This window comes from Rhea pennata, chromosome 13, assembly GCF_028389875.1.
Source record: "Rhea pennata isolate bPtePen1 chromosome 13, bPtePen1.pri, whole genome shotgun sequence".
In the NCBI taxonomy this organism is placed as follows: Eukaryota; Metazoa; Chordata; class Aves; order Rheiformes; family Rheidae; genus Rhea; species Rhea pennata.
In genome coordinates this window covers 20477002-20537530 of record NC_084675.1, presented here as the reverse complement: position 1 = coordinate 20537530, position 60529 = coordinate 20477002, and the positions used below count along the sequence as shown (strand labels likewise).

At 36.0% G+C, this 60529-nt stretch overlaps 1 protein-coding gene across 1 annotated transcript; it reads right to left on the bottom strand.

Annotated features, from left to right (window-relative positions):
* Positions 1-4860: 4860 nt before the first annotated feature.
* On the bottom strand, positions 4861-59123 carry USP10 (ubiquitin specific peptidase 10). Its single transcript, XM_062586696.1, has 14 exons — positions 59006-59123; positions 39137-39205; positions 35399-35444; positions 29572-30597; positions 23985-24076; positions 22301-22410; positions 21791-21846; positions 19980-20083; positions 19083-19182; positions 17550-17730; positions 13386-13551; positions 8551-8695; positions 7239-7304; positions 4861-5949 (listed from the first exon to the last, which is right to left on the bottom strand). Exons 1-14 carry the CDS (start codon positions 59024-59026, stop codon positions 5762-5764), a joined length of 2370 nt encoding a protein of 789 aa, XP_062442680.1. The 5' UTR covers positions 59027-59123; the 3' UTR covers positions 4861-5761.
* Between the last annotated feature and the right edge of the window lie 1406 nt (positions 59124-60529).

Here is a 60529-nt window from a genome sequence, read left to right as displayed (position 1 = left end):
TTTTTCCCCTTTGAGTAATACACTGCAGAAGACAGATTTTAGCAACAAGTGCATTTGTAATATCCTTAGTGAAAAATTAAAAAAATTAATACCATCTGAACAACTTCTTCATACTAACAGAAGATTTCAACACTTGCTTGCTACACTGCCTATTACTCATGGCCACTTAAAAAAAAATTAAATAAAAAGTTGTAGCCTGTTCATATCAAGGGAAACATAGAAGTGAATATGCAGAATCAGAGCAAATATTGTTCCTGCAGTGCAGTTTCTAAGACCGTGAGCTCCTCTTTTTTAACTTTCTCTAATCCTTCAGTATTTTCCAATATATCCTATTGACTTAAGGGAAGCTCCCAAACTTTATTTAGGGGGCAGTTTTTGCAAGATGCCTACTCAGGTCTTTGATGAACAGGACAAGTTCGGTTTCTCCTTTTCCGCAGGACGTAAAGCCCAGAACATACCTGAAAAGCTCTAGGAGCTTCCACAGGCACAGAGGAAGAGTCTTGGACATCTCAACACCAAAAACCTCTTAACAGCAGAAATTATCAAATACGACACTCCTAGTAAAATGTGCTTAAACTTCATTTTAAATACTATACTATTTAATTCACCACCATTGACACATGCAGCTGATCTCAACAGAAGTACAAACGTAGCCTTAAGAAACAATGATGCTAAAATCTCATTCATCATACAGCCGGATTTCCTTCCTTTCTCATCTTAGTCTTTGCTCCTTCCTCTCATTCTCTCTTCCCATTTTGTTCCTTCTGAAGTTATTTCTGGTGGGCTGAAGTTTACTCAAACCCCTTCCTCACCAGCAGGCTTCCATTTTTGAAGTGGACAGGTCACCTAAAAAAGCAGAGAAGTGTTTCGTTATTTGCAGGATGACTGACCTCTTAACACAGCATTCTCTTTCCAAAAGATAACAAAAATAGACTTCAGTTAGCAAAAAGTTAAATTTTGTTTCAACACATATCTACCTCCCAAGTAATGGGGATGGGTTGCAGGGCTACTCGAAAACACCCCTGCGCCTCCCATCACCAAAAATACAAGGATACACATATTGCTTCTTGATCCAGCAGGGCCTGGAAGCGCGAGCAGGACTATTGCATCCAGTGGGACTATTCACACATTTTCGGGGCGTTTAAATGACTCAGTCTCTTGCATTCTGTTTCTGCTCCTTCATTACTCATTCAGTTCCAGAATTGCCACGATTAGCACCATCATAGGAAATAAAGGTTTATCAGTCCACAAAGTTGATGGTTAAGCTTGAATCACCTCCCTGCAGCCTCTGGATGCTCCTCACCTTTACACCAAGAAAACTCCTCAGGATGCCGTATAAGGGGAATTATTTTGGAGTAGTGTATTGCACAGGACTTGGAAGTAACCTCAGCACTGTATTTCATATATTTATATATTTCACTGCAACACCACTGACACTTACCAACAACTATTAAAAGTGGAAGCATTCAGCCAAATGCTTTTTTGTATTAAATCATTTATACTCTCTTTTCATTCTTAGTATTTGTTAAAAAGTCTACTATGTCTCTAATGCCTCCAATTTGTCATCTGCTACGTTTTGGTAAACTGCAAATCATCTTACTTGTAGGCACATGTAACAGAGTACACTGGATAAATACATGGGACTCCTATTCTAAACCTACTTGCATCTTCTTAAAATGTCTTCCAACTTCAAAAGCTTTTTGCTAGGAAGTTCATCATCATTACGAGTTCTCCCATTAGTGCAAGCACAGGCCAGCACGGGGTCCAGCTTGTTTCCACTGAATGTGCTCAGTGCCCTACCCACAACCTCAAACCCATGGTTTCCAAGCAACATATTTCAAAACTCGACCATCTCATCAAGTCAAAACCAAAGTTAACTGCATGGACCAGATATCCAGTAATATTTTAATTACTGATCACTAGAAACTTTATCTTGCAGGCTGGCAAACTTGCAGTTAAGTGCTCATTTTCTTTCATGCTGTCATGACTGTCACACAAGACAACCACTAAATGAATGAAACTGCTCTGTGCATAGCTGCAAGAATCATGCCGGTCTCAGCAAAGGCAGAAAAAGCATATAAGCCTCCCGAGTGGAGTCAGTTTTTCAAAACGTTCTTTGCTATAATTATAGTGGTATTCAATATGATCTAGTAAGCCTATGTTACCAGGAATGTAACTTTTCACAATCTACTGGAGATGTGGGTAAATACCAGACACGCATCATTCCTTTTCCAGCCACAAGGAAAAAAAAAATCTGCAGTACATAAAACTATTTTAACCAAGGTGCAAGATCCTTAAGTATTTTTCCAATAGATTTTCAGCAACACCAGAGCTTACCGCAGCGCGCTGAGGCCTCTTCTGAAAGATTAACATCTCCAAATTGATGCTGTAAGGCATACAGAGATATTTAACCCAATACTCAAAAGGATTATGTATTTATATAAACAAGAAAGTACAATTTTCTTTAAATACTACAGAGTATTTTCCTTTGTTACATTATTCTTATTTTAGTTTTATGACACTTTCACAAAGCTCCTGATGAGGGAGTCAGACGCAGAGATAAGCGCCTGTATACAGCTGCACATCTTTTTTTTCTGAAAAGCAACACTTTAGACACTGGCAGCCGTAACTATTTAGGTGTGGTAGGTGTATCATGAGGCCAAAAGACAGAAAAAACAGTTTTCTTCATCATCCTTAAAACTGCACAGGCTGGGAGAGGCTGGGTATTAGCTGTGATGAAACAGGACTTGAATAATCACCAGGACAGCTGAGCGGAGAACAGTAACTTTGCTTCAGAGATTTCAAAATCTGGTTTCTTTTTGGAACGACTCTCTCCAGATTCCATGTTTCAAAGCAGAAATGGTGTCTCAATAGTATGGCTCTAGGGTAATTCCCATAGCAGGCAGCCCTGCATTGGGAAACCCTGGAAGCACCAACGCTTGGGCAGCCCACCTGGCACGCTGCCTCGGCAGCCCCAGCTGCAGGGCAACATGCCTGGTGACAAGCCAGAAGCCTAGGTTTTCCCTGCTCCTGGCCAAATGGGAGAGCTGGCTGAAAAATCAAACAAGCTTTGGATGGAAAACTGCTTAGCAGTTGGTGGAATGTCACCAAAATCAAGAAGAGCGTCTCAGTGACAACCTGCACGAATTAAAGAACACTAATAAAATTTTCTGCAATTTGCTGACCAGCTACCAAGCAACTACTTACATCCAAAGCAACAGACAAAGTATCACAGAACTTCCTCGGTATCAGGGTTGTGATGTGATATACAGAAATAACACTGCCTAACAATTCAAGACAGTAACTGAAGATCACACAACTGAAGTCAGCATGCAAACTCTTGAGTAGGGAGATGATCACTCCAGACAGGCAGAACCAGCCATGGGACAAAAACCTCCTACTTACTGCTGAACATCCCTTTTGATAGTCAAAACCTGAGAATATGCATCAGGGTTGGTGATGCCCACCAGCCCTTGGGACAGCACGCTCAGCATGGAGAGCTGCAACCGGCATCCCCAGGAGAGATTCACCAGCAGGAAAACAGCCCAACGCACCACCACCAGTGAGAAAAGGCATCGGGTGGACGAGCAGTGCTCCCGGCGCAAGTCCCACCAGCTTGCTTCTGCCACACTCTGGGATCTAGTTGAGTCAGCCGTCTCGGTGCCAGGATGGCACCTTACTACTGTTCATCAAAACCATAAGGCTGTCCCAAGAATTTTGTTTCCGCTACAGGAGTCAAACATTCGTCCCGTCTGCCTCAACGACAAAATTCTGTAAACTGCAGCCGTAATTTAACGTTTCCACCTCTGACTCATTTCAGGAAGTAGCCATGAATAAACTTCATCTTTTGTAAGGTGACTAATTGTTGTTTTCTTTGGGCAGGAAATACAAGAGGGAATCCCATGTAAATGGGCAAGCTCTCAAAGTTAAGACATTTATAATGTTTTTTCATTCTCTTGAAAAAACTAATTCCTTTTCACCTAAGATCTACAGCTCTCTTGGCCAGCCAGGCAATAAAAGGCAAAAGGAGAGAAGTAACTTAAAGAAATGCTAAAAGCAATGTATCACATTGCTGAAACCTGAATACCTGAAATACCTGAAAACTGATGCAGCTAATTCTTTCGAAAACTTTGAGGAAAAGTAGACTTTCTTAACTAAGCACAACCTTAAAAAAGAAAAGTGATTTGATCAGAGAATGTGCAGTTTAATCTCTTACAATATGGTAACAATCCCTGTTAAAACTAGCTCTGTTTCACTAGCAACATTAGTGACATCACAAAGCAAAAAGCACAAAACACTCTTGTCACCAAATTAAGCACTAAATGATATTTTAAATATTTACATATATATATATATATATATACACACACACACATATATGATTTTCTCATCATCATCAGGGCTGACCAAAGAAACATTTTGACAAAAGTCTTCATCTGAAAATGCTAACTGGCTAAAGAAATGATTTTTAGTCAATGGCAGGGAGGAAAAAAAAAACACATATCTACCTCAAAACAGTAGTGCAAGGTGTTCACCTTGAACATGGAAGGCACCAGATTCCCTGTTCTGTCCAACTGGTACTCAGCCCTGGGGTACCGTATCTCTAAATGTTAAGACTTCCAGCTATCCTGCAGTGATTGATCTCCTCTCCCCTTCCCTCTCCTCTCAAAGTTCAGTCTCATCTCGATGTAAAATGCAAACATTTCTGAAGTTTCAAGAAGCTGTACAAGACAAAAAGCATGCCCCATTCACTCAGGGTACACATCTGCCCCTTGTAAAAGTGCTACACAGCAGCTTTCTATTAGGAGTTTCCAAGGCTAGAATTTACACTTGAGGAGAAACAAAACCCACACACACACCTTAAACCAACTTTGTGACTTTTATTGATGGGCGACAACTTTATACTTCTAGATATCACTAAACTGTGTACAATTAGAAACTCAACATTATAGGAGAGCAGACAGCAAAATTAAACAAAGCAGACTTAAAGAAATATCAATCTTAATTATTTTGCCCATTTTTTAATTTCATGTACACAGAAGCATAAATGCAGTTTGAAATTTCTTAATAGCAATAAAGTTACAATCACCCATCTATATAGACTAACATCTTAACTCCAAATATTTGATCTGCAATGTGTACTTAAGCAGTTTCTCATCGCACAATTATTAAAATGTGTCTTCCTATTAGGAACCAGCAACTCTGCATTTTGTACGTTTGTACATTTTTTGAAGCACATAGGACCATTTCCATCTCATACACATCGGCTCATATTTTATCACTTATCAAAAACTATTGGGGAAGCAGAGAGCGTTTTTTATTTTTTTTATTTTTTTATTTTTTTTACTTAAGTAAAGATAAAACATTTTCACAGAAATCTACAAGTTCTGTTGCTGGTGCAGGGTTTTCTTCTACTACGCAATTAGAAAGTGGGAATTGAATGCAAATCCCCTTTTATTATCTTAGGATTCAGCATTAGCTCAGATTTTTTTTTTTTTTTTTTTTTTGTGATTCATGAGATTGAGTCTTTCAACCAAATGACTTCATTCTGCAAAGTCAAAAGTCTACACAAACTATGTTGTGCACAAACCCAAGGTAGCTTCCTTTTTCACTCTATCCCATAGTTGCAAGGGAAAAAAAAAAGAAAAGAAAAAGAAAGGATTCACTCAAAAGAGCATTTACAGGAGGAGGAAAAGTTAGTGATAGTTGGCGTTCTACAAAGCAGGTATCTTGCACACACACAGCGTAAAAGGGGAGAATTTCACAGCAGGTCAACTCGGCGGTAGTACAGGAGGTAGGCTGTGCGTTCTGCAGACGGCTTCACCACCTGGTACTGGTTTATCACTTTAACTGCCTGGTCATCGATGCGTAACCAGCCATTTAGACCAATTTGGAAGACGTCTGTAGTGTAATGGCCACCAGTTGCGCTGTTTCCATGATGATAGACAACTGTAAAGAGAAATTTATGATGCATATATATATATATATATATATATATATACATACACACACATACACACTATACACACACACTTCTATAAAGACAAACATTCTTAGTAAAATCAAGCAAAGCAGAAAAGTAGATTATACTATAGATTTTTGAGAACTTGGGAAGTAAATCTCATGGTAGCTTACATTTTAAACTACCGATGTTCTAGCATTTAGCTAACTGCAAGATAAACAAGCAAATCCTGGGTGATACCTCGAACTTAATTATTCAAAAGCTCATATTAGTAACTTTAAAATCATTCAATAAGCTCTGTTCTGTGGATGAGAAGTTCTAGACTGACAGAAGACTAAAGCATTATACTTATCCACAGAAGGAGTTAGGAAAAAAAAAATAGAAGGTTAACACACTTGCTCCAAAACGCTTTACATATACTCTCCAAATTTGTCCTGTGAAACTCACTATCAATACAAAAATTATACTGCCAGAGGCCATCCTGAATTTCCACAAAGAGCCAGGTATGTTATTTCCTTCTGTAATCTCAGCAGTCACAAAATTGAATCTAACCAAGTCATGTAAGGCCACCAGTACTGGCACAGATTCAGTGACATAAAAATTAAGATCTCCGGTTCTCCAGTTTATTATGTTCCTCTAATGCCAATGCAAACAAGCAGGTGTAAATTCTAAACTGTGCATGACTTTTACACTTTAGCGAATTACTGCCCAGATACTGTTTTCTTCAATACTAAAACACTTCTAAATTCTTAGTTTCCAGTCTTCACTACCAATTTAAGTCTTCCATATAACATTGCAGATAATCTCTTAAAAACATTTCCTCATACAAAAATAATCATCTCCAAATGAAACTTTTCCACCCACAATACACTATTCATACACTGCCAGCAGTTCTCATCTTGAGGGTTCAAAAAAACGCAAAGCAAGCATTCAAACAGCCATTTCAAATGACATCTGAAATATTTACACTCAGAACCTATGTTAAATGTAATTATGTTACGCCTCTATTTCAACTTCTGCTGATATTTTTCAGGATGGATCGCCTACAGAACTATGTTCATACAAGTTTTAAGCTGGAAAAAATATCAGATATAAAAATATGTGTATGCATATACACAGAAAAAAAAACTGTACGCAAGAATGACATACACAAGTTATTTCACTGCAATTTTACAGAAAATATTTTATATAATCCAGGGAACTCCAGAATTTCTAAAATTCTATATGCAGAAATTTTTTCACAATATTGGAACTAGAGGCATATAGACTAAAATACCTGCAAAGAGCCGGTAGGTTCTTTGGCCTTTAAAAATTTTGCTTTTCACACCAGGAGATAGTAGCTCTGGAAGAGGAAAGAAAGTCACAAAGACAACAGTTAGCAAGTTTAGAAATTCAGTTTCAACAGAGATCAATTATTTCTAACACAAACCAACAATAACAAATGAGAAAGTTTAACTGAATTGACTTCTGTAACCTATACAGAATGGTCAAAATTCTGCTATCTGGTATTGTAGGCATTGGTTTTTGAAGTAACCTGAGCACTAACATTTATGGAAGTGTTTAAAACTGCTGAGGAAAAAGAAAATACTGAAAAAAACAGAGTAATAGATCAGGCTATGTATTTTTTCTCTTTTCATTCCTACTATCATAAGATAACAAAAATCGATTTCAGACTCCAAGTCTTATAAAAACTGTTTTTGTCAATCAAGGTATATTAAACTAGTTCTAAAAATGTCCATTTTTAAAAGACATCAAAAATAGCAAATTAAGTAAAATAAAAGGGTACTATCTGACAAAGTCAAATCCACTTGAGATACAACCAATCATTTTTATTTACTTTTTTTTTCCCCTATCTGACATGCTGACTGGCTAACAGTCAATTTGTCAGCCTAAAAAAAGGTACAAAATTAAAAACATTTAATATGGCAAGTTTCAGATGCTAGATTATATGCACAATCTCACCCTTTGTTCAATCAGTATCTCTCAAAAAAAAGACCTCTGCAATATATTGTTAATCCTTGAACTACGGCTGGTCTTTAAGCTATATATTTGTAAAGAAAACCAACCAACCAAACCAAACTCTGCCTGCTTCCTTTCTGCGGCCACTGTTTGTTACAGTAATTTGTCACTTCTTTGAAATCCAATACAAAAATACCTAGTACTATGTAACAACAACCTTGTATAGCAACATACTACACATTCTGTTATCTTAATCCTTAAATCTGTACACACCCTCTACATGGCCAGTCCTATGCCTGATATGTGACAAAAGATTTCAAGGGTTTTCTCTATAATGTTTTTTTGCAATCCAGTGGCCCAAACTAATACACAGTAAATATCAAGCTTAGCAAGACTGAACCAGAAACCCAGATAGATTCTTTTTATGCAAAACAAAGCATTCAAGATATTAACTCCAATAATTAAGTTTCTAGAAAACAATACTGTCCATGAAGAAATGTTTCTTGTGCACAAACCTGGCTGCTGGAGAAAAGAACTGAAACAAGACACATACGCACACAGATATTGCCTGGGAAACATAATATTCCCCTCTCCTGCAACAGGGAAAACTTCTATTTAAAAATCTTTACCTTTACTAATTTCCAGATCAACAGGATACTCAATATTCTTGATAAGCTTCTGACATCCACCAGTTTTCTCATACACAAATCGCTTGAGGTGTAAAACAAGAACAGGAGGGAGTTCCTCTAGTGTCACTCTTCGACTGATCTCCACCTAATGTACATAGAACAAAGATGAAAGGAAAATAATTTTTTGTTAGCTACTCAAAATTACTCCTTTAAAAGAGTAATATTTAAAGTTAAGTAGTTCACCTGAAAAACAGAGATAAGGAGATTAAACATAATCTCAATAAGGAGATTATATATAATCAAAAAAAGCCTCTGTATTTGACAAACTAAGAACAAACCACGGTTGTCTTAGATTTTGGTGAATCTTAGAATAAAGATTGGTGTCAGTATCTAGAGTTTACGTTTATCTTAGACAATTTAAGTGCTCCGTAAATACAGACAGAACTGCAATGAGTTTCCGCCCACTGCTTATGACTATTGAAACCACTCTTAAATAATCTGAATGCTTTCCCACTTCAAATAGTGTCCTGATCATACTTCTCTTCCCTACTGAAATAATACTTAGATAGCAGACTCTTCTCAAGTTTTAACTCATGATATCTGTGTTCATCCATCCCCCTTCTCACCAAGGGAACCCTAAAATGCTGTTGCTTTCTAGTAAAACCACCTTCTCATAACAGCATTAAACCAAAGGTATTAAAAATAGCATTAATAGCAAATAGCATTAAACCAAACCTCAGAAGGAGGTAATAACATTTAATGTAGTAGAGCAACAGAAGAGTAGAGCCACAGTTTATTCCGCATTAACAAGATGACATTAAGTTCAAGAAGTCCCTCCTAAAGAGGAGTAAGCTTTCACATCGGCTGTCAAAAAATCAATTAGTTATCACGATCAGGTGCTTTGGAACAGATCAGCAGTTAAGAGTATTCTTTAACAAAAGTGTATTAAAAAAAAAAAAAAGTTCTGAAGAAAAAAATGGGGAAAAATATAGATTAAAACTACACTTTTTCAAAAAAAACCCTAAAGATTTAATGTTATACAAAGTTACAACCAAACCGACTGAACGCTTGCTATCTGAAAACTAGGCTCAGAATTAGAAAAGAAAAACATTTGGTCTACCTAGAAATTATGAAGTAAAAAGCAAGTCTCTAGGTAACCACTTTAAATTCTCCTGAATTTTTTGATTGAGAAAAAATTCAGATACACTTTTTTATAGTAAATGATCAGCACACTCTTATTGAATACAGGTTCCAACTCCACTAGAGCCTCCTAACCAATGGGGGAAAAGCTATTACCTTATTCCACCATGAAAATTAAAATGTGGATTCATGATGCTGAAAGCAAGTAGGTTTTGTAGGGTATTTGATTTCCTAATCAATCTGAGCTGATCCAGTTTAACAGATGTAACATTTGGAACAGAAATAGTTTCCACAAACAGTGCAGAATTTCACCTACATCTTAAGGCAACATCTATAGCCTTAAGGCTACGATCCTGGTTACATCAGCAGCTTCACTGAGCAGGATTTTTTTTGTTGCCCATTTTTCCTTTAAACCAGCAAGCCAGACAGGGCCCTGTTCTTTTCCATTCAACAAGCAAGCTCTTGCTGGTGCCCATCCCCTCACTCTCCAGAAAATAACATCGAGAAAAAGCAGCTAAAAGGCAAACACTGAAAGCAAAGACTATGACAAGACGTTTACATAATTCTCATGAACTCATGAGAGAGCTACCATGTCAGCATGGAACAGCTTATGCTTTTAAGGAGTAAATCCAGGGAATCTTTATATACAGAAATAAAATACATTTGATTCATCTGGTTTTTACTGGACCAATATTTTCCTATACACAGTCTTCTGAATTTCAAATCTTAAGTCTTTGAGTTCAAAGTTCAATGAAAAAAAAGAAGAATCCCCAACGCAGAGCAGGAACAGCAGGACACACAAGAACATTTCTGCAGTGGTTTAACTAGGTCCCATTCTCCTCCATCAGCAACCAAGCTGGCGTATGGGAACACATGGCTGCCCCCCAGCCGCACCACTTAGTCAAGCACATTAGCTTAAACCACCGATCAGTGCAGTTCTGTGTTACAGTGTCAGACAGCACAGCAGCAGCTGAGGAGCAAGCCGGTGCTTTGCTGTGCTGACTCTGCTAGGGGACACTGATTTCTGGCATCAACATTACCTGCAAAAATTGCCACAAACATTTGTTTAGTGAGTATGAATCAGAGCGCTAGGAAAATATTTATAAGATCTTCCTGGAGTTCGGAAACTCCAGGGGGTGTGGAGACTCCTTCTAGGGAATTTGTGGAAGCTAGCTTAGAAAACATGAACAGGTCTACAAACAGGAAAAAAAGGCTGAAAAAAAATCACTATAGTGAAGTTTATTAAAGTCTTTTAAAAAATACTAACAGTTGAAATGTTTGAAGATTTAACTAACTGATCTGCAAGACCATAAAGAACCAGAACTGCTTTCTTCAAATGCTAGTGAACAAGTAAAATTGATAGAGATCAATGAACCATCTTTCCACTTTGGATATCTATTTTCATTTAAATGCCTATCCATTTTTTAACACCGTATGGGAATCAAATTTGTTGTTAAACACAAAAAATTCAAAGTCAACTCAGTCATTTTTATTAAAAAAAAATCTGCAAAAATTAAGTGAAATAATTCACATACAATTGGAGATTATTTTTTCTGTATCTATTTCTCATGCCCATCACTTGTAAAGAATGCAATTCAGATTAAACAAAATTAGAACACAAAAAACTTAAAATAGTCTTGAGCACTGAAATAAAATGGTACGCCAAATACTGCGTTAAGAAATTGAAATATCAACAGAGGTGAGCTTAATACCTCTTAACAACTGTCATCTAATTTGTTATGAAGAAAGAGTAAAACAGTTCTGATACTCTTTGCTAACAACATTTTAAAAGACTGGCAGAATCAAAGCAGAGGTTATGGTTCAGGTTTTCTAGATAAGCTAATACTTACAATGATACCGTTTTCAGCTTTATCAATAGTTTCAGTAATCCATATCTGGAAAACAGAGACGAAATGCTTCCTCGCAATAAAATTACTATCTGTAAAGCCCTATGCTTGCTCTAAAGCGTGCTCAGTATTTGTCTTCAGTATTTTCACTGTGATTCGTAATACATAAGAACTATTTTGACTTGAATTTCTTTTGAATAAAAGATCTAAAAGATATTGTGAGTATTTCTACCTAGACACTAAAATGTAAACCAGACCAAACCTCGAGCACCTAAATTGAACACCCATTTCTTCCAAAACCTGTAACTGAACCCTGAGTTGTCAGTAAAGAAGTTATAAACCATCTGCAGCAAAAACGAAAAAATGAATGCCTAGTCCAATAAAGATCCATGTGGTAAATCGTGATGACCCTCCATTGCAAACATTTCTTCCACATAGAAGACAACTGGAGAAACGTTCTCTCACATTCACTCCTACTGGGCAAATAAAGCAGACAAACTTCAGCTATCTGAACATAAGGAAGAACTTTTTCACTGTAAGGGTGTCTGAGCACTGGAACAGGTTGCATAGAGAGGTTGTGGAGTCTCCATCCTTCAGTTATTCAAAAGCTGTGCGGAGGTCTGTTCCAACCTCAAACATCGTGCAATTCTGTGATCCAGCTTCAACTTTTCAAAAAATTAAAATACAAAAAAAAAAAAAAAAAGAAGAAGAATCTATGCTTTGTCTGATCATACATTTATTAGCAGAATTTAGACTAATATACACAGAAATAAAATGCAAGTGAGAACAACTGCAATCAAAGAGTCTCTTTCCATTCTGGTCTGTTAAAAGTAGTTAGGAATACTGTATGCAGAATTTTCATCTGAGCATTCAATGCACAGCTTTTTCTTTCTTTAATAACTCACAGTAAACAAACCATATGCAGCAAGACAACACTGCAGTTTTTTTAAAAAAAATAGCTATTTCTCTATATAACAAGTTCAAGTGTAATGCCAAAAATATGCTTTTCCTCCTATATATTTATCTACCACAACATCATGTATTATTATTTGAAAACTAAGTAAAAAAACTTGCAGAATTGCATGAGGAAATACAATCAAATGTCCTATTATTCGGAGTGACCAAGAATCACAAGAATCAGAGAAATCTCAGAAGATCCTCCTGCCCAGTGTGAATCAATCATAACTGTGTAAATCTTGACTCATGTGCCTCTAATCTTCTCTTAAAGCAGTGAGAACTCCAAAAACACCGCAGGCAATCTAGTCTAGGTTCTCATTCCCATTTCCTGTTCAAGTATCACAGAAAAATGAGGCTCTTCCTTTCCTTAAGCCTTGAATTCTGTTCCATTGCTTTGCTTCTATGTTTTCTCTTTTCACTGCTGAACAGCTCTTCTGCCTCAGTTTTATTGTTTATGTCACAACTTTTAGACTATCAATCATTCTCATTGCTCTCTTCTGGACATTCTCCAACTGGAGAATATCTTTCTCGAGGTGCTGACCTAAAACTAAGTATCATATTCCTGACAGGATTTTTCTAGGACTGCGTAGAGCAAACAAATCAACTATATAGTATCAAGAAATACACATTGAATGGAGGAATTATTGGCTATTGAAGATTACAGATTATCAATCTGGACAGAAAGATAATGATGATACTAGGTTAGAGTTAGCTCTCTTTGGATAAGACAGCAAAAGTCATCCAAAGTATTACGCTTTACCACTGCAGTACACTTTGAAAAGATGAGAAATAGTGTTCAAGTAATTATTTGTCAGTCAAGAGAAATATATATAAAAAAATCTTTTAAAAATATTTAATATTTGACTATAAAAAGAGGTAAACAGAACACACCTCTTGCTTGGTTTTTGTGGTATAACCTTGAACAGACTCTCTTGCCACCAAACTTTCCAATGCATCCTGAACCGTACGTATTTTGTCAGACTGGATATCCAGTTGTAGAGTGAAGAAAGGTTGCAGTGTAGCAGACTCCTTAGAGCTCTGCTGATAAACAACAGATCTACGGAGAAAAAAGTTTACAATTTATAAAACAGTATTTTTAAATATAGAACTTTCAAGTAAGTACAGACTGAAGTCTACCTCAGTAACATAATGTATAGTTAATTCAAAGCTAAAAGATACACAAATACAAAAACAGTTAAGCACGAGTTTTAATAGCTTAAATCCACTTTACTACAAGTAAAATGGTCTTCACATCCATTAATAACATACAGAATAGGATAGTATTTAAACTGGTTTACCTATGGAAGTATTAAACCATTTATTGGATAACCAAAATTTTTTGCGAAAATGCTCAAATTTGTGGTCATGCATTTAAAAAGATTCACTGCAGGACTCTGTTTTCCCAACAACAGGTAGTAATATCAAAGAAATCTGAAACTGCTCACAAAAACACTCAATGTGAAAAGGAAAGGAAATTACCCTACTACAAAGTAGAACAAAAAAAAAGTTCTTAAATTTCTATCTTGAGTCTTCAGATAATTTTAACTTTTTTTTTTCTAAGTTGGAAAAAAAAAACCCCAAACATTTACCTATTTCACAATAGCACACAGTACAAGCCTGATCTAATAAAAAAGAAGAAATTTAAAGAAAGTGGAAAAAAGTTTACATTAAAAAAGGCACTTAAGTTACCTCAGGACTATAGTTAGGTTTAATATAAACTTAAAATAAAGCTTTAAAATAAAGTTCATGCTATACTTAATTGTCATCTCAGCTTGGCAACTGTAGTTTTTTCCTGTGCTGCAAACCACAAAATATTTCTGTTTTGTGAAATATACATTTTTCTGGGAAAGTTGTTTGTAAGCTAGATGGTTTTGCTGTGAGGCACAGAATGCTTATATGAAAATCCAAAACAATGATGATTCCTAACATTTTAAATCATTTGTGATTATGCTAGATTTTTCAAGTTGTTTTTGAAACAGATCTTCAGAAATGCTATATACTAGTGCTTATCTAGCTGTATGTTTTACTGCAACAATTTCAACCAAGTCCAGATTCTTCAATCAAAATACTTAGATTTTCAGTTACCTCACTAAGATCAATTTCACAGTGCTTTTAAATTGTTGGCTTTAATCCTACCATATGAAATTTAAATTATGCTCTGTCCAGGACTGGCATTTCCTTTTCTTCCCATCATTTTCTGTGCCCTCTGTCTAGATACAAACTGGAGACTTTTGTAAAACTGCCCTGTTAAGTGGACTCTAATTTCAGTCTTTTGAAACTTCTACTGAAAACAAAACTAGTAAATATAGTTCTATTTTTTATTTTGAAAGCAACACTTTCTTTAAAAAGGCCTAGTTGCTTAAAAAATGTGGTTTTGTACAGTCAATTAAATTGTTTATTTCTTGTACTGTTTAGCTCATGAAAGTACCTCACAAAGCTTGAAAGCAGGAAAGTAATTAACAGAGCTGTACTTCAGGGAGCAAAGCTGAAATTTTTCAGGATCATGTATGAAACGATAACACGAGTTTAACGCCTGTACTGAAAACTCCTGCCAAAATGACTCCTTTGATTCAGGCAATGCCCCGAAGCACATAAAGCTATCCACTTTATATTGACAAATACATATCTTTTAGAGGAAAAAGCCTATGAAAAAACAGTAGCATCTTTATTTCCGTTTAACACTTTCTTCTTGACTATATTTCAGGACAAAACTTTCAACATATGCCAAGTATATTGTTTAAGTAAACAAACCCTCTACTGTGCAAGTCTTGCTCATTTTGGATACACTTCCCAACCTCCTCCTTAGGCCAACCATTACTTAATATGATAATCAAAAGAAAATGCTATCAATTCCAACTGTTTTGAGGTCCATACATTAAAGATTAATAATATGAGCGATACTCTGAAAAGTAAATACTAAGAAAAAATATTTCTTTAAATAAGTAGTTAGAAATTAAATTGTAACACTCCTTCAAAAGATATACAGAAATGGATTTGACAGCAGTATCTTTGCAAGACTGGTTCTATATAACAAAATTATTGATTGTTTATAAATTAGTTTTGGTCAAAGGAAAAAAGCATTATTTTCAATAAATATTTCGCGTACTGTAAGAATTCTACTACCAGCATAGTTCCAAGAAAAAATTTCAAGAAAATACACACCGGCCATTACCACCGTGCTTAAACTGCAGCTCTAGAATGCACTGACAGTGAAAGAGATACAGGCCTTGCTGAGAAATCTACTCTTACTTCCTCAAAGCAAAATGCTGCTCGAGAACGAACACATACTTGACATATTTGATTTATTTTCTTTAAAAAAAAATTACAGTCCATTTTAAGAGAAGTCAGTGGTACTAATGGAAATATTTAGCAGACTTCTGACTGGATTCTGAGCTAGCTTGCATAACAAATATTTGAAATTCATACAAGCTGAAAACCAAAAGGCACTCTTGATCATGAACAAACCAGATCCTGATAGAAATGTGTACTGACGTGTTTAGATTCAAGTTTCTCATAGTTTAAAAAAATAAAAAAAATAAATAAAATAATCATATAAGCAACTACGCCTAGATAGGCATGTAATGGACAATTAAAGCCCTGAAGGGAGACTACAGTTTTCCAAGCCAGAAGATGCCAATTCAAACCATGTTTTCCCAGATGCCTTTACAATTTGATTTTTATGATACTTTCATTTGGTGGATCTCTACTTGCAATTTTGTATTCAGTCCTTCCTATCTCCACCCTGAGCCTCAGAGAAGAAAGCTTTCCAACATCTCAACATGGGATATTGTTTCTGCGGTAAAATGTGTGACCTAGTTTAGAGGCTGAATAAAATGGGTGTGGTGGCAGATGTGGGACTGGGCTCTGTGGTTCTGTTGCTCAGTGCAAGTTTTTCCTTTTTCAGTATCACCTCCATTTTACTTGATTTTCTGTCAATTTTTACGGAATGGTGTCTTCTAAATATTCTTTATTTAACAAACTAATGAAATCCTACACAGACCTGAACAACTCTGGCCATGACAAATACGTTCAGGGTATTAACAGTACCTCAGCCACGTGAACATACCATCAAAACGGAATTTCATCAATACATACAAATAGCCATCTGCCAATTTCTATGGAAAATATAATTTTATTTGCCAGTTGTCTGACTCAAATCCCTGAAGAAAAATTTCAATGCATTTCGCAAGCGGAAGGCACTAGCCCGTGTTATTCATGCCTGTAGACTGAATACCTGGCAACGCAAGGAGTCAAATACTAGCAATTAAATGTCTGTCAACTTAAACATAATTTTGCAGCTCTACATTTTTGTTTTGGAATATGTTTTTCCTTGGTGTTTATCCTGCTTTTATTCTAAGTTATAAGTTTCTCCAAACAAATCATAAGGCTTCCTTTCCAAAAAATATTCTTCCAGTACCTATTTTCTGCCTTCCTCTGGTATCAGGCCTGAATATAAGTAATGTCCCACATTCCTTTCGTTCCTGTAACAGCTTGTAGTGATTTACATTTTTCCAAACTTCTTTCATCTTTAATGTTTTATTTATGAAATATTATAGCTTTCTTGCTTCTGAGAAGTGTAAGTCTCTATAAAGAGCAGAAAGTCAGTCGTTCTCAATTTTAATCTATTCTCTTACTGACTGGATTAAATTCTTTAAAAAAGTCTCACTATTAGTTAGTATTACTATATACAAAATGAGTTTAGACTCCTGAAAAATTAGGCAGCTGTAAAGTTCTTTGGAATTCTTAAATATAAACAGAAAAAGCATACGTATCTCCAACTTCTATGTGCAACTGAGGAGTTTTGTTCTCAATCTCAGTAAGATTCAGACTGTGCAAATCATAGAATGCTTTCTGACCGTGCTGTCCGTCTTCTGAAACCTCTCTTGCATAACAGTGCTTTCTGGTAAGATACTAACCTCATGTGGCCAGAAACAAAAGTACAAAATCGTCTCCTACTCAACATGGTAAAAGACGGCCAGCAAAGCAGAAGAAAAGGTTAACTGTGAAGGCAAGGCAGCCCGCAATCTCAATAACTTTTGCTGAATAGTATTATACCTTATATGACCACCGAAAATATCAGTGATTGGAGTCTGAATAAAGTCAGCCTGTCGAGTGACTGACGATTTGTTGCGAGGTCCCACTTGCTCCCATTCATCCTCACTGCCTTCTCCTTGTTCATCCTGCTCCTCCTCTTCATGAGCAGTCTGTGCCTCAGGACCATTGGAAACTGAGAGTTCTTAAAAGGAAAAAGAAAAAGAACATATATTGATTTTACAAATAAAACATGTACACAGATAAAGAAATTGAAAGAATAAAAACCAGCAAGAATAATTTTCAGAGGACAAAATGTTTTCAGAGCTCACAAAGTTTTCTGAAGGACTGAACAAGAGCTTTTAAGAACACTCCAGCAACACTCACAGCTGGACTTATTTCTGTGTGTGTGTGTGTGTGTGTGTGCGCGCGCGCGTGCACGCGTGTATTTTTATATATGTATATATATACACACATATATAAAAATGCAGCTCACTGATGACTATGTAAACAGATGTAGTTTTTTAAAACAATTTATATTTTTATTACTAAATTTATGGGGTTGAAAATTGGAAAGTCAAGTATTGTTCTGGAGGTGTAATTCTGTCATCATTAAGTATGACTCCTTTTCTGCATTAACATTTTACAGGGACCTCAAGGTTTAGCAAGTATTTTCTTTCTGAGTGCCAAAGTCAACAGCCTATATACTGAACACAGCTAAGAAATAAAATAGGAAATAATCATTTTATACTATTAAAACAAAATCTACCATGTTAAAGAAAAGCTGGATAATCTGTGATCTTTATTCTGTATCTAGATAAGACTAAAAGTATTTTGTTTCATTTTTTTAGTGGGGCATCCAAACATAAAGACACTAAAATAAAATGGCATTTTAGGCTGCTTGTAAATCTCAATGCTTCTTTCAAAGAAACTAACTTTTTGTTTTGTATTTCTCACCTTTGTCAGTAAGACATTTAAAAATAATTTGTATGCTGTTTAAAATTGGATATAAACTAGCAATTACTCTAAATGTTTGCTATTGAGAAAAGAAGAGCTTAAGAGTTGTTTAAAGATCAAAAATATACCAGTATAGTTTGTCAGTGAACTATTACAGAGAGCCCCAGCAAACAACTAACTCTGCAGACCTGCATGGCAGAGAAACATATCTGTACTTAAGACAAACCCAGACAACTCAAGTTTAGCCTCAAATAATGTTCTCAGTTGAGCTCACTAAAAAATCTGTAACAGAAATTTATTGTTTAGGAGAACAGGGTATACATCTGTTATCAAATGTTATCCCAATTGTTTTTAAGCAATACACACTAACACTTCAGATCATTTGTAAACTTGGAAGGAATTGACTCATTTTACCCTCTGGCCAGATTTTAACAACAGATTATTTCAATGTCTTTCTTGAGTCCTCTAAAAAGTTGCATTCCATCCCCATCTCAACACCTATTCCAAACATTGCTCTACACTACAGAGTATCACAAAAAGAGAAAAAGAGATCTTTACAGATATTTGACAGGAATTAAGTTTGCTACAAAAAAAACTAACTTTCATTATGTGGAGAGAGAAGTTTCTTTAAGGTCAGCATTTCTTCATGCAGTCCATTGAGGATAAATCCCAAATATTCTTCAGCATCCTCTTGTCTGCCCTGAATAAACAATTTTTTTTCAGTAATTAAATTGAAAATATGAAAATGTCATATAAGAGTAGATAAAAGACAAAGAATTTCTGGCGTTTCTATTAGTTATTTACCAAGTATTCAGCAGCTTAGGTGGAAAGTCAAATAAAGTTTAAATTTCACTCTAGCAACACTCTACTAACAATTTCAAAGCGAATCCATATATTAATTGCTTATCAGTCATGAAGCACACACACACATAAGCCTGACTAGGATATGAGCATTTTTTTAATTATTATTTTTCTCAGTACATACTGAATATAACATGCAAGTCAGTAAATTTATTTTGGCAACTTCTTTTAAAAGAAGTGCTATAAGAAATTGCAGTTGAACCAAGTCCAAATCAAAAGGTGGTTCAAACCATTATCTTCTCTTCAACTAAAACTAAACCTGGACCATTATTTTTAAAGTCTCTGTGGACCTCCAAACATTTCAAGCTGAATCTCAAGCAGAAATGAACAATTACTCATTTCTTAGTTTAAATGTAAATCACTGCAATGTATTCCCAAAAAAGACTATAAACTGATGTTCTATTCCAATCATATTTTTCTCAGGGTTATGGCATACTAAACTACCAAACTATTATGGTGAATACCTTCCAATAATTTATTCAAGTTCCAAGGTTGTCTAACTTCACTATAACAAACTAATTGATTTTAGTGATACTTAAGCACAGAACCCATTTTATGATTTTTAAGTTGTTCTAAAAAGTTAGTAGCTGCCTTGAGATGCAATTACAAAAGTCTTAAGAGATTTGTAAACCACACCTTTTCTGACAGACTTGACTTGATAACCGTCAAAAGTCTATAAATATATGTAGGTTCAAAGGCAGCTCCTGGTCGGATGTCTCTCACAATTTTATCACCTAAAGCTGCAAGACAAAGAAAAGTAATGTTTAAATAAGCCACACTGTGAGATAGTGAAACAAAAACTTAAAGGTTAATTAACGGCGTAGCAGGCTGATGATAAATCCTGTTTCTTCATTAAAGAAATACAATACACTATACATATAACACAATAAAGCACCTGAAAAACATGAGTTCTCAAAATATACAAAATGTCTGACCATTCAGGCTGCGTGAAGACAGTTTGTTTCTCCCCAGAAATTCAACCTTACTTAAACTATAGTCATATCAGCTAAAATTACCACACACACAATCTCAGAATTTTATCAACTTTTTTTTTAAGCAGTATTAAAAGTTGAACAGCATGCTTATGTTTTTCTATATTACACTTCAACCTCTGCTTCACACATCACTGAACTTTGGAATTCAAAATTATGTTTTATTAATAGTTTTACTACTGTTTTACACCAATGACTCAAGTTCATATTCATAAGATAAAAGCCTCATCTATAAACTTTCTTTAGAACTTCTTACATCACCATACATTGACTTACAGATGGTAAAGCTGACACAGCAGTTAGTACTCTCTTTTTACAGTCAACACTACAAAACTAACAGAAAACAAGAATATCTACAATCACCATAGAAGAATAATTTTTGGTTCTATTTAAATTTTTGTACTTCTTCAGTATTCAGAGAACTCTCCTTTAATCTTTTATGTATTTGTAATTCTAATGGATCACTTTTCCTCCCTGCAGCAAAAAAGCAACAAATGGTTTGACAGAATTTTCAAACTAATGGTGATACAAGGCCTGAGAAACTATACTTGAAAACTACAGAACACAATTAAAATGACCTAGAATTAAACTAAATTGCATAAGATGGTAAGATTTGTTTTACAGAGGGGAAAAAACACTTAAGCAACAAACCACAGAAACGTCTGAAGCATTTGGAAATCACTGGAACAAGCAATCCCATGTATTTTCTTATAACGGTACATAAACACACTCTCGAAAGTGTTTCATATTTGTTTAAGTTTGTAGTAAAACAGACTTGGATTAGAGATACAAACCAAACCTACAGGATCATTTAAGTACATTGAAAAATGCTCTATTCCTCACTAAATAACCATGACTGATCCTAAGCACACATTAGCAAGAATTACAAACTTTCAAAGCTTTCACATTTCAATAGTACATAGGGTCAAGGAAGAAATTAATTAGCTAATATACCTGTAGGCAGTCTCTAATCACTAAATAGACCATAACATGGCCTGTTTTGTTCTGAATGAAAACAAGTCTTGACTGTTCAGGACAAAGACATGTATGAGCATAAAAAAACCACAGCTGAAGATACATAAGTAAGAAGTACAGTAAAATACAATGAAATACCAGATGATTTCATTAGAAACAGCATGTTCTTAGAAGGCATCTTAATTAAGTTAACCTTTTAAAAAAAATCTATTCTTACTGCACTTGTAGGTTTAATCTACCAAATAGAAGAAAGAATATAATGAAACATCTACGAGTTCTTGATATTAATTACCATTAAGGAAAAGCATTGTCAGAAGAGTAACAGCAAATTTTGAAAGTCGTCAAGGAATCCCAGGGAATTAAAGAGCCACAGAAGGGCTCAGCACCAGCATTAAAGCACTCGGGTACATAGCACAGGCAGATCCTTATCCCAAAGCCCTGTTGTATTTTGAAGACTCTTCACCACTTATTCCCACTCACCTTGTTTTGCTTTAGGAGGTACAGGCATATTAGTGAACTCATTCATTAGACGAACACTGAAACAGAATGGAAGGAACAACTAGACATGAGCACAAGTTAAGACTTAACAGGGCAAATAATAAAATTCGATTATTGTCACTACCAACAACCAAAAAAATCAAAGGATATCACAATAAAGTCTTAGTAAGTCCAGACACAAGAATCAATGTGACCGTTGCTAATAAAGTAGAAGTTTCTTCCAGCTCTCACAGTTCGCTTTTGCAACTTACATGCTATTTGAAAAGAACACTCATCAGACAGGCAACAGGAGGTATTTTTCATGACTAAGTAAGCAATTGTAAAATACTAGGTTCATTATAGTAAGTCAACTGTCATAAAAAAATAAAAAAAAACAAAAAAAAAAATACTTCTAGATACATAGCAATTTTCATTAACTACAATAAACTATCATTTGTTACATACTTCTTCACAACCTTAGTCAGATCATAGACTTTAAAATAAGCTACTTACAAACTGTCTATCATTGGTGTTGAGGTACACGGCCGTTGTGATTTTGAGTATATTGGAATGGACTTCATTAAATGATACATTGGAGGGCAAGCAACCAAAGCTTGAAGTGTCTATGCAGCAGCATTAAGGAAATGCTCAGAAAATGTAATTCGTATGTTAACCAAGTATTTAATCCCATTAAAAATGATACATTAAACAAAGTTAAATCTGTTAGATACCAAAGATCAATCCAATAACTAAACTGGAGCTGATGGCCAGCCTTCTCTCACAACATTAAGTATTAACGTTCAGAAGTTATGTTAAAGAAACCCTGCATTTTATAATACAAAGTGATTTAACCAACATTTTAATCATTTCAAATACTTTAGCTAATGGTGAAAGTACTGTTCAGTCTGGGTGTGGGGAAGGGAGGGGAGCATGAGAGCTTTCATAGGAAATGTGTTCTAAAACTAACAATTTGAAAATTAGCAAGTGACAACCTGGAACATACATATTTTCTTAAAGAATAAAAGCAGCCAACTCAGACTTCAAATTAAAGGTGCTAACTCACCCTCATAACAACAAAAAAAATGCAGAGACATGAAAATCTTCAATGCAAGAGGGAGTCTGGAGCAATCAGTAGAACTATGGTATAACCTTTGCAGAAAATATTTTAAAATATTATCAAAATCAGGGGTACATGAGGAGAATAGTGAACACAAGATATGTATTAAAAGATAGGGGAGGCAGGAAAATGCAAAAGTCACTGACCTCAACAGCCAGAGATATTAATTTGATTCCTATAGTTTGCAAAAATTCAGTTACAATTTTTCATGCAACATTTTAAGATTGAAAACCTGAGGGTTAATATAGATAATCACTTGAGTGAGGGTGTGGTTATATAAGATAAAAGCTAATACTTTGAACTGCTGGTCTGGAAATAGGTTACTAAGATCTGCAATGATCAGTCTTGAAATTAGTCAGCCTATTTTCACAACAATATTAGCAGTTAAAGTAGAAGCATGTTAATTGTCACTAACATTGAAGCAGAGATAACATGACAAAAAAAACTCCAAAAAAGTGATTGTTAATCACTAACAAACTAGCACTGAAGAACGCATATTTCTGTTACCCAAGGCAACATTTATTTTCAGAGGCGAATACAATTCAAATACACAAAGTATTAAGAGCAAGCTAATATTCCATCCCTTTGTAAAAAATTACACAACTGCATTCACACAGACGACGTTACTGACAACCTTCTCAACAGAAAACCAGAAAACCATCAATTTACCAGACTGCTAAAACAAAACCCAAAAAGCTACTAATAAACTGAGAAATAAATTCAAAAAGAGAAATAATCTCTTAAACTGATTCACAAATAGCCATGACCAGAAATCAGGAGAAGGTTTTCAGTCACGAGACAGTTACAGTTCTAACATATTTTGACAGAAGTAATAAAAGCAAAAATTAATATATGTAATGGTGAAATTGCAAACAGGATTGAGCAACAAATTTCAGGGGGTAACCTGGACAGTGGGTTCAATGATCCAAAATGTCCATGGACTTTCAGATGTAACATTAAACTGTTTAAAGTATATAATATGGGAAAACAAACATTTTAAATAAAATACTTACCAGAAAAAAACATAAAAATTTTTCTACATAAAACTTAAGCATACTAATTTTTTCAAAGCAAGGATACAGCATTGATGTAGCACCAGTTTCCTTTGTTGATCAGCCCTCGTGGTTGCAAAGACACTGGTTTATGTATTAGTTTTACATTTTCCAGTAATTCTGTAGAATGAAAAACACTTAATTTAGCAGCAATAAAATGCATGTGTTAACCATCAAAACTTGTTTGCTGACTTATAATAAGATAATGCAAATCAGTTATCAAGACTCAAAGAAATTTTAGCAAGAAATCTTTGGCTTCGTTACCATCACTCATTTCAAATCAGACCGAGATTTCTTTAGCAGAAGACACCCTGGAACTTCGGTTGGAAGGCTGCTGATATAAGAAATAGTCATTCTCATTTTAAAGCTGAGGAGACCTATTTTAGGTTTTCGCTTTATTAAAAAAGATTTTCTTTAGCCTCTTGTCAAGGCAGGAGACAAATTTGGCAAATACTCCATAAAGACGGTAACAAGATCTGAACTCAATAAGGCAGTCTCAGTTTACAATTTTCAGCTTGTACTATCTTATAGAAGAAATATCTTCGTGAAAACAGGATACACTGATGTTAACATGATCTTCAGAAAGGTATGTTTTGGCTGTTGTTTTAAGTCTTCTAAAAAGATGATACAGGAATACTTAGGATAATGCTTACTGTTTTCCTGCTTTCAAATATTTCGGTAATGGTACAAGTTTAAGAACGAAGAGCAACAGGGAGAACCTTTCCTGGAAGTCTGACCTGATACTTAGGTACCTAAATAAAACTGGTTTAAAGAAAAGGTTTTTCAAAACTTGGATCTGGTGAATTTTAAATCCAAAAAATAAGGACAAGTATACAAGACAGAAGGAATAAAGATAATAAAACAATAATTCATCAACATAGCCATTGTCTAAAACGTGGGTTATTTATTTTTATTACAATAAAATCTAGGCCTCTAAAGCGTGTAGCATGCCTCACTTTGCACAGACTTAACAGTTTTTCAATAGAAGGACTATCTAAACAGAGGAGACAGACATGGTGCAGTAGAAAAAGCAGAGGTATGAAGAAATAAAACTGAGTAGATGAGGTGGCAGAACTGCAAATCAAATCTATACCCTTTGACTTTTACCTATGAGATCATATTTCCTGTGGATTATGCCAGTTCTAACCAAATTAAAACATGCCCAAACCTTAAAAGTATTTAAAATTGGTACTTGTTTAAATATTTCAGAATATATAGCTAATACAGTAAAGTGTTAAACATTTGTGATGTCCACATACACAGTCTTCCTGTTATTATGGTTAATCACTGTTGGAAATTACCATAAAATGATTTAAAAAAATTCTTTTTAATGTCTACCAATAACTTTTAAAGTTAAGATGTATTTTTCCGACGTCTCATTGTACTAGGATCTTTAGCATCCTCTGGTGGCCATAAAACTGCTTTGTAAACATCTAAACCAGTTTCAGTGAATTTTCCCTCAACAGAAAGAATTTTTGTTTACCTTAATTATCTCAATACCACATTTTCGTACCACATCAACATCTACACATTGACTAAAAGAACTATTATAAGACTATTGGAAGAAAGAAAAATACACTTACAACTAAGACGCTTTTCTTAAAACTGCAAACTTCTTACAAGCCATGAGTTACTAACCAGAAAAAATTCAAACTCTCTTTTGTTGATACTTAGTTGCGAAACATTGTCTTCACATGAAAACACTAGAATTGTATCATGTTTAGAAATTTATGTAATTTGCACATTTTGCTAATGTTCATTCAACACATTGTTATATAAGCAATTGTCAAATTTTAACAAAGGAAATTCCCTAGCCAACGCAAGTATGCAGTTTAGCAAGAGAGAAACCATACAAATAGACTCTCCATGCTAGAAAAAGAGATATGCATTACAAGTTAGCAATTCATTTTGACTAAATTTAATGCAGGCATTACTATCACTATCTTTCAGCAAAATTTAACATGCAGCCAGAGACCGTTAATAGACAGAGGCTAAGTATGTTACTTGGATCCTTCTTCAAATCTGCACAATGAAATAAAATGCCAGAAACCCAAATCCTGCAATGCCTCCATTTTGCAACTACTTGTTCTAGCACCTAACTAGCTTGAAAAGTATTAAGAAATATATTTTTAATACCTAATGTCAAACAATTTTTATTACATATAACTAAATAATCCTTCCTTTATTCACTACAGTCTTGGAGAGCAGTGCACTGCTGTCTTCTTTATACATTCATTTTACATATTTGAAGTTACATCTATAATCCCTCCCATAATCTCATCTGATATAAAATAAATCCGAATTTTCCATGTTTGCTGAAGGATTATGGTTTTCACATCTTAATTTTGTTTTGTCTATTGCACTATTGCATCTTCCTTGAAAAGTAATGCCCGAAGCTGGCCAAAACACTGAGTCCTCAGCAGCAACAACAGAAATATGATAGTTCTCCACCATCTCTTCTATATAAATTTCTACTAACACACATTGAAAATAAACTTTAGCCTGCCTCAGCTTCACTACATAAACTCATCGATGCCAAGCATTTCCAGAGCCTTTTACTTTTTCCAAATATTCTTACTAAGCTATTTATTCCTTCCTAATACTGCATGCCTGCATTTGATTTTCTGTTCTGGTGTATTCTTCCACACTTATCTTGATCGGATTCTCTTCCTTTTAATTTAAAGCCTTTCCAGATGTATCCAGATTTTAAATGGCTGTGTTCTTCAGTTAATCTGAAATGTTGCTGCTGTAAACAAATTTTATGTTTATGGTTGATTTCATCATCCCCATCCATAAAGAAAATACTGCAAAAAAACAGGATTCAGAAAATCTTTGTAGACTCCATTGAATCTTTCTCTAAAGTTAACAAAAAACACAGTTAAAAAATACTATTCAAAGTTTTACAATTTCTTATTTTCCTAATTTGTTTAGAATATCACGTAAGACATTAGCTAACATCATTACACATCAAAAGGTAGTAGATGTGAAACATAAATTAAACCTGCAAAAAAAAGTCTACTTTTTAGAAACACATAGGCCATTTATAACCTTAGAAATTAATAATTAAAATGTTCGTTCTAGCACCTAAATTAGGCTAACACATTTATAATTAATAGGGTCATCCCTTTTTAAATATGCAAGCACTGCCGCTGTACTTTTCTATCATTCTGAAGTCCTAAGTCTTCCTTGAGTTTTGCCAAATAAGCATCAATGGTTCATAACCTGCTTCAGGAGTCTTACCCGTTTAATGGTGTTGCCAGTAAAGCCACTTGGGCACACACTTCAGCCACTTGCTAAAAATCAACTGCACAGTATTTTTTCCATCAGATTTAAGTTTTGTTTGTTTGTTTTAATCGTTTTCTAGTGCTTATTTTCCCTCCTCCTTAAGCAGCAGGTATGCCACTGCCAAGCTCTGGCAAAAAAGTTATACTTTCATGAAGAGTAAATATATCAGGAAGAAAGGATCAAATCTTTCAAATCTGAGGATTAAGAAACTGCAGACCTTTGCAGGTTGAATCAAGTAACATTTGCAAACAGCTGTAAACACAGTCCTAACACACGCATGCAAAGCATTAAACTTAAACACTGCCTTGTGAACCATTAACCCCCTTGTAACAGTTCATGAAATTAAGGCACAAAAAAGAAATCTGTACAAGTAAATGGTTTTCTTATCTCTTGAGCACCTATTTTAAGTAACAGCTGTGCACAAACACATCAGAGCTTCAACTTTAAGTCAGAAGATCTGCTAATTTTGCTTGCCAAGCTTAAGATACCTTAGACCCTAGATTTTACCTATGTTTGGCACCCTATAGTACTTGAGGTCAAAATACCATTTACACTGGCTGGATTTGAAACTGGTGGATTCTCAGAATACCCAGACAGACATCCAGAAAAATGAGGAACTATCTACCTACAAAAAATATACAAAATTACTATAAACCAGTATACAATGATGTTAACCTAGACAGAATATTTGAAACTGAGCATGAATAGACAGGAATAAACAATCTATCTGGAAATAATAAAACTCCTGCAATGCCTTTTTGTATATGTAAATACTAAAGCATTAACATATGTATTTCCCAAATAGTACTGAGAACACTTAAAACCAGTCAATATAAAAGTCATTTTTTCCACAGAGCAAAACACTGATTAAGTGGCATTAAGATCTTGATAAAAAAATTTTGGGCTGGAATCAGTAGCATCTGAATTACAGGAATCACAGCACTACAATTCCTACTTAAGGCTGCTGCAATAAGACAGATTCCTTTTCACTAGGAAAGGACCTATACTCACATTATTCCTCTACAAAAACAGCTAACAGTCAAGGTTAAAAAAAAAAAAAAAAAAAAAAGTATAAAAATCACTGCTATTTTAACATATTAAAGAAAAAAGAAGCTCTGCTCCCATCTGGTGGCCAAAAAAATAGTACAAAAAAGAGCAAAAGTCTTGAAAGTTAACTTAAAGCGGAAGCCTCTTGGGCAAAACAATAAGATAAGATATCTTTTTCATCTATAGTAAACAGTTCTTCGTTTTCAGTTGACACAAAAAGTTTACTACCAAATGATAGCTTATGATTCTAAAGCACAGCATACTCTACATATGGGTTCATACAGACCATAATCACCTTTGCATGTACACTTTCATACACTCAACTGAGTTTGTGACGCCTAAGTGAATGAGAGTTTAAATCAACGAGAGTGCTCTCTGAACAGGTAACTTTAGCTAATGAAATCATTACTGACTGAGGAAGAGGATAAGAAGTAGCCACGTACTCCTGGGTATTCTGAATGGAAGTGTCCAGATCAATTTCTGGTTAGAGCAGAAAATCTTTCACTTGAAACTATCATCTGCTAATTTTCATTGTGCTTGTAAATTACCTTGTTGCATAAATCAACAGCATTTTGTAAAAGCCTTTTTGTATATGGACTATTCCACAGATTATAAATAAAATTATTTTTGTTCAAACACCCATGAGTCAGTGACATAAAATACAGCTAACTGGATATCATCTTCACATTTTTGCAGTTTCAGCCTGCAAAAATCACGCATGCACATTTTAGCATTAATCATCAGAGCCATAAATATGACAGTACCAGCAGTCAAAGCCTTTACATTATGCATTATCTTTCCTGAAGTACCCTCTGGACTGTTCACGATTATTCTTAAGGAATTATGAAATCTTCAGGAATTTCACCTACTTTGGTATACTAACACTCTTCTCTCTCCTGGAATGTATTACGACAAGATCATAAATACTGGATAATGTGACATTTTCCATTTTCAGTGCAACAAACTTTTCTAATGTATTTTTCCTATTACAATAGCACAGAGCTGAATTTAACTGGTGTATTTCAAATCTCCATTCACTTAAGCATGTTGTTCACAGGCAGCAGTAGTTTTACTGCACTTCAGGTAAGGACAGGGTAACTTATTGTTTCATTGTTTACTCATGGGAGTACAAAACTAATTAAATTACACATCTCTCATAACTTACATGAACAATCACCTTGTTAACAGCAAAGGACTCTTCCCTATCAATATTGTACACTCGTATTTATAAGCAAAGTTAGTACCCTTCTACTGTAACATCCACTCGTGTGTATTAACTATACCTGCAATCTTTATGGCTACAGGATCCTCTGAAACTGGAACAGGCCCCTCTTTGACTTCAACCTGTTTTTCAGGGGCCAGAGTAGATGTGGCAGGAGGGGTATACTTAGTCTCAACATAGACCACAGATGTGGAAGCAGAGGGCTTGGAATTGTGAAAAAGACTAGCCCACGATTTTGTAGGCTGATTAACAGGGACTGATCCTGCAACCGGGACTGTCGTCTCAGTAGTAGGTGAAGCTTCCTCAGGCTTCGCTTGGTCTGAGTCAGTGATTTCCACAGTGTGCAATTCTACCCCATTGGCAGCTGCGTCCTCACCAGAGAATTCAAGTGTTTGTCCATTAGTAACACCAAGATTTTCAGTAGTATCAGTACCAGCATAAGACTGTACAACAGCTGTCCTTAAAGGGCTATCTCTGCCAGTCTCTGAAGGGATGCAAAACTGTTCAGAATTAGTAACACTGCATACCTCAGGCTGCCCTGCAGTCCTGGTATTGTCTAACGCGCTAGAAACAGAATCATCAGAGACGGCTTCATTAATGAAGTCTACAGAATTGTCGGGGCTGTTACAAGTCCTCGGTGTTGCCAGGGACGGTACGTCTCCTGGAAGTTCTGTATCCTCCGTGCTTATACTGTTTAGTCCTGATGAACTTGCATGGCCATTTACAAGAGCTTCTGGGTGAGCAATGCCATCACTGACATCTTCCAAGTAACTGTAGTATCCAGGGGGTCTTTTTTTCTTCTTTTTACGCTCCCTTTGTCCAAGGCCTCCAGACAAGCCATCATTTTCAGCATTAGAACTGCTATCCAAAGCAAGGGCTGGATCTGAGAACTGACAGTCAATGGAATTGTAGTTTGTTTCACTAAGACTATCATCAGGGGGTTTCTGAGCAGGTGCACAACTGAGAATAAATTCTGGAGCCTGAGGATTCAGAGTGCTTGAAATACTGTAGTCAGTGTTATTTAGTACAGATGACTCCGTCTCAATAACTTCATTAACACCAAATTCAATTCTCTGATACTCTTCCCCTGGACAAAAGAAAATGAGAATCAGTTAACAAATGAAATCTAACCAACAAGCTATGAAAAGAACAAAACAACAAAAAACTATTTTTCTGCAACTCAGAAAACCAACATTCCCTCAAACAAACATTATTCTTAACCTTCATCTAAAACATCATTTTCCTGGAAAAAGACAGAGTACAATCCAGTCTTTCCGGAATCAGGTATAAATCTTCCTAGCCATTGCACTTGTTCCTGCAAAGAACACCTAATAAATTGACCTATTAAAAGCACCTATTAAAGCCTAATGACTTTAGCAATATTCTGCATTAAGTTAATTAGAGGATACATGCATAAACAATATGGTGCAACATATCACTCCACACTTCTTCTAAAGACAGCCTTTTCAATAGACAATTACAAAGTTCAAGTCTGTAACAGTTTAGCTTTTAAAAGTAATTTTCACGTGTGGAATGATTTAGGGTTTGTTTCTGTGTGCGTGTGCAAAGATTTATCACAATCATGATACAAATAAAAAAATCAATTTTAATTATGTGGAAATACTAAAATTACAGGTTTTGGAACTCAAGACTCATCAATAGCTTGCTTAAATTTATGACAGTTGACTGTACAACTATCTCACAAGAAATACAATAGCTATACCTCAAAGCAAATCACTGTTCAACTTGTGTTTAGAACCACTACTAAAATATTTGTGGACAGGACTTTTATTTATTTATTTGTCTAGGGACTTTGATATATTTTTTTAAATAAATGCTAAGAAATATTCTCATGGAACTCTGCAGTGTCACAATGTCAGCTGCAGTGTCAGCCAAAGAACTGCAGTTTTATAAAACTAATTAAGTTCCATAACACACGTGCTCCTGCTCATAACACTGAATATTTCAGTTATAACTAGTTCCATGAATATCAAACAAGGATGTAAAATTCATGAAACTTCCAAGTCTCAGAAATTTTGAAGATAAATTCTCATTTTTAGTATTTAAAAATTTGCAGTCCTTTCTATAACAGATATTACAGATGTTTTATACTAAAACATCAATTTTAGTATAGTCTGTCTCCTCAGATGGAAGGGGTTAAAAAAAAATCAGACTTTAAGACTTTAAGACTGTGACAAGAGAATCAAACACTAGATACTATTTCAAAATGAATATAAGTGGATACACCACTAATCTTTAGAATACTATAAGATTTTGTACAACTTACTAATATTACTTATATGTTCAAGTATATGACAGAATTTCATTAAAAATAAGTATTTAACATTAAAAAAAAAAAAAGGCAATAGTTCCCAAAGAAAAAAGTTATTTCACATGCCTAAGGAAACATCCTTCTATTTGAGGACAGACTAGGGGAGAATGTTTTGATATATAATGTAGACACAACTGTTTTGAAACTCCGGCTTCCCAAATAGATATTAGAAAAGTCATCTGACAAAAGTATTAATTTTCAAGAAGATGTGAAAGAAACAAGAATCTACAGGGTACGTAGTTTAAATATCAAAGGAAGAGTATTCAATGTGTGTTGAGGTCTGATACATGCAATAACAAAATATTTCAAAGATCAGTCTTAGGTAATCATAGATAATGTATCTTAAAAAGTTTGTAAACAAAAAAAACCCACAAAACTTCAGAAAGTAATTTCATGTCAAATCATAGTTAAAAAACAAAAAAAGTAAATACAGATGTTAATTGCTTTCCCCCAATGCTTTAATTTATTAACTTGAGAAGTAAACTCATTTGACCTGTATCAAGTTTTGATTTTTCTGCCAGTCGGACTAAAGAAAACTTTATTTCAAAACAATGTATTTTTCCCAACTAAATAAGCCAGTTTAATTTAAAAAAACTCTCCGTACAAACCTGATTTCTCTAACTCACGGTAACAAGTGCCTGAATTTCAATCAGCAACTGCTTCTGTAGTCACTGACCATGTATCACCAAACAGAGGAAACAGCTGAAGTGTCTTTAAAAACCTAGGGGCAGGGGTGGGGAAAGGCGCTACCCAGTAGCGATATCCACTTAAGAGGGATGACGGGCTGGGAGATCTCAAGCACGACCTACTCTGTTTAGCAACAACACCAACTGGCTAATCCGTAGGCATACACCGGCTGACCCACACCGGCACCCACACAGCTCCAGACCAGCCACTGCTTCAGTTGTTTGCAAATTCAGGTCATCGGTTTTAGGGGACATAGGACACAAATCCGCAACAAAAATATTGTTTGTTAGATTATCTGCTTATGGAGCAACTTGTTAGTTCAAGCAGAAACTAAAAGCTAGTTCTTTACCCTTTGCGTGAGTAGGAAAATTCACAAGCAACAACTGCTATCTCCTAATATTCCTCCAATCACGTAAAAAATGAATTATTGGGCACATTTCAAATTCCTGCCAACCCCAAATAATTCCAGGACTTCTATTTCTTTTCCTAAATCCCTGTTAGAAAAGTAAACTGCTTTTAAACAAAGAGTGCAGTTTCTCTTTACGGTGAGTTAATAATCTATCACAAAGTTTTCTCAGTTCTCCCCTCCCAAGACTGCTTCTCCACTCTCCAGCCATCTTCTGGTACTACTGTTCTCAAAAGCTAACCTAGCAAAAACCTAAGCTGAGTATTTTTCTCCTGTTTTGGTGAACTCAATCAGCTTACTGCACACAAGACAAATGCTAGAGCCAACTCAAAGTAAGCAGGCAGCAGAGAACATGACATATTCCCTTTCAAGTGGGGCACAAGGTTACTTTTATTGAAGGTACAACATGCACGTGGTAAGCTAAAATCTAGCCAAGAGTAAAACTGGTATTCTAATATTTAACATAAAAATTACAATATTATAGCAAAGGAATCGAAGTTTACATCTTACATCAGGACTAGATTAAAAATATATTTTATGGCTGCTATACAGCACAGCTAGCAGAAGCTTATTTGGCCTAAGATTGTGTCAAGTTCCTCTGAATTAAGAGCAAGTACATTTTTGTTTTTACTTCCCACTTTGCTTCTGGGCAGCTTTGTTTCAAACTCGTTCACAGTGCTTTGAAGTTCTATTGCTGAAGGGACTGAAACAGGGATCTAAAGGCATGAACAGCATCACATGCATGTTGAGAGAAGTGTCAATAAACGTTCCAAGGACAAAGTCAATGTATTATAACAAAAGTTCTTAATGCGTAGTACTAATTAGTCTGAACAGCATTCTTAGTATTAGAGCTTCAGCCATGATTTGATTATTCCTAGTAAATATCGACAGATCTTCTAATAAAGTATTATAGTTAAATATGAAGTATAGAAAAAAAGTTATACTATGGAGTGACTACATAGTCAGTATGTGTCACCTCATTATTCTTATTATAAATATTCTGCATAAGCATAGCATTCCATTTTAGTTTCCATAGCTTCTTATGCAGCCATCACAATGATAATATGCATGCACAGTACAGTGCAAGCTTGTTAAAGACATTTTTTCAGACAAAACCTAATTTGCTGTCATTACCTAATCTCAGGGCTGGGAGGGATTCTCTCAGGGTCTAGGAATGATCTGAAAAACATTTGTACAAACCAGCTTTCTGTATGGCTTGAGAACATTGAAATCTCTTAAAGAACAGAACTTAAATCTCTAGTTAGACAAAGCAACGTATGACTGGAAGCCACTTTATATCATCATCAACAGAAAACTTGTACCAGATAAATCCTTTTAATGAACGCTTCAAGCTCCTACTTCAAACTACTCAATTTTAAAACTACTTTTAAAGCTGATCTTGCATTGAATAAAGCTCCCCAATTTCCAAAAATGCTGCACATCTGTTTCCAAATAGGGCTTGCTGTAATCTTTATGATGGTTATCTTACTATCCTTTAAATGCAAGGCTAGAAGTACTGAACATAATGATCTGGTGTTCTTAAAAAGTGGTATGTGCATTTTGGTCCTCTTAAATACTTCTAAGAAATGATTAGATACTTGCATTATTATTATTATTTTTTAGAAGAAGATCTGGGTGTCATTGCTATCATTTTCAAATATATCTGGGTAAGTCTCAAGTTCCTTGCTTCTTCCCTAATTCACTGAAAAAAACTCCCAATAACTTACCAGCTATTCAAAAGTACTGCCAAAGTATGTATTAATACAGAGTTATGGAAACTCCTACTTAACTGTCATTTTTATACAATCATGAAATCAGGTCAGGTTTCTTTTTCAATTTATAAGGTGAATGGTTTAAGGCAGAGTAGAAGCATGATCATTAGAGCTTTAAAACTGAAATTCCGTAATGTATTTTTATATCAAGAATCATACTTTCAAAAAAGAAGAGAGAGAGAGAGAAGGAAAAAATTTAAAAGGGATTTTCCAGAAAAAACAACTGACCAGATAGAAACAGAATGCCAAAGGGAACACTGAACAGAACTCCAGCTTCAGTTTGCAACTGCCAGAAAAATATTCGTTCTGCGACTTTTACAGGAGGGCCAGCTGAACTCCATAGAAGTTACTTATTTCTTGAATACAAGTTTTCTAACAAAACTTTCAGATTCTCCACACTTTTATAGCTATATTCCAGACTATTTCACCAAGACATTAAGATTGCATGGTAACACAATCAAGAGAGAGTAAGCATATCCACTTTAATTAGCTGAAGATCAATGCAACATTTTCAAACATCCACAGAGATTCCATTCAACAGACAAGTGTTTAGAAAAAAGCAACCTGCCAAATATATGCACATATGCACGCTAATCAAGCTTTAAAGACTAACTTTAAAGACAGCCTGTAGTTTCACAACCTTTAAAATTTATGAAGATGAATGTTGATTTCTTACCATCATGAAACTTACCTGTGGACTTAATACCACATGAAACTGTTTCATTGTAGGGGGGAAGCTGTACAAAGGAAGAAAAAAAGAGAAAAATGAATCTCACTTGAAGACAAAACAAATTTATTAATAAAATGGTATCAACTTCATTTGAAACATATGAATCCTTAAAAATAAGATCACAGTAAAGGTCTAAATTTGAGTGTCTTGTTGAACAAGTTTCTGCATTTATCAAATCCCACAGTGTAATTTCAAATGTACTTGCAGATTACCACAATTAGTGAAAGAATCTTGGATACACACCATAGGTTCATCAGCTTCTCAAACAATTCACCTCAGAGCATCAGGATCTTTCTTCAACAACAACCAGCATTTTAAAGAGAGGAACACATCCCATTTTTAAATAAAATTGAAGATAAAGGAAATTATATATATATATATATAGAGAGAGAGAGAGAGAGAGAGAGGGAGGGAGGATGAAAAAGTTTTGTGCAGACAACATTCAATCTCTAAATCTTTTCACTCAACCCATTTCAGGTATAACATTGCCCTTGAAATGTTTCAGTTAAGATCTATTCTTAAAATAATCACATTAACAAAAACAAAGACTTTGGATAATCAGATCAAGTATACTGTGACCACAACTTAAGAGTTACTAGACAGTAAATCACAGTCTAGCCTGAAACACTGGCACCATTTTATGGACTCAGTGGTTGATACAACCCTTTTAATTGTGTAACCACAGGTGGGCAATTTCTATTTCCCCCACCCCAAAGTCCCCCAGCAGCTGAATGCCTTCTCTTGTGCTTGCCATGAACTGGTCACTGGTACACAGCACTCCAGCAGCTGCCTGGAGAACAGCTGAAGTGTTCCTGCAGTGGGAGAGTAAACTTTGAGTGCAGTGTAGTTTAAAATGCTATCCTAAATATTAAAGGCAACAGTATAGCAAATACCAGAGATTCCTCCACCAGAGTTTTCAGCTCTCCAAAACTACAGCTATTTATAGATCACCTTCTTAAAGCATATAGACAACAGCACATCACAGACAGTAAGAAAAATATTCCTAAATAGCAGTACAAAAAAAGTGTGCAATATACTGTAAAATAAATTTATAAATCATAATACTTCTAAATACAGCAACTTTTCTGGTCAAAATAAGAATTAAGAGGTGAAAAAGAGGCTCCAAGCTCTTGAGAACCTACTATCTACATTAAATTTCACTGCAGATTCAGTCTAATTCCATGGTAAAAAAAAAAATATACAAGTCTATGGCCAATAGTTTACAGTAAAATTTGTGATTAATCTTTTGCTAATTCATGAGGCTTAAGACAAATATAATGCCTAAAAGTATTTTTTTCAAATTGGAATAGTCCACCTATTGGTTGCCTATTAATAGTTAATCAACAGCAATTGCGTAAAGCAGGTATTTCTGAGTTGAGCTGTTTCTTTCAACTAGGTCATCTGAATCATCTCAGTCAACAGGTATCTGATGGAACATGCATTAAAAATGCCATGTAAACAGATGTTCAGAAGTTTCGGGAATGTGTCACTGGAACAAAGGCTAGCATGTGTGAACGAAGCATACGCAGGAGAATACAGGGACTAACCAAATACACCAAAACTTTTACATAGAGAAAGAAGGGAAGCAAAATCAAAGCTCAAAACCCTCTACCATATGATATATGGTAGAAGTATATAACAAATACCATAGGCTATGGCATTTTTGATTTTTTTTTTTTGCTTGTTTGTGAATGTCAAAGTAACAGGTTTCTCTAATATATCACCACGTACTTTACTGACCTCTACATCTTCCAGCTGCAGCAGAAGTTCTTTAGCTCTTCCTCTACCCACTGCAACTGACATACTATAGCACATGAAGCCTTGCATATCCCAATAAAAACCTTTCAGTCTTCTCTCTTTTGTATTAAAAATTCCAATTCTTTCAATGTCTTCTAAACCTCTCCTGTTATTCTGCTCTGGATTTCTTCTCTGACTTCTTTGAAACAAGGTGCCAAAACTAGTATTCCAATTGAGTCTTTGCCAATACCAAGCAGACTGATAGAATTACTTCATGCATCTTCTTTGTACACATCTAAATCTTTCACAAAAGATTCCATTATTGACTATGGGTCTGCCATCCATTTTCTTAAGAAAATTAATATAGACCATCTTTAACGTGAACTAGTCCCTTGCTTCAGTCCACCCTTCAGTCTACAGACAAGAAAGGGACTTTGGAAGGACACAAGCAGCAGCGGATTCTGGGACTCCCAGATCTTCCACTACCCACAACAGAATGTATGTCAAACACAGCTGCAGTATTATGTCATTCTCATCCTTCTTGAATTTCATCCTATTTTTTTTCAGACCACTTTCCTAACGTTCTCTAAGTATCAGCACACTGCAAAATTAATAAGCCTATTTTTCATTTCATCATCCAGGTAATTAAAACATCGAACTGAACCAGATCAAGGGCAAATTTAAGGAACACTATTCAACACAGTTTTAGATTTTGACAGCTAACCAGCAAGTGGCTGAGCTCTTGAGACACAGTCATTCAAATCAGTCTTGCTTCATTTTATGTTGTAGGTTCATGTTTCCTTAACATAATGTGTAAGAATACCAGACTACATCAGCAGCTTTATAGAAGTCAAGATACAACATTTTCATCTTCCAGTGTGGGAGCTGGAATATCTGATACAGGACATTTACGGTGACACTAAGTAAGATGCAGACACCGTGCTGCTGCTACTATATTTAATGGTGGCGAAGCAAGACAACGGGAAGAAACAGATACTACCTGAAGTTCTAATCTGTATTTCTTCCCATCCATCTCAGCAGACGCAAAGCTATCCCTAAAGGCAAGTGGAAGCTATCTTTTTATTTCTACACTCTTCCTTTCTCATGCTCCTTTCATGCAGCATAACTATTATTCTCAGAGATACACCTACAATTTTTGTATTGTCGTGAAATACGTCGTAAAAGTGAATTTCCATACTACACATGAAGTATTCAGTTCCTTAGGTAGGGGGAGAAGCAGGATGGAAAGATTTGGAGGAAAAACACAGAAATTCACCCAATGATTAAGATGAGAAAAAATTTTCTAAGTCTGGAGTTTAAGACAACGATATAATATCTGCTTTCCTACAAAAGAAAATGGTTTCTTCCCCTTCTACCAAGAGACTGCATTTACTATTTGTAATGTACTATAAACTCAAATACACAGCAGACAACTGTATCTACTCTGTGGTTCTCATTTGTAATTAGTTCACTGTTGATCCATGGATCACATTATTTCTCATTTCTGCAGACCTCAGGCACAGCTCTGATGGTTAGCAGTGCTCCACCTGTCAAAAAAAGTGCTTCAAAAGGCTCAGATGATTTAAAACCTCACCTTATTTACAACCAAGACGACTGTTGAATAAAGTTTTCTCCTATACCCACCTCTAAACAAAGCAGCCTAATCACAGGTAATACTACTAGATAATTCATTTTCAACATACTATCATTACAATGCCAGCTGTTGCCGCTCTGAAGGATTACAAACAAAAGGCAAAATAACTCATTTCATATTTCTAAACATTAAATTAACATCCACATACATGGAAAGGAAGACTCCTGTTCAGTATTTTCAGTTTGTAAGCTAGCAAGTTGATAAAATGATAAAAACTAGTTTTATTGTTAAATAGCAAATATACACAAAGAGATGTAGTTTTAAAATATAAATTTCTAAAAAAAAAAGACATTTAAAATGGATCTTACCTCAACAGAGCATCGTGGAGTCACAAAGAACTGATTAAACTCATCAGGACTGAACTCCCCAAAAATATACTAAAAAAAAAGAGAGAGAGAGAGAGAGAAAGATCTTTGTTAAAGGATTAAGTTTGATGACATCAGGTAAATTCATAGTAAAATTTATTTAAGAAGCTGGCATTTAAAATGACTTGTGTATTGGGAGCCTGAAACTCACGTTTGCATCCTAGCTCTCACTTATTTCCCTCCTCAGTCTTCAACAATCTACCTCAGGTTCTGGAACTGTATGTAACATGCTCCCAAAGCAGGAACTCCAGCTCATGCTAGTTTAAATTTTAAACTAGCTTTAAAGAAATATGTACAGTGAAAGGTTGCAACAAGATACACATGTCCTTATAAAACATCACATATACCTACCTTTCACAACAGAAAATGTGAGATCTTTTCTTCCAGAGTTTTGCCAAACCATTAGCTGCGAAGCTTCGGCATACTTGGTCAAATGTAAGTTATGTGAGGCTCTAATAGTACTACTACTTCAGCACAGGAGTCCCACTGAACTAAAATAACCTAGGTTATTTACACTTTTTCATGGAAAAGTAGATACAAAATAGGAAAAAAAATACCTACCTATATGACCTCCCCCCCAAAAAAAATAAGGATAAAATTTTTTAGAATTTTACAAGTACTTTACACAAATCAAGCATTCTCCTCAAAAATGCCTGATGGGTTGGCATTTCGTCAGATTAGAGTTTCTCTAAACTTACAATATCCATCCCTGATTAGCTGAATAGTATCTGTACATTCAAGGAAGCTAATCAGCTCAGCAGAAATACACCAACACAGAAAGACGATTTGAACAAGGAATCAAATAAACTCAAAATTAAGTCACTAGTCACTAATTGTGTGTATCGATAAAAGCAGGTCACTAGTTCTTTGGTATATGATATCGTGGCTTACCATTCTTACCACTCTTCAGTGTACACTTTAATAGTCGATTAAGCTAATTCTTTGCTATTGTCCAGTCTTCTATCAGAAAATTGGCAGACACCAGCTTTATCAATATCAAGTCTTATTTGTGGTAAATCCTTAACTTAGCCATATCAAGAAATAACCAACTAGACCAGAAGCTGAACTGTAGAAAAGAAGTTCTTCAAATTTGAATTGACCTCTACCAGAGTACAGACTGTTTTGCCACAAATTTTAGACACTGTAATCAAAACACAGTATTTTTTTAAAACTTTAGAGGGTTTATTACAAGTTTGCTTGACTCACAACCATCTACATTTGTTAACTGCAAAGCTTATGTTTAAGCTAAATTCTCCAACAGTTACAAAAATTTATCCTTCTTAAACTACACACAGAAACTGTTTTTATATATATATTTATATATATATAAAATAAAACTTTCACGTATGAAAATAGTAGTACCATATTAATGCTCTTCAGTATTTTTAAAAAATCTTAATAGAATCTGTTTTGGTCCACAAACAATTCTAACAGTCAAAACAAACCTGAACATCTGTTTAACACTTATTCCTTTAAATAACACACAAAAAAACTAACTACCAGCTGAGAAGTTGAGATAGTCCAACACCCAAACAGAATAGGATTCCTAAATTCAATTTCAGTGAATGGCTTCTTGGCATAGGACTTAAACTTGGCTGATGCTCTCAATACAACCAAGCCATTTTTATTCAGTAACATAACCAGGATTTATGACCTTCCAAAACATGCTGAATCATAACTTAATTATGTTTTAGGAGACATCTGTGATGTACTCATGGGAAAAAAGAAACTCAACTAGAGACTTACAAGTAATACTAATCCAACCCCAGTTTCAACATATAACAACACATTCTTCTTCATTTATCAACTTTTTTAACCAAGGTACTGTAGGCCTAGCACTTTTTTCAGAGCAAAGGAAAGTGCTACTTTTTAACTGGGGAACAGGAGCCAAAATTAAATAAAATAATTATTACACTATCTTAATGGAACTGCTTTACTAAAAAATTAAGTATTCACATAGGGAAACAATGTGCCTATGCAACTGTTACTTCAAAACTGAAAAAAAGGACATGAAAAATTTACTAACATCTAATCCAGAAACTAATCCTAGTCATTTGGGCATGAAAAAAACAGAAATTCATTTGATTTTATGAACCTTTACATAGCAGTGCTTTATACCTGCAAACAAAGTGAATTAACAGTTTGTGTTATAAATGAAGACTGAGAAAAACACCGTTTCAAAAGAGAGGTATCAGGCTATACAACTGATGAAAATACCTAAAGAAGTCTACCTTCCTATTCTCTACCTCTTAAATCAACCCAGCTTCTCAATAAATAGATTTCTGGAGACTGCACATCCAGTACCTCTGCTAGGAAGAACAGAAGTCCTACCATTTTTTTAAGGCATAACTTCCTACTGAAGTGAAAAGGAATAGAGACATCCCATCATTTAGAGAGTATAATAATGTCTACCAAAAAAAAAAAAATGCAGAGGGAAGAAAAGCCATTGCATGGCCAAAATACAGCACAAACTCCAAGACTGCTGTCCACACTATCTTACAGACCAATAAATTGGACTGACTGGCACTTTAAAGATTAGTTATCTCTATGTAAGAACACATTTGATTTTAGCTGTGAAACAAACACCACTGCACCATTTTACATCAGTTCACATTTAAAAGTTTTCCTGCAACCAAAATGCCTAAGTATGAAATTAGTACACATTTTTAAACAATACAGAGCTAGGATTTTACAAAAGCAATATAATCTTCCAAAAAATAATCCCATTAGCAGTTTGCGCTTTTAGGAGTCTAGCTTATATGCTCTAAACTATCCCAAGTAATTTTAAAAGTCACAAAGTTTTTTTTCAAACTGTCAAACAAAGAGCAAAAAAATGGCAGGAGTCAAGCAGAAGTTTGATTAATTTTTTACACTGCTTTTATATAAGTTACTACTGATCAACATCAAATTTACCCCACTCTCTAAGTAAAGTCTAAAACATGCAGTAGAAATACACCAGCACACGATAAATTTGGACAAAGCAGTTTCAGGCTATTTCAATTCTAATTTTAGTAATTTGGTTGTGCATCTACATAAAAGACATAAATCAGAGCTACATCAAATTATAATTCCTTTAACAGTCAAAGTGTAATCTGCCCTAGCTAGCAACCCTGCTTTCTTCCTGACTAAATGTATGTCAATCTATAAACATGCAGGTAGTTTGATAGCAGTTTGAAGGCCCAGTGACAGACTGGGACTTCACTGTACAAGCTTGGAATGAAAAGTAGTTTCCAGATACTGACTGCTTTGAGGCAGCCCTAGTATGTGCAAGGGATTATGATCTGCTAACGGGCTACATAAGGCAGTAGAGGCAAACTGCTCCTCAGGCTGACCATTACCAGCAGCAGCAGCCTCTTATCTTTATGGTAACTACAACTGTATAAACACTCTAACAAAATATAAGCACAATTACTATGACAGCATGTACGAAAAGACAGCTGAATTGGCCCAGGCTTGCACATAAATAACTTGTCTTACGTTTAAGTCCATTTAAGTCCATATAATTTTTCAAAATCTACCTGTTAATGATTATGTTTTAGGAGATAAAAATTTTAAATATTACTGAAAATGTTCTACATAAAATAATAATAATAATAATAATAGTAATAATCAGTTTGCAATGAGGAGGAATTTTGAGAAGATACTGCACTAGGCATCTTTCCTCCACATTAACTATGGCTACTCTCCATACAAATTGGATACAAATTCAGCGTCTTGACAGAATAATAAAGTAAAAATGACATATACTATGTTAATTAATCAGAGGAATGCTATTTCTTCAGAAACACTACATTTTTGAATAATGCAATATCACAATCCAAGGCAACTGAAAGTAGAGCAGTTAGCAAAATCCATGAATATTACCATTAATAATACATAAACTAAATATGCATGGCAACCTGCAACCACAAAGTATTACAAAATATTACCAATGAAAAGCAAGATTTAATTATTTCAAAATCCTCATAAATTTCTTTTTAAGGCAAAAATTAAGATTTTTTTCTCCAAGCAAAAATAGTATTCAATTACCTATCTTAAAGTTAATCTATAACCCTAGACAAACAACAAAAGCATGTTTCAAAAATATGCTAAATATTTAGCAGGTGAGAATATAAGTGGTAACCCACAAAGTGAGGCAAGAGTAATATTTAAAGGAGTCCAGGGTTTCACCAATACTGGATGTGGAAGAAAAGGTCTAAGAGGATGTTGGAGGGAAATTTTAAAAATTTTCTATCACAATGTTGCCCCTAGACTTACTTTTACAAATACGTAATCCCTAAGAGGCTTAATTTCAAGTCAAACCTGACCTCCCTTCTCCTTCTCAAATCATCTCTGCAACCTACATATACGCTTTCTGTTCCAACTATGGGGAAGGAATCATAGAATCAGTAAGGTTGGACCTCTGGAGATCACCTAGTCCAACCTCTCTCATTTCTGAGTGACTATTTTACATTGCATTTTTCCTGCTACTCTGCAGATTATTCAACTCTGCACAGTAATAATCAATTTTGTACTACGTGTATTCAAGGAACCCATCAGAAACCTCAAAGTGAAAAGACTAGTTAGCTTATTTCCGTCATAGATTAAGAGCAACGTTAAAATTAACTCATACAATAAATTTCAACTATCTTCCATTTGCAGGTCTATAAGAACAGCAAATGGAAGTAAATACTCTTATCTGCAGGGAGAACAGGCTTTGAGGGATTCTTTTTTTTTTTTTTTTGGGGGGGGGGGGGGGGGGGAATCAACAACATCCTACCTCTACTACTTTTCAGTTCTTCTTGTCAGTGTTTCCAAACCTCTCACTGACAATGGAAAAGAAAGAGTAAAAAAAAAAATTAAAATAAAAAAAATAAAAAAAAATACAATACACTGATGGAGTTATTTCATTTTGCAATTCACAACTCGAACTCAATTTAATCTTTTATCAGAGATAGAATGTTATTAGATATATTGAAATATATAGTGTTATTAAATATATTGAAATAAACATGATTTTAACTAAGTAATCTCACATCAACATATTAAGATTCCTTTCCTCCACTGCATAATCATAGATTGAGTTTTTTTCCCCATTTAGTATCTTTCATATTGAGCTTGTTTTAATAAACAACCACTTCCAAAAGAAAATGTTCCTCAAATGTTGTTTAGTCTCTTTTTTTCATTCCAGTTTCCAGATACACAAACTGTTATCTTTGGGGAATTTTCAAATATGAATACCTTCTTGCAGATGCTCCCATCTGAGATCAAGATGAAAATAAACAATGCTTAAATAAGATAAAAATGAGATAGCATGAAGTAGGATGGTATACAACAGATAACAGAAACTCTCCTTTCAATAGACTAACAACATTTGACACAAATGACAAATCAAACAAAAATTAAATATACTCTGTGCAATTCTAAAATGATGTCTCCTTTCACATGAAACTGGTTACAGCATGGGTGTTCCAGCTTTTTAATTAAACTTTCTTATGTTATCCATATTCCAGATTTGTTTGCCATATTTGTATCTACCAAAACGTTGCTTGTCCTGGGATTAGATTCAAAACATTCTGGTAAGCTTTGGAGAGCACACATACACACACACAAAATTACTGCTAAATTGCTGAAAAGATTTAAAAGAATCAGGTACAACTGCAGTATAGATCTCATTCCTATTTGACTAAAGAGAGCACAAAGACACATACGCCCTCTTCTCACAGAGATACTTAAATTCTGAGACTGTGATATTGCAAATTTTACATTTGCAGATAATTTGTACAATATATTTTTCCTCTAATAGAAGTTAAGAATATGGAATGAAGGAAATTATTGAAGATCATATCAAGGAAAGGATTTTCAGCTTGCATTTTCAAGATTCATCAGTGAGCCAGGTGCCACTTATTTTAGAGCATGGTAGACAGGGTTGCATCCAGGCAGGCCTTGAACATCTCCACAGAAGGAGACTCCACAACCTCTCTGGGCAACCTGTGCCAGTGCTCTGTCACTCTCATAGTGAAGAAATTCCCCCTCACGTTCAGGTGGACCTCCAAGCTCTATTCACATCGACTGTTTTTTGCTGTGTGCTCCTCATCCACTTATAGAATAAATGCAAATATTACTCCATTGCCTGAAATGAAATCACCACTGGTATTCCAGTCTAGCAACATGAAAGCTCTTCTGGAGGAATGCAAGAAGGAGGAACATATGTTATAGTGCCGCTTGTCCTAGAAAAAACAAATAGTAAAAACAGTGCTCATGCATCATCATTTTGGCATCATCTATGCTTGGAGAGAGCTAGAAAAATGAAATGTCAACTGCTGCTTTCAAGCAGCATTAATGTGGCTTTTATCTAATAACAAACAGCTCCAGATCTTCCAGCCAAATTAGTTTAAACTGCAAATACTCTCACTTCAACTGCTTTATCACAAATGAGTTAAAAACAGCTTTTACTTAAAGGTAGCAATAAAGAGTTCAATTGTATCAAAACAGAAGGCCTATCAGTCAAAACTACTTCACATGTAAACTGAAGTCATGAAATAGTTTATGCACACCATAAGCTATACAGCCTTGCTCACTCAGCTGCTTCTCCAAAGTGTACTTACTTACTCCCAAAGCTGTCAAGATAACCTAGAGTAGAGGAGGAAAATGAACCATTCAGACAGAAGTCTGATACTGTGGAGAAACTGGCAAGGAAATCAAGGGTGCACGTGTATGAGCATACTTGGCATTTATTAGCAGAGATAATGCTCTTTAATAATTAGTCATCCCAGGAGCAAATAAGGTGTTTCTGTCTCATCCTTTACTTCTTTCTCACACTTTGCTGAAGTTTGTCATCTTGATCTTCTTGGAAGGAAGTCAAGTCACCCTTGCCTCAGGTTCTCCTTCCTCTTGAGGCTGAAACCCATGAGGTCTTAGTATATGTATTATTAACTAATTTGATACAAAGCTTCCTGAACTTTCAAGTCCCAAGAAATTCTTCACTAAGACATTTGTAAAAAGTCATAGATAGGATGGCAAGTTGGAATGAAAACAGGTCCGTATTTTTTCAACAATGAATTTTCAAGGAAAGGCCTGTAACTAGAAGATCTGAATAGCACTGGCCATCCTTATTACTGTGGAGTCTGTGATACAGTTGCATTTCAGGAGAACTGATTTCTGAAAAAAAATTCTATGTTGAGAGTAACTTTAAATTACACCTCTGTATTTATGGAAGAATACAGTTTATTTTTGTAAGTAAAAATTTGGCAATGATGAAGCTCTGGACAAATGAATAAGCTGCAACCTGAGGTTGGAGGGGTTGTTTAACAATTGAAAATGCAACAAATTGTGAGCAAACTGTTAGTAAAGCTTATAGTCCTTAATGACTAGACTGGAGCTTCTACATAGTGTCCGGAGAAAAATCCAAGCTAGGTAAAGTAGGCCAAACGTAGTCCACAAGTCAGTACAACTTTGCCTCCTCACCATTCAAACAATTAAAGGCTTGAAACTTAGTGCTTGACTTGTCTTTTACTTTCTTCCAATTTAGTGTTTCTTGGATAATACAGAATTCTTATAGCTGAAGAAAGTGTTTTCCACACACACATTTTACTTGAATTAATCTGAGTGGTATTTATTCCTTTATGAAAAAATCTCAAAAGCTTATTTTGCTATCAGAGGAAAAAATGGATCATTGCCTAGTATGAAAGCATGAGTAGGTTGCATCCACACAGCTAATGGAAAGATTGGTTTAATGAACAAATGTCATCTGCAGCTTGACATTAGCATGAGTGCACATAATGTGGATCAGAACTGTTTACCATAAAGCTTGTAATCAAAAATTCATAAAAGAAGCAGCAATCTATTTTTCCCCCTAGATTGACTACTGGTTGTCCTCTTCCATTAAAATAATTTCCATCACTTTAATTGTATATTTAAAGAAAGATCAATACCCCAATCAATAATCATGCAAAAATCTGCCAAAACATCAGCTAATTTCTTACACCAAAACCAATTCTATTTATGTGCTCTTTTCATTCCGTATCAAAAATTAGGTGCTTGTTGGAGCTCTTCCCTTTCAAAAAAATAGCAGCTGGCACAAAATTCAACTATCGTGAAGAAGCTTATCTATAAAGTGCTGATTATAGTTAGTGGAGGGCGGGAAGGAGGGGTGGAACAGAAGGATAAAAACCTACCTATCACCTTTCACGGGCACTACTGCATTTATGAGAATTCACTGTACCTTCTTCTGCCACAAAAAGGCTCTCCCATCATCTGGTCCCTAAAATGACACTACCTCAGGGATAGTATCAGCTACACTTGCTCTATTCTTTTCAAAGAGAAGAGAGCATCTTCCCTGGAGCTTCCACTGGAACCGAAGGGAGCAGCATTCCTTCACGTGTTATGCAAATGACTGGTGATTTGGGGACTCTGGCAGAAATGCATGGTAAGTACCTTCTAAATAGTAAGCAAGAGGGAAGATGACAACTAAGTGTCAGAGCTGATTACATCAAATTTCTTAGCTTCTCAGAGAGTAAAAGAGGGAATTTGATACCTTTACACCACCATTTCCATCAAGTACAAGCTCATAGAACATCTGCCAGTGTTCCAGAGAAGTAACTTTTTCCAATCTACTTTCATGTAACCTGTTAAATAACAATGAAAGCCAAACACAAAATACGTTCCTACTAAATTTTACAAGTGGGCAATCATTGCAATTATTAAAGGAAAAAATAAACACTTACAAATGGGCATATAGGTCCTTCCTCAATTGTGAATTCGAGAAGAATCATGAGTAAAACTGCTATCACTAAGACTCCAACTCTTTCAGAGATTTGAAAAAAATACCAGTTCCAAGCTTTTGACTAACAGAGTTGAGCAGATAAATTTAGTTCAGAGTTCTGCCTGCACTGAACGAGTTACTGAGGTGAAAGTACAAATCTTAAACTTCTATAATGAAAAACAAAAATAACGAACACCTGATTTTTTCTGATTTACTATAGTATGATAAGTACTGAGGAGAGAAAAACCCTAACATGAAGTAAATTGAGAATGTAGCCAGTTTTACTACTATTTTATTACAGGTAAGGCAGGCAAAATAATCTCTTACCAATTTTGCCCAGTATTTCCCATTGGAAAAACCTGTGTGTTAGCTATTTCTATCTTCACCAGACTAAAATCATCAGTGCTGCAAACTTTTCTGCCAGATACTTACAGTAGATCAAACTTTTAAGAAGGCTCTAGTAAAATTCGTTCTGCAAGTAGAGAACACATTTTTAAATCCAAATTGCACACACAAATCATAAGTCTTCTGAAGTTCACAGAATCTTTATTTATCACGTATTTTAGCAACTAAGGTTTGAAAGGACTTGCCTTCAAGGAGCTTCTTTCAATTCCTTCAGGTGGAAGAGTATATGTGCTATCCCTTCAGAGTGACAAGTCATGTTCTATCACACACACAGTTTCTAAAAATTAAGGAACCAGTACGTCTCTATACCAGCAAGTCATGATACTCAGGGCTAACAGAGGGGAGGGGAGAGAGGAGGGGAAAAAAGGGCGGAAAAATAAAAGAAAAAAAAAAGCAAGCTGCTTTCCTGGCAGGAGCTTCCACTAGCAAGCTTCAGAGATCCTTGGCAGTGCCCTGACAACAGAAAGCCTTTCTTTTTCTGTGCTTAATATACATGCAGCTACCTCTGAGGCAATTGTTAACTTTCAAATCCAGAATTTTAAAAAGTAAGACTAGCATACAGACTTGGACAAGGCTATAAAAAGGGAGGGCAAGGGGAGCTCTAGGAAGAAAAATTGCAACAAGAGTTTTTGAAGAGTTTTGAAGAGTTTTTTAGAACAAAAACTGCCCTGAGTTTTAATAAATTAAACACAGTTGAACTAAGCACCCTTTTAAGTGGTCTAGGAATACGGATTACAACCAGTTGAAAGACAAGAAACAAGCTTTAGATGAACAGAAGACCAAAGATCAAAAGTTATGGGTGGAGACAGCACAGAACAAGAAACGGGAAGAGATGCTCTACTCCTGTCAGAACACTCTTCTCTCCAAAAACTGAATGATCATCTCAAATTTTGGAATCATATTTCTGTACATTGTCAAGTCTCTCTGAAACAAATTACAACCGTATGCATCTCAACTCCTTTTATTAAAACTCCCTTCTCTTATGAATTGTTCCATGACCTTAAATAGAAGATTTCCATGCCCTTTCCATGTAGATAAAGATTCTAATGTTGGAGCTGCTACATGTGAGTTTCAGAATGGCATCCCATTATTTAAGATGAGGAAACTACACGGAGGAGGAAAAAAAAAAAAAAAAAAAAAAAAACTAAAAACAAGTACTCAAAAGCAAAGCTCACAAAAATTAAGACTGATTGTATCTTTATCTGATAAAAACTCTTTTATGTATGCTTGATGCATTCTTTGCTTATTTCCACAACACACACATTCCCAGAGACTTACAGACCTGTCCTGGGGATGATTCCACAGTGGGTAGTAAAGCAGGTTGCTGACCCAGTTTGTCAAGTAAGTTGAAAAATACACTGTAAGATTAGGAACAGTGTGAAAAGAATGGAAAAAAATCTGAATAACTGTAGCTAAGTCTCATGGAAAACTGAAATTTATCCCTAATAGTACCAAAGACAGAGAAGTCACCCACACAATGCTTTTCACAAGCAATTACTCACCGTAGGATTTAAGATAGCTAAAATTAGGTGAGGGAAAAATTAGCTATCTGGTCTCCATCCTGACAAGGAATACAGATTAGCACCTTAAGAAGGTAATTTAGCCCACCTATTGATGACTGATGCGCCTATTATGGGGGCCTAATTTAACATTCAACCCTAAACTTCAGAAGGGCTGAATGCTCAGAATTACAGCTGAATGAGACTTAACCCAGAAAGTTCTGTTATTCTGAATGTTCTGCAAAGTCCTATCAAAAGAGCATTGGCCACTTTTCCTCCTGCTGGATTCACAATCCCATCTTTTCTCTTGTGCCATTTTTGGTACACACTGAACGGATCAGTGATTTTCCCAATTAATCTGACAATAAACTCATGCACTTTTATTGGTGGAGAAGGCAAGGAGGTAAGCAACAGGTGCAAGTGGTCAGGAGCAAAGGAGACTGTGGAGTCATGATCTTCCAAAGATGTGTTATAATCTCATAAAAACCCAGCAAACGAAGAAACTGCAATCTCAAGAAAAAAGCATAGTAATTGGTAAATGACTTAGGGGAAACAAGAAAAAAAGAAATGCAACTATAACCGCATACATAACGGCAACTCTCCTACATTTTAAGCTCTGTAACTGTTATAGGAATTCCAAAAACCTTCCACTACTTCACCATGCAACAAACATCTATGCTATATGTCCTCCTGCCAGACAGAAAACTGAAGTCACTATCTATTGTTTTGATTCTGAATATACATACGCAGCTGTCCATCTGCTCAACAATTCTGACAGTACTACGTGATAAAAGGCAGGTGGAAACCTGAGATAACTGGACACTACCCATGACAAGAACTTTATATTTTGAAGTGATATTTCTGTATATATATACACGCACATATAGTATGTGTGTGTATATATTATATATATATATATGTATGTATGTATGTGTGTGTGTGTGCGCGCGCGCGTGTGTGTGTTGTCTTTTTAACTTATATACACCAAATGAAGTTTCTGCCAGTTCCTCCTGGGACAGTTTTACAGCTTAAGGTATCTGCAAGACAATTTTATGAAGACACGAATGCATTCACAAATGAATACACTGCTGCAACTAAAATACAGAGAATAAATACTAATTAAAGACCCAGGGCTTCTTTTTTTTTTTTTTAATGGCAGTATTAAAAATTGGATCTGAATGTGACAGTAGGTTCACTGTACAATAACGATACTGTAGCTAAAGTTAAAGCTAAGTTTTTAGGAAGCTCATCTCAAATGAGTATGCCCTGACAGCAATGCTACTTCACGTCTTTCCTTATAGATTTTCTGTCAGTATTCTAATGTGACTATATGTTGCCTTTTGTTCCAAATCCAGAAAAAAGATTCTTACGAACCATCAAAAAAAATTGGTAAAAACAATCACAATCACTTATACTGTTGTTATTCGAAAAACAGCCATTAAGACAGACAGAAAATACTGTATGAACTAGTATTCCAGTACCGATATCTGTCATTATCAGATATTGCAACTTTTTGCTGCTCTGAAAACACTGACGCATTGTACTCTCATACTTGGCAGCTGACCTTCAGAGATAGCACAATAAGCTGTTGTGCATTAATTACAGATTCTTCTTTAAAAAAAGCTGTCATAAAATAAATAATTTTGAAGCACAAACATAAACAAAATTTGGTATGTAAAGCAAAACATTGTAACACACTTTGGCTCTTGGCTGAGCCCTCAATTTTTAGGCCAGAGAAAATGTTTAAAAAATAAATAAATAATAGAAAAAAAACAGAATAAATGTAAAGTCATACTACCATGCAAATATTGTACAGGCAGGTAAGCACACACAGTCAAGAGCTGCTAATCTCAGTGAGGAATTCCTGTTAGCCCACTGCAATTTCTGATCACAGTACCTACCATTACTAACAGTAGCACAAAGAAAAGCAAACGCGTACATGCTCACCCTAATACATTCCTCCAGTAGTAAATGTTGACAAGAACTCTGGGAAATTTCTACTTTAAGAAGGCAATTACATCAAATCAGAAAACCCACAGCAGCCTTTGTGACAATTATTAGTACTTAAGCTAATGGATGTTTATTGCCTTTAACCTCCCTGATTAAGGAAACTGACTCTTTGGCAACATTCAGAACTGAAACACCATAAGCCAGCAGCAAGTATTTAAAGTCCTTTTGACAGGCAGCAACAAGAGTGACCACCACAATCCAAATCTGCTTTTGAACAGAAGTTCAAAAAACTGCGAGTGCAAACTTGTTGACACGAGCAAATTTAACAGTTCTCCTGCCCTAAAAGCTGACGATTCTGCTGTGCTTACATTTTCTGTTGCTTGCAATTCCAGGATGATAATTTTATATATCTAATTCTTGCTTACTATGAAAGCACATTAACAGCATAATCCCTTATCTGTTGTCTCAAGTTCTGCTATGGAAGTTTCACTGTGTGCAATTCACGGAAGCTTAAACTACTTGTTAAGGGATAACAGCCTATGATAGTGGCCAAGGCAGACAACACTGAACTGGTAAGCTAATACTGTAGTATTACAGCTCTTAGTTGAGAAAAAGAAAAAATTGGAAAGAAGTCATAGGTAACTAATTTAGGTAATTCTCAATATTTCATTTTTATCAATTAATAACAATACTCCACAGAATAAAACTTCAAATAGTGTCAGTTTTGGATTTGTATCCCGAAGACAACAGAAAAGTACAGCAAGTGAGGTTTTTGGTGCTTTGCAGACATCACAGCAGTATTTCTTACCTTCTTTGGTAACCACTAGCTATTATTAGAGACCATATGATTTAATGGCCAGACTGAAGAGGCTGCAACTCAAGAGAACTGGATTCTTCCAGCATTTCAATTCTAACTTGTGCTGAACATACCTCTTTCTCTCTACGGTTTATTTTCCTTTCCTTTTGTTGCATCTGCCCATATTGTAAGTCGAAAAAAACATATTATGTTCATGTATAACATCAATTTTAATCAAATCCTCTACCAACTAGCACGGCACAAAAATATTATTTGAATATCGGTCTATTTTTTTCCTTTAAACTAAACAATTGAACTTCTTTACTTTTCCTCTTCATCCATCTAAATGCTTTCAGGAAGAATCAAAGGGATTATCAATAACTTGGCTCTACTGTCCCTTTTTGCTGTCACAGTCCAGTTTCATTCACTCCCATCTGGTAAAGAAGGTAAGTTCTGTGTTCGTTTTTCTCTTTAAGGCTTATGCTGAGCCAGATCAAAGGGGTGGCACATGCAACAATGCCTCTTCATCAGAAAACCGGGAGTGGAAAAATCTGTGGTTTGATAACATATACATAATTTGAAGTCTTGATAAATTCATATAACAAAAGTCAACACATCTGGAAAACCTATTCTTGTCATCTGGTAACCTGGTAATCCTGTCTGCATTTTGGGAGGCTTCAATGCTAATAAAACTGGCTATCTTAAATCAACTTCAAAAAAAATTTTTTTCCCTTACACAGTGTAAAGAGAAAATTATTTATATGTTCCCGTAGAGATAGATATGCGCATATGGCAAAGCTGTTAAATCATCATGAAAAGAGGAATATTTCCTTGATAGTGTAAGGATCACCACCACTGGTTATACATTGCTACACTACTTGCAAAATAATCCCACTCAAACAAGATAAAATGCTTTCATGACAAATGCCTTCACTTTCTTTGCATGAAGGATACTAACCTGTAACTTTCATAGGAAAAATGAGGCAGGATATTTGTGAACTACTACTGTAAACTCTAAACGTTGTATGAAAAAACTTGCCCATTGCACTAAGGGAATACAGCATTGCTATTTCTGCTAGTATGTTCAGTTTAGTTCAAACAAAAAAAAATACCAAAAAAATGTCTTTCATACACATAATTCTTTGAGGAATTTTTTTAAGTTGATTCTTTCACATGACCTTTAGAGAGATGTTCTATATAGTTTCTTACAGATATGGTATTTCACTTCTTCCTGCTCAAAGCTGATCCCAATCCCTTTATCAAAATAAGAGAGTTACAGAACTCTATGATTTTCCAGTTGGTATTAACATTACATTCAATGAAAGTTGTTCCACATCCCTTTCTTTCTTAGATTATAAAATTCCAAGGCAAACCGTATAAAATGCTTCTTTTAGAACTCTCACATATGAGGACAGGAATTCACACGATACTATGAACAGCAACGTTCCCAAAACCATGCTTGAACATTTATTTTAGTTTCTACTGTGGCAATTCTTGTAACTATCAGAAGATCAACATCTCTTTCTCAGTTTTAAGTTAAGCATATGTTTTTTTTTTTTTTGGGGGGGGGGGGGAGGTGTATGCTTTAAATAAGCCTAACACAATCACTATGTCCGGACTACTGTGATTTAAAGTACCTCCCATCTAACTACAAAAAATAGACCTTGCAGCATGCACTGAAGACTTTATGGTGTCAAATAAGGGGGGGATGTATTTAAAATATTAGGGACACCTGCAATTAAATCAAGTATTAAGAGACAAGTAAAAAATTAAAGAGAATAACATACTTTAAAGTTCTGCTCTCCTGGGGAATTAATGGATGTAGTCTCTTGAACTCTAATCTTGAAAAAATCTTTACAGTTTTTTAAAAATAATCTACGGAAGAAATACAGTAAAAAGTTCATTTTTATTGTGAACATTGCTTATTATAAGTAGCCTTAACTCATAAATTACAGTTTTGTAAAACAAAAATAGGGCTTATAATCCCAATTCTAAAATATCAGATTATTCCATTAGAGTATTCATATATATGCCCAGATACATCTACACACACACACTTTTTCCATCATGAAGCGTAATCTTTTGTTCCATAATCCTGAGTTGTATGTTTAACGATCATACCTAAAATACTTCTATTAAAAAGAAAAAACGCAGTTCTAGCATGTTTAATTCTTTGGAAATGAACATCTACATTGCTGAAATGGCATTAGAGTGACAAATGACTATAATCCAATGGCCCAAGGCCAGCAAGTTCTATTACAACAGATTTGTCTGTTTTGTACGACACAGCATGTTGCATACATATCAATAAACAGAAACTGAACAGCCTAGTTTACCTATAAGCAGAACTCCACTTTAACTTTACAAATATTTTAATAGCTACAGTAATGGCAACAGCAGTGTGTCTAAGCAACTGCCTACAAAAACCAGACTTATTAATATGTAAATGGCTGAATCCATTCTAAAAAAGTCTCTGAGCCAATACTATAGTCTAAAATTCACAGAATAGCAGTGACTCAGAAAAACTGTAGAGTTTTTACTCTATTATTTGCACGTTGGCACACAAATAAGTACTATGTCAATTTTCTCAGACTTCCTTTTTAAAACAACCAGCCCACATTCACACTACCCTGTGCAGACTTACCATTCACATTTTAGAAACGATCCCTTCTGGCCACCCAAACTTGCAGCTACTTTTGCTGCCCGAGAACACAGAAGCCCAGAAAAGCTACTCTCTGCGAGGGCAAGAGCTCTAGCAGAAGGACCAAACCAAGCAATTATGAGCAAAGAATGAGGGATTCTAAGAGAAAAAGAAAACAGAACTGGGGGGGGGGGGGGTCCACTTTCTTTACTCCCTTAAAACACAAAAGAATGACCAAGCAGGACAGGCCATCACAGTATGATGATGCACTTCAACACCTCTCTCCAAACCCATCCAATGGTACTGCTTGTCCAGAGCAACTTTTCATTTTGTGCTTGGGGTGCCCCCTGCAACTAACACATCGTTTTTACTGCATTCCAGGGACTTGACAGAAAACAAAACAAAACAAAACAAAAAACACACACTGCCCTCTCTGCAACTACTTGATCCTGCCTGTAACAACATTATCATGTTAGAAACATACGCATACGTGCAAGTAAGGTAACAAAAGAAATTCATCTAGCTGAGTAAGAACCACTTTTTAGGATTATTTTTGAGGCAGATAAATTCCTAAGCAAGGTTACTGACAAAACTTAGGCAATACAACATAAAAGCAACACAGGAATAAGTGCCTAGAGACTGTTTTACTCTAGAAAGAGCACTGGCTTAAAGGAACATCAAACTACTCCCGTAACAGGGAGCAACACTCCAAGCCAGCCATAAAAGAGGTAGTTTGCAGTGCAGTATTTCAAGGAGTCAAATTGCATGCTGTATTCTGAGTTCCAGTTATTCTGGTTGTCAGGCCAGATACTGGCTAGGGTAAGGATGAGCAGCTTACAAGTTTGATCAGCTTCTTCCAAATAGCAACTCTACTGGTTTTTACTTCAGGTTATTTGGGGGCAATATAGCATATTTAGAATGGTACTAGATTAATTTGAAACCAGACTAAGAGTTAAAGAACAAAGCAAGCATAAATGATTCATTCTGTGTTGGTATCCTTTTTTTGTTTAACTTGTTTTCACAAGATTTATAAATGAAGTGTAATTCATTCCATTAAAAATGGTAAGTCACTGGGACAACTCTTCAAGACATTCCTATAGAGTCCTACTATTTCAAAACACAGAAATATTTGTTTAAAAATCTTTTTTTAAAAAGAGGAAGATTTAACGTCTTCTTTGATAAACGATTTCAGATATATCTAGTGTTAAATCAGCTCAGTATCTGTAGTGTTACACGGAACAGTAGTGATAGAACAGGTTTACTTCCAGTTTGCTTTAAGAAAAAAGCATCTTACAGATTTTAAATATACTCAGAACACACCCAGAAGTCCAAAAGTGACAGCAACACTTAAGAATCTGATTAAATGATTATGAAATAGCTGCATGAAATACAGACTTATAAATGATCAGCATATAAAAACTGTAATAATGTATACTGATATACCTTTTGAATAGCTGGCAATCCAAAATTAATCCTCCTTTCAAAATATCCAATATGGGCACGTTTCATGGTCCACTTGTTAAGAGTATGCAAGTCAGTTTATGGACTACTTCTGCACACCACTTCATGAATCCATTAATTGGCAGTAGCCTGATGGCACATTTTATGATATTTAGAAGAGCATGATTTTCTAGAAGACTTTTCCCCTACGTGACAAAAAATGTCTCAATTATGGCAAACTAAGTACTTCTGCCTAGGACTCCACATGATGACAAGAACATAACTAAATAATGTTATTTAGTCATGTGCTTAAAATATGACTTATCAAAATTCTCTCTGAAACTCTTCTACTAATCTTCAACACTGTCATCCTAAAATTAAAAGGAAATACCTATATGCTGTCATCCTAAAATTAAAAGGAAATAACCTATATGCTGTCATCCTAAAATTAAAAGGAAATACCTACATGCAAAACTACATCCCTAAACTTATTTTCATGTCCTCTGTCCCCAAAGTACAAAACATCGTTACCTTATTTCAGCATTACAGTGCTGTGTTGCTCTAGAATGCGTGCTCATATAAATACAAAGCACCATTTAAATAAACGGTTTATAATATACTAGAGGAAAAAAAACTCACCAAGAGGCTGTGTTTAATGACATGAAGACAGCATTAGCTGAAAAAAGAATCTTACAGATCTGTTTGCTGAATTATACATAAATTTAAGCAGCAATCCTCAAGAGACCTAAATATCTACCTTTACTTACAGAGTGGTTTGATCTACAGTACAATACTGACAGCAAGTAACTACAAAGGACCAGATCCAAAGACTTTCACTTGACAAAAAACAAGAACTAGGCGAAGAAAAAAGATGAATCTGCAGTCTCGTTTTAATTATGGGTATGCACTGTTTCAACGTAAGTACAGCAACTTAATTAAGTACAGACACAAAAATGCCCTTTATTGTTTTAAATTAAAAAATAAAACGTAATGAAAGCCCCACAGTTTTATCAAACTGGCTACATGCGCTCCTGTCTAGTATTTTGCTCTCTAATACTCAAGAGAAGGAGAAAGCAGAGAGTGAAACAGCTCCTGAGTTGGACACAATTTCCTCCACACTGCCTTTTGATATACACTGCATTCTAATTACCATTCATTAGGTCAGTCAACCAATGTACTAGAACTAGAGTGAGATTTCTCCACTGTGAAAGAAAGTTTAAGAATACAAAGTTCTATAATCACAGCCTTGCACATTAAAATTTAACAAACCTCAGAAACCATAACTGTTCTCAGAACATCTACCGCAAAAAAAAACTTTAAAAAAATCAATCTTGATAAGAAATGTCATGACAGTTTTCACCAATTGCAAACTTCTCTTTAAAGCAAAAAGTCAGTACCACTAGCATACAATTTTAATGTATGAATACCTTTGTCAACCTTTAGAAAAAATAAAGAGGCTAATATATTATCACATTAGAAATACTTAAAATTTTAATAAAGATTCCCCCCCTCAAAAAAGAAGTGCTATTCTTTAGTAGAACTGCACTTAACATGATTTAAGTTTTCTAAACTTCACTACTCTCTAAAGAATAAAGTTTTACGAAGTTTTGCAAATGCACACCCCAATGCAACATTTATATTGCCAGAAATTTTTGCTTTAAAGTTTTCTTTCCTTGGGGGAGGGGAGGGAAGACCCTTGACCCATTCGACCATTTGCTTTGTTTTAAGCATAAACTAGAGTAGACCCAAGCATCGAGCTTTTGACTTTCCAAGAAAAGCTAGTCTGCCTGCAGATTTTGTTACTCCATGTGTAATTCTTCTGGCTGGTTTGGTTAGTGGGAGACGGCGGAACTGCACACCCATTCCCACGCATTACGATCTTGCGGCACTTCGCACCCCAATGCATCGAGGTTTACGGTGTGTTTGGGGGGGGGGGGGAGGAGGATTAATTTACAAATCTCCTTATTTCTTTCCCTTTATAGAACCTCCCCTGCCGCTCTCCTCGCCAACCTCCCCCCCGAAAAAAGCCCGACCTACCGAGTGGCTCCCCATCCCTCCCCGCTCCGCAACGCCTCGGATGGGGGAGCAGCACCGACCGCATCCCGTAAAGGGCAGCGGCAGGCGGCCCCCGCGCCGCGCCGCACCCGGCCCGGGCCCCGCGCCCGCCGCGCCGCCCGCCCCGAGGCGCCTCAATGAGGCTGCAGAATCGCCCGGGGCCTAGTCCCGGCCACCACGCTCCCCCCTCCGGCGAGCCGCGCCGCGGGGCCCGGCCGCCCTGCCCAAGCAGGCAGCGCCCCCCGCTCCCCCCCCGGCCCGGCAGCGCGGGCCCGGCCCCCACCTGGGCGCTGTTCACGGCCATGGCGCCCCGCCTCACTAGGGAGCTCGGCGTCTCGCAAGCGCCTCACGCTGCTGCCCCCGCCGCCGCCATCTTCTCTCTCGCACGCACCAGCCGGGCGGGCAGGCGGCGAGCACTGCGCCTGCGCACAGCCCCGCCGGCGAGGGGAGGGGAGGGGCGGCGCTCCTCTGCGCCTGCGCGCGCGCCCGCCGGCGGCGGCGGGAGGCGGTGGCACCGGCGCCGCGCAGGCGCAGTGCCGGCCCCGCCGGGGGCGGGGCGGGCTGGGGAAGGGGCCCGGCGGCGGGGGGTGGCGGGCGCCGTCGGGCGGGCCGGGCCGAGGTCGGGGCCGAACTGCTCTGGGCGGGAAGGGGAGGGCGGGCCAGGCTGCCCGGGAGCCCCGACGTGGGCGAGGCAGCCAAAAAGCTTCATCTTCGGCCCCAGGGCTCTGCCACGAGGCGGGCGGCCATTGCCCGCCAACGGCGCGCGGGGCCGCCTCACCGCGGCGCCGCGCCCGGGCGCCCTGAGGCGATGCCGCCGCCGAGGCCCGGGGGGTGGCTTGGCCCGGGGGGCTGCAGCCGGCCCTCGGGGCGGGCCCTGCGCCGGGGAGCCCGGGACTTTTAGGCATTCAGGCGTTTAGCTTCAGCTCCATTCCAGGAGCGTGTTTCCTCCCGCCGTTTGCGGAGGTTGAAAGGCTCAAACGCCAAAAAAATCCTCCCCCCCCCCCCAAAAAAAAAAAAAAAAAAAAAAGCCTTCATCCCAGATAGCGAAAGCGGTAACGAATTCGGCATTTGTATTTGGAAAAAATAATAATAAAGTGACTAAGCCTATCATGATTTTAAGAGGACTGAGTCATAACTGAGTACTTGTAAGCTGGCGGTGCTGACCCCCTCACCCCTCAGGCAAGAAGCCATTAAACTAATCGCTAATTTACTCCGTATTTTTTTCTTTGAGCAAACTGCTGGATCCTGCAAAAGTTGGGGAGTAAGTGGTGTGAAAAGTTGCTGTGAAAGCTGAAGAGAAGAAAAGGAAATAAACGATGTGCTCCTAAGGAACTTTGTGATTTTGACTTTTTCAGAGAGAAGGTTCAGTGAAGACAGAAAGAAGACTTAGTCCATTTCAATTTTTAACGAAGACATTTCCCTCTTACTCGCTGAAGTGCAGCACTTCATGTGTGTTCATGAGAGTAATGGGAAGGAGCTACAGTAAATGATTTTCTCTATCCGTTTCTGTCATTTCAGCTGACACACCCTAATCCACTCCCTTTCTTTCTGTTCTAGCAAGTGTTGCTCCTCTGTCCTAAGGCAGAGACCCAGCAGTGAAAATAGCTGCTTAATATTAAAAGGGGAAAAAAAAAAAAAAAAAAAAAAAGTAGAGGGGGAGAGATGTACGTGGGGATTTTACATAAAGGACTTCATACACCTGAAACCCCCTTCTCTGCACAGGAGTCTGATTTACAAAGTAAATAATGGAGTAAAAAGAAAAAAAAATCCTTACATAGCTCATCTGGCTGAAGGCAAAATTCCCTCC

Bases quoted from the DNA above. Each gene is read 5' to 3' on its own strand.
- USP10 (XM_062586696.1), bottom strand. From the start codon at position 59,026: ATGGCCGTGAACAGCGCCCAG. The intron at 30,598-35,398 runs GTAAGTTTCATG...TCTTTTGTCCAG, and splicing joins ATGTGGTATTAAGTCCACAG to GGGAAGAGTATCAGAGAATT. The intron at 8,696-13,385 runs GTGTGTTCTGTT...TATGTACATTAG, and splicing joins CCACAAAAACCAAGCAAGAG to GTGGAGATCAGTCGAAGAGT.